The sequence below is a fragment of the Mytilus trossulus genome, chromosome 1, assembly GCF_036588685.1.
Source record: "Mytilus trossulus isolate FHL-02 chromosome 1, PNRI_Mtr1.1.1.hap1, whole genome shotgun sequence".
In the NCBI taxonomy this organism is placed as follows: Eukaryota; Metazoa; Mollusca; class Bivalvia; order Mytilida; family Mytilidae; genus Mytilus; species Mytilus trossulus.
In genome coordinates, this window is record NC_086373.1 from 105,192,687 (window position 1) to 105,264,775 (window position 72,089).

General features: G+C 32.2%; 2 protein-coding genes across 8 annotated transcripts in view; one reads left to right on the forward strand and one right to left on the reverse strand.

Moving 5' to 3' along the window:
- LOC134695563 (U2 small nuclear ribonucleoprotein A'-like) overlaps positions 1–2,705 on the reverse strand; it is a 15,911-nt gene extending 13,206 nt beyond the window's left edge. The window contains exon 1 of the mRNA XM_063556838.1: positions 2,544–2,705. Within this exon, the coding sequence (XP_063412908.1) occupies positions 2,544–2,625 (82 nt within the window). The 5' untranslated portion in view covers positions 2,626–2,705. The remainder of the gene's footprint in view (positions 1–2,543) is intronic.
- Positions 2,706–7,858: 5,153 nt separating this feature from the next.
- On the forward strand, positions 7,859–60,444 carry LOC134695579 (regulator of G-protein signaling 22-like). 7 transcript variants are annotated; one of them, XM_063556842.1, is made up of 22 exons: positions 7,859–8,146; positions 18,498–18,526; positions 35,962–36,024; positions 39,517–39,747; positions 41,859–43,126; positions 44,415–44,576; positions 45,535–45,712; positions 45,960–46,141; positions 46,429–46,882; positions 47,341–47,442; positions 47,969–48,163; positions 48,510–48,593; positions 48,923–49,255; positions 49,713–49,940; positions 50,240–50,404; positions 50,687–50,866; positions 51,348–51,509; positions 51,975–51,992; positions 53,326–53,364; positions 55,556–55,784; positions 56,802–56,913; positions 59,163–60,444. In XM_063556842.1, the coding sequence occupies exons 1-22, from the start codon at positions 8,116–8,118 to the stop codon at positions 59,350–59,352; spliced, it is 4,635 nt and encodes a 1,544-aa protein (XP_063412912.1). In that variant the 5' UTR covers positions 7,859–8,115; the 3' UTR covers positions 59,353–60,444. The 7 variants fall into 7 exon arrangements, with proteins under 7 accessions (XP_063412912.1, XP_063412947.1, XP_063412955.1 ...); XM_063556853.1 differs by lacking the exon at positions 7,859–8,146 and adding an exon at positions 16,083–16,122; XM_063556877.1 differs by lacking the exon at positions 51,975–51,992.
- The last annotated feature ends 11,645 nt before the right edge of the window (positions 60,445–72,089 follow it).

Sequence of the window (72,089 nt, forward strand, 5' to 3'; positions counted from 1 at the left end):
ACTAGATACCCCAAAGATGATTGTGGCCAAGTTTGGATTAATTTGGCCAAGTAGTTTCAGAGGAGAAGATTTTTGTAAAAGATAACTTTAATTTACGAAAAATGGTTAAAAATTGACTATAAAGGGCAATAACTCCTAAACTGGTCAACTGACCATTTTGGTCATGTTGACTTATTTGTAGATCTTACTTTGCTGAACATTATTGCTGTTTACAGTTTATCTCTAACTATAATAATATTCATGATAATAACCAAAAACAGCAAAATTTCTTCAAAATTACCAATTCAGGGGCAGCAACCCAACAACCGATTGACCGATTCATCTGAAAATTTCAGGGCAGATAGATCTTGACCTGATAAACATTTTTACCCCATGTCAGATTTGCTCTAAATGCTTTGGTTTTTGAGTTATAAGCCAAAAACTGCATTTTACCCCTATGTTCTATTTTTAGCCGTGGCGGCCATCTTGGTTGGTTGACCGGGTCACGCCACACATTTTTTAAACTAGATACCCCAAAGATGATTGTGGCCAAGTTTGGTTTGATTTGGCCCAGTAGTTTCAGAGGAGAAGATTTTTGTAAAAGTTAACGACGACGGAGACGGACGACGCCGGACGACGCGTGATGAGAAAAGCTCACTTGGCCCTTCGGGCCAGGTGAGCTAAAAAAGAAAAAAACATGATTTATTTATAAATGCCATCTTGTCCCACTTATTAAGGACAGTCTACTATGCTAGTACAGACTGTTCTTACATTCATGAAAAAGAACGTATTCTCATAGAATTATATGTCTGCCAACATGCCCAACTGTTGAATTAAATAAAACTGTTATGAATACCTTAGAAATGCATCTTGGTTTTTTTAACCCTTTTCTTTTGGTTGAAAGAAAGCAGAAAGATGAATTAGCGTTTCTGTGAAGGACGATGTAATTGACTGTTGTAACTGTTTATGATGGGTTTTTTTTGTTGGTTAGTATAATCACTGTTTTGCAAAATAAGTGAAAATTCATAGGTGTTCACATAATTTTATTTTGTTATGATAGGTTTTCAGTGCAAACTTTGCACAATAAGTCAATAATACCAAGAGGTTGTCCTGTAGAATAAAGAAAGATTCAGCAGTACGGTAAGATGGCATACAATAGATAAGTTTTCATCAGTGAGGTGAGTTGGCCGACCTTTAATTAACATGTATATATATTCTCCACAACTCCACGGTAATATTTAATCCTTTCTGCAGAAATCTTTATTCCACTATATAAAACACTTGTAAGAACACATCTAGATTACGCTAGTTCAGTATGGGCACCTTTTAAGAAAAAATATATCGATAAAATTGAAAGTGTACAAAAGAGAGCTACGAAACAAATACCTGGACTTAAAAACCTAAGCTACGAAGAAAGACTAAAGAAATTAAAATTACCAACACTAGCGTACAGAAGAATAAGAGGGGACATGATTGAGACTTATAAGATTATACACAATAAATATGACCCGGAAACTAGTACTTTCCTTAAATTAATGTCGAGTACAGAGAATAGACACAGTACAAGAACAAACAGCATTAAAATCATGCACCAAAGGTTTAATACTAATCTAAGGAAAAATAGCTTTACAGTGAGAATAGCTAAAACCTGGAATAAACTACCAGAAAAAGTGGTTATGGCACCGTCTGTTAATGCCTTAAAAAACAGACTAGACAATCATTGGAAAAATGAGGAACTATATTATTCTGATTACCGCGCAGTTATAACCGGAAGCAGCAGTAACAGTAATAATAATGACCTAATATATGAGTCTGGTGAAGAGGAGCCGTGAGGATCCTGTACCGGAAAACATCTTTAAGTATCTTTAAGTAAGTATATAAGTTGGGTGAGTTTGTAGGCCAGTATGTATGTATGTACTCGAGATTCTGCCACTTTAGATGCACCCCTTGATTAACTGTAAGGGTTAAGCAGATCCATGTACACTCCCTAAGGATGAATGGAGGACAATCCCCAGCCAACGCCGCCTAAGGGAGCATGTAGGACACAGGGAAGTCTGTTATTATGGTGGAGGAAGCGGAAGTACTTGGAAAGAACCACCGGGCCACTAGGTGAGATGTGTGTGAGGGTGAAAATTACCCTTCTGATGTACTGATATTTTTAGCACCCCAAATGAGAATTGAACTTGGAACCTTCAGCACTGTAGCCATCAGTCTAAACCACTAGACCATGAATCAGTGTGTGTGTCCATTTTAAGTGGGGTGATAATTTAAAAAGTGTGGCGATTTGACGAAAAATAGAGACGATTTAGTGATGAGACGATATTTTGGTGTGGAGTATGTGTATTGTTTACACAAGAAATTTATCAAAACCAGAAGAATGAACTCCGACCAATTTTGCATTCATATATGAATCAAAGTTTCAAAAAGATATATTTGCAAAAACTAAATTGCCTTAAAAATTACTGATTATAATAGCCAAGTTATGAAAAATTATATTATTTTGTTGTGTTTTTTTGACAAACTCTGTCATTGTGATCTTTTACGATTCGAGACAGTCAATTTACCTCTGAGATCAAGTTCTCTATCTCGAACTGGGTTTGTATATTGTGCAGATTGTTCAATCAATTCAGCTGTTAGCTTAACCATGGTGTTTCAGTCTTTTTATTAATTCTTGTATTATTTAGATTTTAGTACGCCATGCGTCTGTTCATCTGCGCATGCGATTGTGGAAGTAGTTTAACTTGAAAAACTAATGCGATCAGCCATGAATAGTATCCGGAAACTGGAACTGAGTTTTTCGTAGTTTCAAGCAGGGCCGTAATTTCTATACTATACTAACTTTCTTTAAATTAGTATAAAAAGTCGCATGTTTCAAGTGTGGTAAAATTCACAGTTTTGTGACTCAAGAAAATTCCCAATAAGAGGTTAAATTTTGATATGTCATAGTGTCTCAAAATCTTAACATACTCAGTTTAACAACCGAGGCTCAACTGAATCAATTAAATAAACAAGTAAAAATTATTGTTTTCATTTTTTTTTGTGATGTATAAATGTCATAAATACGCATCCACTGACGTTCATTTTCTATATCGAGAATTCTCTATCTATATTTCACATTAGACTTTTTCATTCCGAGAAGGGTTTTCCGCATTTTAACCTTTTTTTTGGCATTGCACAAGTCATGTCTTCTTTGACTGTCCATGATGTTAAGGATTATGTACCCTTGTGTTGATTCAATGTTAAACGAAACATATTATAATTTATAAGAAAATCCACAACCTTCCCTCCTCGTATTCTCAATTTTTGACAATTCGGTGCTTGATAGATAGAGGATTATTGCATGCAGTGCTAGCAATGATTTCCTTAAAACAAGACACTTGACATGTATATAAATTTAGATATATGGTGCGCTCGACTTTTGTGAATCAGCACAATTTTTTTTAATAATCAGGTGTATTTATGAATTTTCTATAAACAATAAACGCTAGTAAATCATAGAAACACAAGTGAGTGATCTATGTTTAAAATTTCATAAGAAAAAATATTGTATTATTAAATCCTTGGTTTTATTTACCACAAAATCCTATTTTTCTATTCAATAAATGCAATGGACAATAAATAATGGTGCTTGCTCGAAGTTTCCTCTTGGTATATGTAAAAAAAAAGTCAATCTCTATTATCTATTATCTTTGCTGTTCACATGGCAACAGAAGGGGTCATAAACCTTAAAATACTAAATCCCTGGGATGTGTTTTAGTTCATTTTACTCCCTGGTGCATGATTTTTTTTTATCATTAATTTGTTTTGGTGTTCAGTAACTGTTTTAGCTTTCCGTAACTGCGAATACTCTCGAATCGTACTTTCGTGTTATTTTGACCTGTTGAGACAATTTGTAATGATTTTTTTTTTGTTATTTAAGGTTAACTTGCCCTTTTTAGTGTTATTTCTCGTCTATCATTTTCGATACTTACCAGCTTTGATAATTGTTTGGTATGACTGAATTTCCACTTCTGTTCTCGTCCTATGAACAACAAATTATTTATTTTGTAAAACATATTTACGTATTTTATTACAACAAAATTATTTTCATTTACCTGTGTACATTATATATTTTATTTGCGGCGGCATTTTGTCCAAGGTTATGGTGGTCTTTCTGATATTGTTGAACTTCTCACCCCTTATCGTTTCAGTATTATTAAGGTCTTCATTTTTTAATGAAAAGACCAAGGTCAAAGGTCAAGGTCATATTTTAGATTTTCATATGTCTTTGATTTCCCTATAATTCTTGAATGGTTGTAGATACAGAAAATCCAAGTAGTGAAAAATGCTTGGTACATCAAGGGGCAAATTGTTTCATCATGACTGTATTAGTTTTACCATTATGTAAGGGATATAACCCCCATTGATATTTATAAAAAGCTATTATTAGGCAAAACTCTTCAAAAAAAGTTCCTTGACCCATAGGGTCTTTTTCAATGACATTGTTGAGCCATGACAAAGGTCACTAGGTCAAATGTAAAGGTCATGTTCAAAAAAGGCAAATTATGTGATTTTAGCTCTGTTTAAAGAGTTTTATGCGTGTTTAAATTCCAACCAACAAATCAATCAATCAATCAATCAATCAATCAATCAATCAATCAATCAATCAATCAATCAATCAATGCATTCATGTTTCCGTCTCGTGTGTTTAATACGGGGTCCAAGGTCCCATTTGTTTTTTCCCCGCTTGTTTCGAGAGACCATATCCCACGTGTTTAATTGACCAACTAACCAACCAATTAATCAATCAACTGATAAATCATTGCATGCATGTTTCCGTCTCGTGTGTACAACAAGGGGTCCAAGGTCTCATCTGTTTTTTTTCCGTTTTTTTCAAGAGACCCTATCCCAAGTGTTTAAGTAAAAAACAAACCAACCAATCAATCAATCTTTTTTAAAATTATCGTTTAAATTACAGGTTTTCATTGATTCGGGATGATGTATAAGTACGTTGCCACGTTCAATTATTTAAGCTCAATATACAAAACTTATTTTTTCAATCACTATTAGACTGCTATTCGTTTGGAAGGCTTTAATATGTAGTTTCCGTTGTAATTGCCCTACCGTTGTCTAATTTATACCATCCTGGATCGGTAAGGACATTTTTGATTATTTTGATTTTTTTCTTTGAGGACTGCCCTCAATGCAGTTATTACATCATCAACTGTCACATCCTTTGGAAATCTAAAGTTGTGCCATTTCACATCGTAAATAACTATTTTTATTTTTGGCATATTTCTGTAGTCTTTGCGGTGTGTTTGGAAATTTTAAAATTGTTCCAGCGTTCGCTTAAATTGTATAAATCAAGATTTTGATAGAGTCTCAATTTGAATTGACATGATTCATTTGACATCGTGCTATTATTGAAGAAGGATATCTGTTATCCGAAATATCTAATATTGTATATTTTATAGTTATTTTATGGTGATGTTGTACCCTTTTTGACTTGTTATATATTATATTTTGTAGTGTACAGAATCATATTACATGATCCATCGCCCTGTAAGATTGGTCGTTGACTATTTATTCAGTCATTATATATATATATATATATATACAACTCGTCTAAACATCAACCCAACAATGTTAGATCTGTAAATTTGCTTTCGCAAATTTTTGGTTCTTCCCTCGCCGGGATTCGAACCCATGCTACTGTGATATCGTGACACCAAATCGCCTGCACTGCAGCCGTCCCGCTAGACCACACGACCAGCTGGGCTCTCAAAAAAAGAGCTTTCGCTGGCCGTATGTTACCTTTCCACGTCAGTTTTAATCTAGCGGCGTACTACAGTACATGATATATAAGGCATGAAGATGTTATTGTTACAGATCAGCTAAATTATCTATAGTAAAGGATCCTACAAATTAATGTAATATACAGTCACAGAAAATAATTATATTTATAAGTACGTCTGAGTCAGTGACAACTCTACAACAGATGTATCCATTGGATCGCCATCAATGATGGTGATACATGGCTGTGTACATAATGTATATACAACTCGTCTAAACATCAACCCAACAATGTTAGATCTGTAAATTTGCTTTCGCAAATTTTTGGTTCTTCCCTCGCCGGGATTCGAACCCATGCTACTGTGATATCGTGACACCAAATCGCCTGCACTGCAGCCGTCCCGCTAGACCACACGACCAGCTGGGCTCTCAAAAAAAGAGCTTTCGCTGGCCGTATGTTACCTTTCCACGTCAGTTTTAATCTAGCGGCGTACTACAGTACATGATATATAAGGCATGAAGATGTTATTGTTACAGATCAGCTAAATTATCTATAGTAAAGGATCCTACAAATTAATGTAATATACAGTCACATATATATATATATATATATATATATGTGACAGTATAATTAAAACAATATGGAAGGAAAGACCTATCAATTATTCAAGGAGAATTTTAATTTTGTATTTGCATTGTTTCGTAGATCAAATCACTATATGTTCACTTAATTATGTGAATATGTTTTATGATTGAGTTGAGCTATTTCATTGATATGTTTTAGTGTGTCTTTTTACGTTGTGATGTTTATTGTTTCAGGTGAGGGTGAAGGATTTTACCTAATAAAACATTTAACCTGCTGTACCATTCCTAAGTCAACAACCTGATGTTCAGTGGTTGTTGTCAGTTGATGTGGTTAACATCTGTAGCCCGGGGGGTGTTCGAGGGGTTCTATCGACCCCCTTGAAAACAAATAAATTAGACCGTTGGTTTTCCCGTTTGAATGGTTTTACACTAGTAATTTTGGGGCCCTTTATAGCTTGTTGTTCGGTGTGAGCCAAGGCTCCGTGTTGAAGGCCGTACTTTAACCTATAATGGTTTAATTTTTAAATTGTTATTTGGATGGAGAGTTGTCTCATTGGCACTCACACCACATCTTCCTATATCTAAGCACTGTTAAAGTTGACGTTCTGTTTGAATTGTTACTGTAACAGTTGAGTATGACTTATATCGACCCCCTTGGAAATTTCTGGCTACTGGTCTGTGGTTCATAAGTGTTTCTCGTTTCTCGTTTTTTTTATATAGATTAGATCGTTGTTTTTTGTTTTGTTTGAATGGTTTCACATTAGTCATTTTTGGGGGCCTTTTGGCCTTCTATTCGGTGTGAGCCAAGGCTCCGTGTTAAAGACCGTATTTTGACCTATAATGATTTACTTTTACAAATTGTGACATGGATGGAGAGTTGTCTCATTGGCACTCATAATGCATATATCATGGCATAGGATTTAACACATAAAGACAGCTACGGCGTTCCATACGAGTCGTCAGCACCGTACGTGAAAATTATATAATTCTAATGATTCTAAAGATACCCTTAACAGTATCTACATATCAAAATTGGTGACTAGTCTTATTATCCAGCGTTTATTTATGTTAACTAAATATAGTGTGTTCGTTCTTCAACTATTCAATTATAAGTGTTGAATTTAAAACAATAAATTTAAAGGTTACAGTTATCACTAAAATCAAACGTCAACACGTTAACACCTAAGCAATTTTGTCTTGACGAATCAAAACCATCGATCAGTACTCCTTATGACCCTTCATAATTTCTTGGTTCAAATATAAGTTATTATTGAAATATTAAAAATCAAAATTTAAATTCAAAGTTATCCATATAGTATTCTTATTTCTTTTCACTATTTGATAATTAATTTACACTCAATAATTCTATATTTGTGATATTGTAGATTACTAAATGTCTTGTTTAGATAACCGTATCAATTAAACTATTCAAATTTGCGAACATATGATCAGATAATTTGGTAAAGAGATCAATGGGTTGTTGCTATAGTAGTTCCCAGGTATGCTGCTAACGTGTGTAAAGGTATCGACTCAGATCAAAAGCCAAAATTCACCTTATTCAATTTTTCAATGATATAAGATACTATGAAATCGAAGTTGCTTGGATATACGTTACAGGTATTTTGTGAAGTCATATCTTCCTCGACCGAAGTGACATCTTAAGATATTGAGTATTTGTTTAACCCTACAAATGGAAGTAGTTACTTAAAAAGTCATTGTTAACTGTTTGAGGATGTAAAGATATTCATGTGATAAAAAGGGAGACAGTACATTCTCATTATGCCGTCTGTCGTGGTGTATGCTAAATTGGGTAGGTAGATGTTTCCTTTTTATGACATTATTTTTTGATACAACAATGTATTTGAAATATGAAGCAAAAACAAAACATTTTTGAACATTTTCATATTGTCTAAAAATGTAATTTTGAAATCAAGATGACATATCTCATCATTAGGTCAACATTATAGTTGAATGTTTAGAAAATTAAAATACTTTGAAATTAATGAGAGATGTGTGAAATATGCGTATCCACGTAGAAGTTTTTAAAGAAAAAGATACAATAACATGAACATTTTTAGTATGTTCAAAACTGCTATCCAAGAGGACGTTTTAGAGATTGAATGGAAAATATATATAACCAATAAGCTTACTATGTGGATGAATTTATTTCATTGTTGAAGGCCGTACATTGACTGTAGCTTATAAATGTTACTTTCAACGTTACTTGGTTTCTGGTGGAGACGGTTGTTTTATTAGCAATCATACCACATCTTCTACCAAAAGTGTAAAATGAAACATTGTAAAAAAACTTAAGCTTTTTCGATAAAGCAAACGATTTATTCGGTCTGTTATCACCCCTGTAATTTTTAATCAACAGATGTCTGACTAAGGCAGGGTGAATACACTTGGTTTGTTTCTTACGGTTTATTTCTACTATTGTATGATTGGAAGCCAACCAAATACATTGCTGTTTGAAATATGAATAAATCAATCAATCAAATACAGCTTTCCTGGTATGCTTGCTTTCTGTACTGTCAGATACAGCTTTCCTGATATGCTTACTTTCTGTACTGTCAAATACAGCTTTCCTGATATGCTTACTTTCTGTACTGTCAAATACAGCTTTCCTGATATGCTTACTTTCTGTACTGTCAAATACAGCTTTCCTGATATGCTTACTTTCTGTACTGTCAAATACAGCTTTCCTGGTATGCTTACTTTCTGTACTGTCAAATACAGCTTTCCTGGTATGCTTGCTTTCTGTACTGTCAAATACAGCTTTCCTGGTATGCTTACTTTCTGTACTGTCAAATACAGCTTTCCTGGTACGCTTACTTTCTGTACTGTCAAATACAGCTTTCCTGGTATGCTTACTTTCTGTACTGTCAAATACAGCTTTCCTGGTATGCTTACTTTCTGTACTGTCAAATACAGCTTTCCTGGTACGCTTACTTTCTGTACTGTCAAATACAGCTTTCCTGGTATGCTTACTTTCTGTACTGTCAAATACAGCTTTCCTGGTATGCTTACTTTCTGTACTGTCAAATACAGCTTTCCTGGTATGCTTACTTTCTGTACTGTCAAATACAGCTTTCCTGGTATGCTTACTTTCAGTACTGTCAAATACAGCTTTCCTGGTATGCTTACTTTCAGTACTGTCAAATACAGCTTTCCTGGTATGTTTACTTTCTGTACTGTCAAATACTTGAGTTGCTTAATTCGCGGAAGCGGTATTATTGTATAAGGATGGGGTTTATACGAATTCAATGAAGAAAATAGCTGTAGAATATAAACATGAACAGCAAATGCGATGTCATCTAAGAAATTCTTAAATTACTATGCTTTGTATGGGGTATATAATTGTTAAAGTTTTATATATACTCTTTCTGTACAAGTTTATATGCATTATCTGGTGTGTATTATCATGATTTCTTTTATGAACTAAAGTTTAATTTAAAATATTGAATGGAAGTTTAAATATACTTCACAAGTTTGTTAAACCGTTTTATGATGAATATGAGGACTTTAAGCTGGCTACAATAACTTGAGTAATCAAAATAAATATTCATTACAAATCATGGGTGCATGTTTTTTGTCGACTTACAACATTGGTATTAAATGTTGTTTATTATGCGTGTTCTAATGTATACAAACTAAAGATATAAGAAATTCCTGTGAGAACTTGTATTGAATATAAATTGACACCATCAATTGCATTATGTTTTCAAGGGTTGTAGCATATTCAATACGTTTAAAACAACAGAATATCTCATATCTTGAAGCCAGGAAAACATCATTAATTAAGCCACTCTAATTAAAAAAAAAATCCTAGACATTGAATCTACCAGCAAAGTCTCGTTTAATTCGTCATCATTTCTTTTTATCTATTTATATAAAAGATAGCCGTACAGTTTATCAGTTAAGTGAAGACATATTTAGAAACATTAAACGAGGACTACTTTAGATTTACCAGCTATCATAATGTGTGTTATCTGGTTCAAATCTAACGGGATTCAGGGAACGTGGAAAAAAAATCAAGTCTTTCTCGAACGGCATCAATTGTAAACTGGACATAAATATACACTCACTGGCACTCACACCACATCTTCCTATACCTATAAATATAAGAAGATGATCATGAGGTATGAGTGCCAATGAGACAACTCTCCATCCAAGTCATAATTTCAGTGTAAAAGTAAACCATTGTAGGTCAAAGTACGGTTTTCAAAACAGAGCCTTGGCTCACACCGAACAGCAAGCTATAAAGGACTACAACAAATGACTATACTAGTGTAAATCCATTCAAACGAGAAAACCAACAATCTAATCTATAAAAAAAAACTAGAAACATTTATGAACCACATCAACAAACGACAACCACTGAACACCAGGTTCCTAACTTAGGACAGGTGTAATAAAATGCCGCGGGTTGAATCGCTTTAATAGGTACCAACCTTCACCCTTACATAAAAAAGGGTAACATCACAACATAGGAATATATACATTTTATTTCCACCTATGATTTTCGCCCAGCGTTGTTCAGATTTTTCGTCACACAGATGCCCTTCTTAGTTGCCCCTATGCCACTAATTTGTCAAAGAATGAAAAGGAAAGGAAAAAAAGACAGAAGGAAAAACTGTGCTCTGTTCAAATCCATTGAATCGCGTTTCACAAAAAACATGTATACGTCAATATCAAGTTCACTTATCGTGTTGACCGATTGTTGTCCTGGACAAAAACAATATTTGACCTTAATCTTTCTGTATTTCGAGATCAGACATTATTAAATGTGTAAGGATTAAAGTTTTAATTGCGACGGGAAGCATAGCCTTTCTTTGGCTTATCCTTAACCTGTTAACTAGCGTCGGGATGCCTTGGGACAAGAAGTTTGAGAAACATCTCGATATAGAATCTTTAACAGGTAAGACAGTACTTTCAAGCAGGAAGCCCAAAACAAATAATATTTTGATTGTTAGTCCACACGACGAGAAAAAGAGTAATAATAGTAATAATCTTGATATAATTAGGAAAAGAAACTCAAGGTGTACAGTAAATTGCGATTATTTCATTCGTACGGTAAGCCCATGTGCATTTTTGTGTTGATATATAACGTCAAATTCAGGTGCGAAGTCGTAATATTGGATAAATGGACTAACAGACCACAGAAGGATAATTGAAACCAATTACATATCTTGGTGACTTTCCACCAGCATATAAGTAGAAGTTGCCATCAAACAAGATCCTATTGAAACTATGTTATTCGTTGACAATTCAATGAATTCTTTATTCGACTGTATCTTCGGAATTCACGAAAATTGGTATTTAAAAACAATAGAATATTAAAACAATTCTGTGAAAAACATATATTTCCGTGGGTATCAGTTTTCGTGGATTTCGACTAACTGGCATAATCGTGGAGTTTTGATTTCGTGGTTTTGCCAATCTCTGCAAACAAATCCTATTGAAACTATGTTATTCGTTGACAATTCAATGAATTCTTTATTCGACTGTATCTTCGGAATTCACGAAAATTGGTATCCAGCGAATAATAACGAATCCACAGTATTTGAAAAATTTCGCAAAAATAGACTTGATGTTATAGGCATCTATAGGAGAGTTCCGATGCTACTGCATTATTGTAAGCGGTTTTGTGACTTGAATGCTAGTAATTTTCAGGTTTTCATGGATTATGTTAGGTACGAGCACCTTAATGATTTAAAGAAATCGAATCGATGTCTAAACGAAACGTAAGAAGATTCAATGCAAGAACAATTTATGTAGTATTGGTTGATATAGAGAAAACAATTGATTCCAGGTTCCAAAAAAAATGCTAAATGTGAAATCATTGCTAGAAGTTTTGAAATTATCCATAATATATATATTTCATGCTGAGAAAAATAAATGATTAAAAAAGTATAAGTATAGTCTTGGTTCTTTCCATGCAATAAGACAATAACAATCAAAACCAAGGAATAAATAAAGACTCACAAAACCAAAGGACATTTACATCAACAGTTATAAATAATAGTTAAGAAACAACACGAACTCCACTAAAAACCGGGAGTGAAATTATTATTATTATTATTATTATTACAATTTTTCTATAGCGCTAAATCTAAAACAATATTACTCAAAGCGCTTTACATCACATGTTAAACGAAATATACACACAGACAGTGATAAAAATATAAAACATGAACACACAAAATAAATATTTAAGTGTTAAAACTTTTCTAGATAAAAGGATTAATAATGTGGAAACTTTTACAAAAAAAGTGGAATATATATATCAATGAATCAAAATAAAATTATACTGAATAAAGTTGGTAAAATAAAATAGCCAAAAAAGTCTAAAATAAGATTGCTATTAAAAATTATCAAATATAAGTTAAAAATTTGAAAACGTATTCAAAAGATGAAAAAGGAATATTACCACGTAAAAATATAATTACTGAAATGAAAACATATGTGTGCTACTAAAACATACAATGTACATATTATAAATGAAACATATCTCGTCGAAAAAAGTTAGTTTTTAAGTTCTTTTTGAATACAGGCACCGACTTTGCATTTTGAAGTTCTTTTGGTAATGCATTCCAAAGGATGGCCGCTGCTTGATCAAATTTTCTATTGCCGTAGGTTTTGGTTCGCACAATAGGAGTTACGAGTGTTAAGTTGTTTTCAGACCTTAATGATCTTGATGGCCTGTATAAATTTACAAGTTCACTAAGATATAATGGCGCTTCATGTTTCACGGACTTGAATACATATAATAATATTTTGTATTGCACCCTGTATTGCGCAGGCAGCCAGTGAAGAGACTCAAGTGTCGAAGTAATGTGTTCGTATTTCTTTTTTCTTGTAACCACTCGCGCAGCAGTGTTCTGAACCCTTTGTAGTCTCTGAATCATGTAAGCTGGTAGTCCATAAAGTAAAGCGTTGCCATAATCCAATCTAGAAATAATTAACGAATTGACCAGAGTTTTACATGCATCCTCGTTGATGTACGGACGTATGCGGCCTATATTTCGTATTTGATAAAAACATGATCTCGAAACTGAACTGACTTGTTGGTGCATTGACAGAGTCTTATCAAAATGAACACCCAGATTTTTAATACACTCAGAACTTGTAATGATGTTTCCTTTAAAGGTGAGATTGCAATCCTTCAAATCTTTCACTCGGTTTTTCGGAGCAAATAGCATCAGTTCTGTTTTGTCCTCGTTCAGTTTAAGCATGTTTTCACACATCCAGGAACTTATATCGGCCAAACAGTCCTCAATTCGATTCGATGTGTTTTTCCAGTTATCAAGAGGTTCGAAAACTAAATAGATCTGCGTATCATCGGCGTAGCATTGATAAGACATGTTGTGACGTCTACAGATTTCGCCGATCGGCTTCGAAAATATAGTATATAGCTTTGGGCCAAGCACGGAGCCCTGCGGCACACCGCAATTAAGACGAAATTCGTTGGAGTGGGCCGAGCCTACTGCTATACGCTGTGTCCTATCTCGGAGGTAAGAGAGTAACCATTTCAGAGCAGAACCTGAGATTCCAAAAGCATATTCTAATCTAGCTTCGATAATGTTATGGTCAATCACATCAAACGCCGCTGAAAGGTCGAGCTTCAATAAAACGACACAACATTTTTTGTCTAGCGCACTTGCAATGTCATGGTGAACTCGAAGTAACGTTGAAATCAGGTGCTCCGGTAGGGTAAGCATTTCCTGCACCGTATACGGCACCCGTCGTGTTATTGCTTTGTTCAGTTCGGTAATGATGGAATGTTATTATGACTGAGGAATTATACATGTATCAGATATAATTTCTGACCCACTTTTGTCATAATGGCTAGTTAGCTCATGATGGCGACCGTAAACATTCTTGAGTGATGACCTTAATTTGATTGATTCATAGCCCTGTCTTAGCAGCTTTTGAGAAAGCAGTATTCCTCGTTCAATAAAATCAACGTACTCTTAGCTAGCTCTAGAGTAACGTATCAATTGAGACACATATACTCCATATGCTGGTGTCGCTGGGATGTTGCTACAGAAATCAGGAATGTTGACTATAGGAAAATTAAAACCATCGCGTTTGTCATAAATTTTGGTACTCAACCTACCACCAGTACTGTAGTCATTTTGAAAGTTTGCATTTTCAAATAATTTTCAAAGTTTGCCTCGTTTCTCTGATCAAACAAATACAGAAAATGAAATGAGGTTGGTGTGTTAGAATGTTAGGAGTAGGATAGCTCTACGTTTTGTTGTAATATGTTTTTAATATTACTGTTAACCTGAATGTTTTCTTGCTAATGAAAAACATCCTTAAGAGGAACGTGTGTATAGAAGCGTATGACACTGCATACAGCATAGACGGGTCCGGGGGGGGGGGGGGGGGGGGGGGCGGGGGGCGTTGGGGCTTTGTGGTACCGGAAAATATGGTTGATTTATCATTATATAGGGAATCACTGAAGCATGACTGGAGCTGGTCCACTTTAGGCCAGTCAGCCCCATTTAATGAAAAGTTCTGGGTCCGCCACTGTACAGTTGGACTGATAACTATTTTCAATTCTCCCAGATTGGTTATCAATCTTTCCCCAGACCAAACCTTGGTATTTTTAAATTGTTTTCAAGTCTTATAAATGAGTCAATATCATGACAGTTGATTGCATGATTAAGTAATATGAACAATACAAGTTCTACGGGTTCTTCGTCTATAATTTGCGTGTTACGTCCATTTGCTTTAGTAAATGTCTAAATTGTAACAGGAAAAATCTTAATTGAAAATCAGTGTATAAAAGGTTATTCATAATTGTCATATTGTAAATGTGTACCAGAATAAGTACCCACTGATTAAGAACTACCAATGCATTTTAAGGAACATCTGATTTCAGCTATTTATTTACGGAAAAGGAAACGCGAACTGCATTGAAATGTAATTCATTGCGTGTTTAAATAAAGTTTAAATAAAAGAACCAATTATATACAGACAGTAATCAATAAAAAGTCAGAAGATGTGGTTTGATTGTCAATAATTCAACTCTCTATCAGAAACCCAAGACGTAGAGGCCGCTTAATTAAATCCCAGTGGCATTTCAGAACATTCATAAAAGGGGGCACTCACTGACCTAGAAAGGGGGTGTACTGACCAACCTAACGAGCTCCAGTCATGCTTCAGTAATTCCCTATATAATTAATCAAATTTTCCCCACGATAAGAGGGGGTGGGGTAGGGCAGGCCCACTAGATCTGCCAATAAAACTTTAAACTTAGTACCTCTTGAAACGAGAGAGTAGTATGCTCTAAGCACGTGAAATCTTTTCAACTCTTTGACAGGTACGTAGGCAAAACTGGTTTTGGAGTTGCAAGGTAAAATTAATTATTAGTTTCTCTCCCTTTTTGAAATCCTTTCCTTTTACATTATACTTAATGGTGCTCGTGTCATCCTGGTCGAACCACTTTACCAAAACTGTAACTGATAAAAAAAATGTTAATTTGTTCTGTAATATGTCAATACTGATATTTGCCACTGGACGTTTTAACAATCTACAATTCTTTTTCCGCTTAAGTCCATATCCGGATTTTTTTCTTCGCTAGATTCTATGACTTAGTATTGAAGTTTCCGGTTTACCTTTTCAAGGTATGGGCAGCTAGTGTCAATTTAAATTACTCAAAAGGTTTCCAGGTGTTTGTCAATTTTCATTTGCACATCAACTCTTAAGATCCGGCCAGGCAGAGCACTGATCAACATTGAACTTGGGGAATGAACCCCCTTTTCTTTTTGTTTTGTACTTTTGTTTGTTTATATATATGGGGGTCTTATTTGTGTTTTGATTTTTTTTAATTGAAGATTCTTGAGGATTCCAAATTATTTCTACTTATTTGATGTGTTTGTGCTCTCTTTCAATACCATTATTTTGAAGGAAAAAAAGAAAATTAACTATAATCAAGAGGGGGAGAAAGGGGGTTGGGGGTGGAAGGGGTCCTGATCCCGAAATCCTGGGCTTGAAAACATGAAATCCCAAGTTTCAATTTGAATACATTTAAATCCCTACAGATACAGAGATCCCAACATCACAAAATTCAAAAAAGAACTCATGAATTCCTGGATCCCAGCAGAATCAATCCTGAAATCCCAAGCTTTAAAACACCCAATTCTGGAGGTCCAACCCCTTCAATCAAGTGAGGTTAGATACTGATTGATGTTGATACTTATACCATGCACATAGAGACAGTTTTTCAAACATGTTAATAAACTGTAAAACTGATTGTGATGAGCATGCTCGAAATTGAACTTAATCTAAAACATATAAGGGACAGTAACTATCTGTACTAGTCATGACTATTCTCTTTCAATCTGGTCCTGAGCCTGCAAGAAATGTTTTAAATGGTTAACATTTGTCCGCCAACAATTATACATTTTTAACTGTTATACTTTAATATTCTAAGTTTCCATATTGGTATGGATATCTCTCAAATCTGTATGTTCATATCAAACTTCGATATTATCATTTAAAAAAAGAGGGTTCTGGTGGTTAACTTCTGAATATGCCCTGGTCCCTGGTCTTTTTCATTTAATACAGCCTTAAGCTTCTCACAGAACCCCTTTTGTAATGAATATTATAAGTTGACTGGAAGTGTATCATACACATTTTTGACACCTAAGGTTGATATGAGCCAACTTGGATCAAAATCACAAACCAAAGAGCATATATATTCCAAGGAAAGTGATCTTCAGTATGGTGGTAAAATTTAAATCATTGTATTAAATAAAAGAAATGGGCTTAACAGGCAAAGTAATCCCAGTATATAATAAACTGATTTTTAGAATATAATTTTGAAAGTTACAGATTGCATATATATGGGTTTATCTTCATGATTTATTTCTTACAACCTTTGACCTTTTTCTTATCCCTTGTCTGCCTTCCTTCTTTAGATATATATGTTTATGAATGCATGAGGATCATAAAGTTCTGTTGACCTACCTTTGCCTTTAATATTTAAAAGGATAAGATTTTGAAGAAAAAAATATCAGGAAAATAACTCAATTTTGCTCCGGCTCCTGCTGCCCTGCAGGTATTGATTATCATATGATCAAAGAAAAAGAAGTAACAGTTTATCAGTCGACCAGCTTTTGGTACAATTATTAGATTTTATTCCATTGCATTTAGGACAATTTAATAAATTTGTGAATATTACAACACCTTTTCAAACTGTGGACCTTCTTTACAATGGTGACTTTTTAGGTCAAAATTGTAAAGTGAATCCAGCAATGAAGCTGAATGCATAATTGATATTCTATTAGACTATTGCTATTTTAGGATAATCTAATCTAACAAAGTGATCTTGGTGCAAGCAACTACCGATAGTTGTAAAACACATTAATAGAAAATAGCATTATAGTGGCATAATTATAGCAATTGTGGATTAATTCCATTTGCCTTGAAAATAATAAAGTCACTCTCAGTAGAAGAATGAAGTGCAAGTATTTCAAAAGAAATAGTAATTGTGAAACATTTCAAGTAAGAAATATGAATATTAAAACAAATCATGCAAGTTGTCAACAACAAAAAAATATATAAAATGAATATGCCTGGTACTTATATCCAAACTGGAAAACAATGTTTTCTAAAAAAGAACACCCAAGAATGTATGTGTGTCAACTGTTACATGCTGAGAAAAAAATATGTGGTAGGTAGGCATTTTCATTTTTTTATTTCTAATATTTTTTTTACATTGAGTTTAAGGGGAAAACATTGTAACTTAAAAATGTAATGCTTAATAAAAAATGCTTGTTTTCAAAATTCCAATAGAGAACATACTTTATATAATTGTTTATAAACAATTATAATAAAAAATGGTCAAAATAACTTTATGGTAGGTGATTTATAGATTAGTATAGGTAGAGGTACAGTGAACACAATATCGGGGCCTTTTACAGCTGACTATGTGGTATGGGCTTTGCTCATTGTTGAAGGCCGTACGGTGACCTATAGTTGTTTTAATGTTTGTGTCATTTTGGTCTTTTGTGGATAGTTGTCTCATTGGCAATCATACCACATCTTCTTTTTTACATATACATATTTATTTGGCTCAAACATGGCTTTAGTTATTTGTACTTCACCAAAGACGTTTTTAATAATATTTTTTTCATTTCTTTTAGATCCTGATGAGGTGACACTTGATGATGTGGTAAGTAAACAATATCAACGATTAAAAAAAAGATGGATTCCTGTGATTTATTGTTTGTCTGTTCTTATTATATTTGGAAACCTAACACATTTTGTTTTACCCTGAATTTAGAGCTGAAACCTCAGTCAGGAGAGATGTTTCTGACAAAGGCTTCAATAAATTCATTTTAATGTAAGGTATATTTTGTATTGTACATGTATTTGCATAGTGAGGTTATCAACATCATAAATTTTAATAAAAAAACATGAAAGGATAAATGCCAAAGTTGTTACATAAAAGCAATATAAAGTCTTGAAAAAGGTAGCTTTTTAAACCTGATGTTTTATATGTATAATATTAATGCATTTTTAAAATGCTAACTCTTGACATTTATCGATTGGGATATTCAACTGCTATTAAATTTCTGGTGTTTTGAAAAATCAATTGAAACAGTGTGATAGATGTTGAATATCACCATGAAATATTGAAAATATATAAAATTTTGCTCAATATTTTTAAAATTTATTGACTTAATTGATTGAAAAAATGTATTTTAATTTTTTTTAATTCTTAGTATAATATTTCAGTAAGGAAAATTATGAAAAAGTATATTAAAGAAATATGAGACGAAACTTAACACCAAATAGACAGCTGACCAACAATGTACAGTAACAAAATCAAACCCTATCTTTTTTAAAAATGGGAAATTACAAGAATTTGAACATTTTTTGTTTCTTTTCATTTTGTTACAATTTATATTTACAGTATCAAACTTTCAAATATATATTTTTTTTAATGGCTTTATTTAATTATTTCCATGGAGACATTCTTATTATCTTTTGATGTTAAAATAATATTTGCTTGACAGATTAAAAGGTAAAATAAACAAAAAGATAATCTTTGTAGCAAGTGATTAATTTTCTATTCAGAATAAAAATCTATGCACAATTGTATAATCGTTTGCAAAAGTTGGTCATAATTACTGGCTTCCATGAGGTAACCAAATGGAAATGAGCATTTCACACGTAAAGTTAATTTCCCCTTCAGCACAGATCTAAAAGGTTTTAAGTTTATTGATGTCAGAGTTTGTAAAAAGATGGATTACTATATTGACAAGAAAAAAGAAATCATTGAGATGAAACATTCTCATTATTAGAAAAAGTAAATAAAAAGAACAATATTTCAAAGACTAACTGGCAAATATTTAATTATAACAGTCAATATCTAGATATCGGCCATAAAAGTGTAAACATTCACATAACCATATTTACAAATAATATTGTCATTTAGATCCATTAATTGTTTTATATACATTGTATATTAATTCAGTTAACAAAGGCTTTAATTGGTTAATATATTTTTATTTGAGATTTAAATAACCAAATAAAAGTTTATCTACAGACCACTTGAATGACTTCAAACATTTTTTGCTTTAATCAGAGTGTTGTGTTGGGAGAACACACTTTATAGAGGCTGTTATAAAAAATCAGAAGGAATCTCAGAATCCAACTTAGATTTAACCCAAATAACTACGAGTACTCATTTATCATTATCCTTGTTTTAGTTTGAAAAATACATTCAAAATCCCCACATGCGAAAATAATAGCCTTGTTCGAGATAAAGACTTTAGAAAGCTGTTTTGTAAAGAAATCTTGCTAAAATGAAAGAAAAATTATTAGGACAGTGCCTTAGTTCATAAAATATAGGTTCCCGTTGCTTTTCTTCACACAATTTGTACTCATCTCCCTTTCCAATAAATTCTGCTCAGTTTATTTTATTAAGCTAGAGCTATAGAAAATATATTAGTGCAGAGTGAACTAGCAATAAAAAGTAATGGCTTCACACATCCACCAATCATGATGAGCTATAATTCTAAATTCTGATTACCATGTTATCTTCTCAAAATCAGACAAGGCAAAAATGTTCAGAAAGTCAGGCAAGATCTACATTCTGTATATTTCAATCAAAATTGTAATTCCTTTTCGGAGTTATTGCCCATGAAAGATAATTTTATCATTTTTTGTGTATTTTTGCCTATTACCTTTAAAAGTTTAAGAGATAGAGAGAGAAACTAACGTTTTACTGCTGTTTGTTTATTGCCCAGTGGCAAATATTTCACACCTTCATGATGAAAACAGTTTTAAAAGTAGGTTATGGGAGATTGGAATAAAGTGTAGGAAATTTTTATTGTCACCAAAAATATGAAATAAGAGGGTATGGTTATTACTGCAAGGAGGAAAGGGGAAAGTTGTAATGCTGAATAGGTTATCTTCAGATCTTGCATATAATTATTAGGAAAAAATTCAAGATATCAAAGAGGAAATCATAAACATTCTGTCAAACAAATTTGGACACACTCAAAGAAAAAAAGACATTGTTGACAAACACACTGCACTCAAATAAGAACCTAATTAACAGACATTTTTTATTCTAATCACTTCTTAATATACAGATGAGAGATATATTATGATTATTTATTTTTCATTATGCAAATTTTGAAGACATTTATGGGAGTTTATTTGTTGGTTATTCAGAAGTGGCCTTTCTTTAGATTAATTTAAATCAATTGAGAGTATTGGATGATTGTATGCACTGTTAATCAAATTCTTGGTGTAGATTTTAAAGGATTCATAGATTTGTCTTTTTGACAATATCTTTATTTACAGAAAGTTATGAAAAAGTATGCAGGTTTTAAGGAATTTAGATGAGAGGAGAAGCTTCCTTCACCCATAATTTTTGTCCTTTTAAATCTGAAATTTATAACTGGGACAATTATGAAGCAGATATACAACTATAAGTATTATTCTTTTAAAAATAAAAGATACACACAAGATTTACTCCACAATTGATTTAGACAATAATACACCACTACAGGGCTGTTTCTTGGTATTACTGACTGCTCCTTTGTAATCTAAGACAGGTTCAACAACAAGATTGGATACTTATTATTATATCAACTGTTTCTTAGACCAAACTAAAATGTTTTTCCCATCTAAATTGGATTCTGTATCAAGTACTCCTTTGAACAAACAGAAGTCTTTCTTTACATAAATTGGATACTCTATGAAGTGCTCCTTAGAACAAGCTGAAATTTTTCTTCAACTACATTAGATACCTTAGTAGCAAGTGCTCCTTATATAACTTACTGATTTGTTTTACTAATTGGATTTAAAGTTATCTCTGAAATGCTAACTTTGAAAACATTTGTATCATAATCAATGAAGAAAAAGTTAGTAATGTTCTGGTATATAGTCCAAATTATAGTGGTGAAAACATGGACAGCAGCTTAATAACACTTGAAAATGTTCTGATAAATTGTTATATAGCTATTAACATAATTCTCGAAAAAAAATAATTTAAATAAGTTTTTGAATCCAAACTGTCAAGTCTCAAAAAGTGGATAACAAAAATATAAAGAAAGACTTTGTACAACATATTGTAATTTTCTAATAAACCATTATATGAACTTTACATTTTGAAACAGTGAACACCAAAATAGTAAACTGGTTTTGAATTTCAATTGATTTTAATTCAATATTAAATCATGCAGTCTATAACAGTCTACACCTGTAGAAAAAATATTGCCATGTTTGACTTTCCATGAATTAAATGTAATAAATAATATTCAAATGTCAGCTTTATTACATATGTAAGGTTTTGTGTTGTGTGTTGTTAACTTAAAGGAAGATAATTTAAAAACCTTATTAGAAGCAGAATATTCATAAATCTTGTTTAAGGTTAGAATAAATATTGCAACAGTTCTATTTTAGTCAAAGGGAAGCAACTCTATTTGATCTCTCAATACTATTCCAAAGCTTAATATCTAACTAGGTTATCTCCCTTGTACTATAAGTTTTGTATATATAAGGTTTGTTTTAAAAGATTTTAAACAGTAAACCTGCACTAAACAACAGTTCTGACACCTTATTTTCTGAACAACATTTAAACTCCACATCTTGATATAGTATCAGTTAATTAAACTTCAGTGCAAATGGATTGTTAATTACTTTACCTTATCACCTATATTATCCTTATTTTATTGAATAATAATTAATAGTTGATATATTGAATGTTTTTTTAATTAAAGACTAGAATTGGTATGAACAGATAAGGGGAATGGTTCGTGAAATAGATAAATTTGTATTGTTCTTTGTAAGTTCAATTACACGGAACATTTATCATTTGTTAAGTCCTTACTGTAAGGTGACAAATTCATTTACAATAGGAAATAGTGAGAGAACTTGATATCAAGTATTTGAAGAGTTTATTTCCATAAGTATTGCAATGATAAACTAACAAAAGTGTGGAATGGACATTAAGTGCTGACATTTTAATTATGATACAGTTTGGATTATTATGATGTTAGAATTATTGATGGATTAATATGGAAGAGGACACCACAGGCTTTAAAATTGTTGAAACAGTGCGAAGAGAGCCGGTAATATTAAAGAGTTTGATTTTAAGACACTTTGAGAAAAATGTACAATGTTCATGTTGTCATATTTGTTTTCCCAAAATTGGTTTGTTTTAACTCTGGGTGTTAGTTTTCTCAATTGAATTGTACAGAATCATATTTTTCGTGATGAAACCTTTTATAGTCCACTAAACGGTATGAATTTTTCTCATGATTGAAGGCTTTATGGTTGCCTTAATTGCTCATATCCCCTTCAATTGAACTTTGGTGGATAGTTGTCTTATTGGCAATCATATATATCTCCATGCTTTTATATACCTTTTTTCTTTTTCTTACTGATATAATATTTGAGATACTATGGAAAAAGAAACTGTGTCTTGATGAATTATGTTTAATTTTTAAAAGTAGATCATGTAATTATAAGAAGGTAAAAGTTAATGCTCTCAGATCTGTACTTTGTGTCCTTCGTGTTGTGATAAATACCCTGCCTTGCCCAGTCTATGTGAGATGTTTCTCTGCTTGTCTCCTTCGTGCTGTGATAAATGTGGTATAAGTTCCAATGAGAGAACTCTCCATCCAAGTCACAATTTGTAAAAGTAAAGCATTAAAGGTCCAAGTAAGGTCTTCAAAGAACTGTATTTGTTTAAGTTTTTTATGCCCATTTATGAGCATTATGTTGTCTGGTCTGTGTGTCCGTTTGTTCTTTCTTCCGCCTGTTCGTCCGTTTGTCCGTCTGTCCCGCTTCAGTTTAAAGTTTTTGGTCTATGTAGTTTTTGATGTAGTCCAATCAATTGAAACTAGGTACACATGTTCCCTTTGAAATGATCTTTTGAATTTTAATGCCAAATTAGAGTTTTTACACCATTTCCATGGTCCACTGAACATAGAAAATGATAGTGCGGATGGGGCATCCATGTACTTACTACTAGGAACAAATTCTTGTTTTATATTCATGTACCACTGATTTTATTTGGCTGAAATAAAGGGTCAATTTTTTGAAATTATTTCACACTTTTTAAGGTTATTTTTAAAAGGATCTTTAGAACAGTATAACAGCTTCCTACTTCTTTTTGTCAAATCCATCAACTTAGTTCATTAGTGAAGTGTTTGATGCCACCCAGCTCCTGCACTTTAGAGTGTATATGATTGTGTAACTTTGTAATAGAAAGTTAAGTAAATTTGCCTTTGTATATACAAACAGAGTGCAGAGCCATTTAAATGAATTTGTTGGAGGTGTGTAAATGAATATTAGACATAGACTACACTTATCTTTCACTTAAACTTTAATTCTAAAGTTAAAGAATTAAATGTAAGGACATGAAAGAATTTTTGTAAAGGTAATTTGATTTTAAAGGTAGCAGTGGATGTTATTGATCAGTCCACTATGTTGATCCTTCATTGACATTGAAATGTAACGATTAATTAGTTATAGTAGAAAGTTTTAAAACTCGAGTGTATAATTGTTGCCATTTCAAGCTATATTTCAACTATAAGGTATTATAAAGATAACGTCCTGGTGATTTTTACCTAAAATAGTGGGCTAAATAAATATGACCACTGAGTTGGCATAAGCACCAAATGGAAAATTGGAAAAATCCAGTAGTGAAAAATGTATCGACTGATACAAGTTGTTGTCATAAAAATCTTTTCTTGAAATATTTTGAAGTGTTGTGGTCTATTGTTATTTGTAGTTTGTTTACCAGTTTTAAATTTTTCTTGATTTTGTAATTGGTGTTAACTTTTGATTAAAACGGATTCAGCATTTTAAAGTGTGTAGTATGAGAATCCTCTTTGTTAATAAAAAAAATAACACACTACAAGTGCTTTCTTGTGATTGTGTTTATGTGTAGGTCCAAAAAGAGAGCATTAGCTTTGGTGAAGATCTGAGGTCTGAATCCTGATAGTGCTTTGTTGATTTAAGACAATTTTTGCTGTTGTTGATCTGTTGCAACAATGTAAATGGGAAAAAACTTAAAGGGTCACTAGTTGTAAAATTCATGTTCACCAATTTGACTCAAATTCTCATATTTGACTTATAACAAGTATATCATGGAATATTGAACTTAAATGGATTCAGATAGAGCACATCTTATATCAAGGATTCAGACCTTTTCAAGTAAATCATCAAATATAAGGGAATTCAGATAGAGATTTTATATCGAAAACTTAGACTTTCCAAAGTAAATCAATGAATGAAAGGGATTCAGATAGAGATTCATATATTCCCTGGTTAATCATTGACAGTACTGAGGGATTCAGATAATGAACACCTTAAGGATGTAGTCTTCTGAATTTTCAGTCTCGTTCAGTCTCGTTGAAATCTTGTTCTTGAAATATTTCCAAAACATGTGATACAAGTGGAAAATATCAATGAATTTTTAAAATATTATAATCAAACGTAACGCTGTGAAAAAATTGTGTATTTACAATGAAGGTTTTTTGAGTAATCCAGTTTTCAAATTTTACGACCAATCCAGTCTATTTTTAGCCAAAATTTTGAGAAAATGGGTGAGGGATACAAAAAATGATTTTACAAGAATCATGTACATCCCATATCAATTTGGTCTTTTCAAATTACTTAGATATGTATTTTTTCAATCATTTATACCAAAAAAGTTGAAATAATATGCATTTTTTTCTTAAAACTGAGAAAAATCACAAAAATACAAAATTGACAGCATGGTAAATTTTACACAAAAAAGCGTCAAAATATGATAAAACTTTCTTATATTTACACCTACCTAGAGTTTTTTTAAAGTAAAATGTATTCAGATTGGTCCACTTCATCTTTGTAGAAAGTATAAAAAAAAGTTTATTTGTGGAACTGTGATTTTTTTCACGATAATAGCCCAAAAATAGGTAAAAATCTAAGAAAAATGGGAAAATCATCAAAATTCTGTCTTTTCAAAGGGCCGTAGCATAAAAAGAAGTGCACCACCATATGATTTTTTCTTCACCAATTATTTTGTTATAGTCTTATAAAGCCAATAATAAGGTTAAGAAAAAGTTTAATTCTAGAAATTTTTGGCTCCTCAGAGGTGTACATCCTTAAATCAAGGTTGAAACATTCTGTGGTTAATCATTGAACATTGCATGTAATAAAGGGATTCACATAGCCTCCATCTGAACCAAGATTTAAGCATTTCCTAGTTAATCATTTAATTACAAACTTGGTAAAATCTTCCTATCATGCAATATTTTGTCAATGATAGAAATCATTAAAAGAAGCAATTTATAAATTTCCACTTACATATTCCTTATCAAATGGGCACACATAAACAACATATCATTCAACATATTTACAGGATTGTTTAAGAATTAAATTTCTGAGTAATCTCCCCTTTGTAATAGGATTACAGAATATTCTATACAAGTTAAATATTAAACATTCTTTTCTGAGTAAGCTATTTAGAGAATTACAAAATGAACAATACAATGACTTTTGTAATATATTTATTAAAATTTTGTTAGTTGGTGGCCTTTTGTGACCAAGTAAAGAAAATGAAATATTTGATTTTATAGAAGTAAATTAATACTGTTCCTCTCTTTGAGGATTAGGACATGGTCTCTTGTGGCAGTTACTAACTTGTAGTTTCTTACTGGTAACAAACCTTTTTTTAGGAATCCAACAGGATATGAAGTGTAATAAATTTTCAATAAGAAGCAAAAGATTTATTTAGTGTTATTTTCACTTACAGTAAATTATTTTCAATTTGGAAATTTTGTTTAATTAAGCTTTAAAATGTTTTTTTATGGTATGAAATTGAGATACCCAAATTTAAGTGTATTTTTTGACGATATTTAATATTACAAAACCCAAACAATATTAATATATCTTTTAAAAATCAAATTAAATCGTTGAAATAGAACATACAACCATTTACATCATAATTTTGGTAAATGACAGATGATCGGAGAAAAATACTAATTTCTTTGACTATTGGACATTTAAATGTGGATTACTTCACCTGGATTTACCTGTGGACTCTCGTTAACTTTTTCTTGATGTTTGTAAATGGATTTATATTGGCTTTAAGCACTAGCAACCAAAGAGGTGGTAAAATCCTACTTTTATGGTGTTAAATTTCTTATAATTTGAGTCAAAATGTGATTGCATGTTCAATTTGGAATAATTTTATTAATACAAGGAATAGATCTATGTGAAAATGAATATTCACAAAGATTCAGGAATTATAAAAAATTGGTGGAAAACTTTGGTAAGTTTTATTATTTACAAAAGTAATTAGAGTTGAACTTTCAACCATGTAAAAATATATATACCATAAGTATATACTATGTAAATGAGAATGAAATTTTTAGTTTTTTGATAACATTAAAATCAGCAAATAATAAAAGATGCTAAGACAGATTTCTCAGATGTAATTCTCGAAACCCCCCTTTTCTAGGCAAACTTTATAAGTGTTACATATTTGTTTTGTTCATTTTTTTTACATGAATAAGGCCGTTAGTTTTCTCATTTGAATTGTTTTACATTGTCTTATCGGGGCCTTTTATAGCTGACTATGCAGTATGGGCTTCGCTCATTGTTGAAGGCCGTTCGGTGACCTATAGTTGTTAATGTTTATGTCATTTTGGTCTTTTGTGGATAGTTGTCTCATTGGCAATCATACCACATCTTCTTTTTATAATTTATGTATTATGTTTTCTTTTGCATCTTTCTCAGAAAAAAATTCTAATTCAATTCAACTTTATCAAGATTTTATATACAATTTTTTTATATACTTGATTAAATATCGCATATACACATTATGGTTGATATTCATTGCTCACTGAATCGTAATTAAAGTTTAATTTTGGTAAGTTGGCTACAAGATTTTATACTTATAATGCATACTGTACAAGCTGGGTGAATACACTTCCTCTATTGGGCTTAAAACTGAACAATAAAAGCTTTTAAAATGTTAACGATGGTGACTTTCTCCTAGCAATTTCTATAGAAGTTCCAAAAATGCACTTGACTCAAATATGCATCTACTTACTTTATCAATATTAGATAAAACTTTTGTTGTTAAAGTTATTTATGATTTGACAACTGTAATTCAATGTGGAATTAAAATGAAATTCAAGATTAAGAAATCCTGATTTAGTTATATTTAATCCTGAACTGTAGAAACTGAATGTATTTGGGGGGAAATGAGGAATATACCAAATGGAATATCAATACTCTCAAGTGGAGTGACCCAAAAAAGCATAGGAAAAATGAAAAGACAAAGAATGCATAAAAAACTTAAGACTGATCAACACAAATCTCAACAAATAAGTCTTCTATACAAAAGTTCAGTGTTGTCTTGCTTCCAGAAAATATTATTGACTGCTGTATTGCACTGAATTATTTACATGCTGTTTTATGGGCAGATTATATGGATCACTATTTTCTTATCTGTTCATCTAAGCAAACGAAATAAACCTGAGAATTTTATTGCCAAATTCACACCACCAAGTGGTCTATAAACACTGCATAAAGCTAGGAGGAGTAAGGTAAACATCAACAAGTCAGTAATCCAACAATATAATGAAAACAGAAAAAAATGCCTTCAACAATATAGAATTGTCATCATCATATGTCAGCTGGATTGCCATGTTTGGAAATACGTCAATAACTTCTAGCTTCTACAACTGATTAAGTTTAGGGAGGATAGGAGACTTTAAAGTAAATATCTACATTATGAAGTTTGAAATAAGACCTCCCCCACACCTCCTAAAGACTGAACAAAATCTGTAATGGTCAGATCTTCTCTTGAAGTAAAACACCTTTTAATCAACTAAATACAAAATCCAGAACTGTCTGAAATTTAGAAAAACAGCTTATAGTACAATTTTCATCTTGAATAAGGTAATGAACTATTATGTTAATTTTGTTTTCAATTATATCAACAGTCAGGTGAATAATAAAGGGAGGAAAGCAACAGTAGACCAGAGCTCACTTGGTTGTGTTACACATTGTTAATTAAAGTTTAGGAGGCAGCAGACGTGAAAAAAAACCCAAAAAAGTTAAAAACAAAAATTTGTAGTTTTTCAAGCATTATTTATTCATAAATGAACTATAGCACTTGAGGCTTATTATATTCAGCTGTGATATTAATGTCTGAATTTCCAAAGAGATTTACTGGATCTTCAGGTACAGATATTTGCTATTGCATTATTTTCAATACAAAGTCTGCCTTAAGCTTTGTTTGTGGATACAATTAATGATTACTGATGAGGAAACTTAATAAAATGAAGTTTTTATTACAATATTGATGATATCAAATTAGTTATCAACTAAAAGATAACTAATCATTAAAAGTCTGCAGTGTATTAGACCTAATATATATGCAAAAGTATTGAATAAAAGTAATTAGTGATTTCCTGAGAAGATTATTATATTGGGAGTATTGCAATAAAATCGGTTGTATATAACAGTTTGTTGTAATTTAGTTAAGCCCTCTTGGGTATTGGTAGAGTATTACTAGTTTTTGTTGCTAAAGCAAACTACCACCAAACAAAATGTGTTCTACGTTGAAAAGGATCTCTAGATATGTGGATTGCGTAATTGTTGGCATATAAAGCAACTTTTGGCACTGTTGGCTGCCACTTTATATTATTAAAGGAAGCCATAGTGCCTAGAAAGGACCATGCCATGGAGCAGGAAAACGGGCAATCCAAGTCAATGGTTGGTCAGTATTGTTGTTACCAAACTTTTTATACGACCGCAAATTTTGAAAAAATTTTCGTCGTATATTGCTATCACGTTGGCGTCGTCGTCGTCGTCGTCGTCGTCGGCGTCGTCGTCGTTCCGAATACTTTTAGTTTTCGCACTCTAACTTCAGTAAAAGTGAATAGAAATCTATGAAATTTTAACACAAGGTTTATGACCATAAAAGGAAGGCTGGTATTGATTTTGGGAGTTTTGGTCCCAACATTTTAGGAATTAGGGGCCAAAAAGGGCCCAAATAAGCATTTTCTTGGTTTTCGCACTATAACTTTAATTTAAGTTAATAGAAATCTATGAAATTTTGACACAAGGTTTATGACCACAAAAGAAAGGTTGGGATTGATTTTGGAAGTTTTGGTTTCAACAGTTTAGGAATTAGGGGCCAAAAAAGGGCCCAAATAAGCATTATTCTTGGTTTTCGCACAATAACTTTAGTTAAAGTAAATAGAAATCAATGAAATTTAAACACAATGTTTATGACCACAAAAGGAAGGTTGGTATTGATTTTGGGAGTTTTGGTCCCAACAGTTAAGGAAAAAGGGGCCCAAAGGGTCCAAAATTAAATTTTGTTTGATTTCATCAAAATTGAATAATTGGGGTTCTTTAATATGCCGAATCTAACTGTGTATGTAGATTCTTAATTTTTGGTCCCGTTTTCAAATTGGTCTACATTAAGGTCCAAAGGGTCCAAAATTAAACTTAGTTTGATTTTAACAAAAATTGAAACCTTTAGGTTCTTTGATATGCTGAATCTAAAAATGTACTTAGATTTTTGATTATTGGCCCAGTTTTCAAGTTGGCCCAAATCGAGGTCCAAATTTAAACATTGTTTGATTTCATCAAAAATTGAATAATTGGGGTTCTTTGATATGCCAAATCTAACTGTGTATGTAGATTCTTAATTTTTGGTCCAGTTTTAAAATTGGTCTAAATTAAAGTGCAAAGGGTCCAAAATTAAACTAAGTTTGATTTTAACAAAAATTAAATTCTTGGGCCTCTTTGATATGCTGAATCTAAACATGTACTTAGATTTTTGATTATGGGCCCAGTTTTCAAGTTGGTCCAAATCAGGATCTAAAATTATTATATTAAGTATTGTGCAATAGCAAGTCTTTTCAATTGCACAGTATTGTGCAATGGCAAGAAACATCTAATTTCACAACATTGTGAAATAGCAATTTTTTTTTAATTAAGAGTTATCTTTCTTTGTCCAGTATAGTAAGCAAGAAATATCTGCAAGAATTTTTTTTAATTGGAGTTATCTTTCTTTGTCCAGAATCAACTTAAATCTTTGTTATATACAATATACAATGTATATTCACTTTTTACTACCAACTGATAAATTTAAATAATCTTTACCATTCAGTGATAACAAGCAGTTTTTTTACATCTTAATATTTTATGATGTATTTAAATGAGTAGTAATTGTTGCAAACTCCATTAGAATATTTTAATTGAAATTAGTTTTGGAATAAGGGAAAGGGGGATGTGATTAAAAAAATTGGGTTCAATTTTTCTCATTTGAAATTTCATAAATAAAAAGAAAATTTCTTCAAACATTTTTTTGAGAGGATTAATATTCAACAGCTTAGTGAATTGCTCTAAGAGAAAACAAAAATTTTAAGTTCATTTGAATACATTCATTCTGTGTCAGAAACCTATGCTGTGTCAACTATTTAATCACAATCCAAATTTAGAGCGGAATCCAGCTTGAATGTTGTGTTCATACTTGCCCCAACCGTTCAGGGTTCAACCTCTGCGGTCGTATAAAGCTACGCCCTGCGGAGCATCTGGTTCTGTTGGTTGGTATTGTTGTTACCTGAACATTTTCCGTTTGTTGTATTTTTATAAGATATATACCTGAACATTTTCTGTTAGTAGGTATTGTTTCTACCTGAACATTTTCCGTTAGTTTGTTATGTTTTCAAATTATTATGAGTTGTTGTGTATTGTTGGTACCTGAACATTTTGTGTTGTTGTGTATTGTTGGTACCTGAACAGTTTGTGTTGTTGTGTATTGTTGGTACCTGAACATTTTATGTTGTTGTGTATTGTTGTTTACCAAAATGTTTGTGTTGTTTGATATTTTTGTTACCTGAGCATTTATATTTCCTTTGAATTATTGTTTTTGAACAAATAATGGGTTTTGGTTTTGTTGTTTCCTGACCATTTTGCTGTGATATGAATTATTCTTGAATATACAGCAGAAGTAATGCAAACTCCAAAAGATTAGGTTTTAGTGTGGGTGTTTTCAGGGCAGTTGATGTTGCTGATATCAATTTATTAATCATTGCTCAGTATTGCTGCTCTATTGTCTATCTTTGCACCTCTGTTGTGTTATTTAGTATTCCTCAAACCAGTTTATGTTTTATCTTTCACTTTTCTATTGACAGTAAGAATTTCTTATCACAGATGACTTATTTGTAAAATAATTCTATAATTTAAAAATAAAATAGAGAAAGGAAATGGGGAATGTGTCAAAGCGAAAACAACCCCACCATAAAGCAGACAACAGTCGATGGCCACCAATGGGTCTTCAATGTAGCGGGAATTCAGGCACCTGTAGGTGTCCTTCAGTTGGCCCCTAAAAAATATGTATACTAGTACAGTGATAATGAATGTCATACTAAACTCCAAATTATACACAAGAAACTAAAATTAAAAATTATGCAAGACTAACAAAGACCAGAGGCTCCTGACTTGGGACAGGCGTAAAATTGCGGCGGTGTTAAACATGTTTATGAGATCTCAATCCTCCCCTTATACTGCTAGCCAATGTAGAAAATTAAACGCATAACAATACACACATTTAAATTCAGTTCAAGAGAAGTCCGAGTCTGATGTCAAAAGATGTAACCAAAGAAAATAAACAAAATGATAATAATACATAAATAACAACAGACTACTAGCAGTTAACTGACATGCCAGCTCCAGACCTCAATTAAACTGATTGAAAGATTATGTCTTCATCATATGAATATCAGGCACAATCCTTCCTGTTAGGGATTTAGTATCATACTACATGTATCATAAAATATATGAGTAGAACATAACCCGTGTCATGCCAACAACTGTTTTTTTTTTTAAATAAATGTGTTTAGTTCCGATGCAAAGACCCATATAAGTGAATCAATATTAAAGCCAAAATATGCAATCTTTAATGACCTGACAACAGTATCGTATCTATATCCCTTCTTAATAAGTCTGTTTAAAGGTTTTGTAAGCTTTTGAGCTGAATACTGACATTTTTGTGCTTTGTAAAGAATATTACTATAAAAGATTGGATGTGAAATACCTGAACGTATAAGATGTCTGCATGTTGAGTTATATTTACGAATTATTTCCTTATACTGGTGATATAATGTACCCAGTGGGCACTCAACGTCGTGACAACGTTGAAATTGGGTTGAAATATGGTCGTGACGTTGATCGACCTAAATTCAACGTTGATCTAACGTCATGGTATTCAACGTTGAATTCACAACGTTGTTTCAACGTTGAATTTACGTCGTTAAAATCAACGTTTAAACAACAACGTTAATTCAACGTTGGGTTAACGTCAGTCAATGGCGACAGAAAAATCTTATTGTCAAAATTAAAGGGTACAGATATATTGGATGAGCAGATCGAACAAGGAGCAGTGCTGCAGTATTATAAACGGTTGGATAATAAGTGTCTAATCTAGAATTTATAATACTTATAAGGGGTCCACTGACTGCCATAAGCGTGAGGGGGTTTCCTCCTGTCATGCTTCCATGATCCCTATATAATCAATCATTTTTTTTCCCACAAAAAAAGGGGGTAGACCGAATTGCATTGTTTATGCATGGAAAGGAGTTTTGGACAAGAACAAGTGGTCAGGAGACATCACCAATAACAAATCGGCTTTTTCAAATTAATTTTGTTTTATGTTTATTTTTTAAGTATCTTTAAAAAAACCTGTTCATGCTATTTTAATTATAAGTATATCTGTATAAATATGATATATTCTTAGTTTATATTTTTTTTAAAATCAAATCGATTTTTTTTTAATTGCTTTCATTCAATTCAATAAATAGGTGAAATTATTCGGTATATTTATTTAATTATTTTTACCGATTGATATTTAATATATAAACTTAAAATATCATCGATGTACAATGTAATAGACATAATAATTGAGAAGTTTTTAAATTTTCGCGGTTTTTCAACTGGAGTTCCGAATATTTACATTTGGATGCGCACGCAAGCACGCGCACCTCTTTTTAACATCCGTTTAGAAAAATTTGAAAATCATCCTCGAGAAATAATCGCACCAGACTGATGAACAAATAGTGAACAACTGCGTCTAAGGAATATAAAGAAGATAGAAGACTTTTCTGTATAAACCTCTTGATATAAGCGTAAGTCTGTTTTACAGTTAAATTAACGAATAATCATAATATAAACAAACACATTCAAATTATTTATCAGATTATCTGCATGTTTACCTTCACAGAAATTATGAGAAGGTCTTATCTCACTGAATCTAATTCAGTTTCATGTCAAAACATGATTGCATATATCCTCTAATTAGCAAATTAACATAAAACATATCTAGCCATGCACAGAGTCAGTAATATCAGAAAGAGGGGGAGGGGTGTCATCGAAAACTAGCCATTCGTTCCAATACAACTCAAATGGTGTGTCTGACACACATAGAAATGGTCTGCTCTTAAACACTATTTTGGTCTTTTAGATTTTTCCGTTAAATATCTCTGATCTTTTGATAGTTTCATCTGTATATGAACATTATGGTTATTGCCAAACACAGATCTGGTTTAAAGGATTCATGCTTTTTCTTGTTATTGATGCAAGCTGGTAATGAACATGTTGCTTTCTATGATTTAAAATAATTGTTTTATAATTGGTGGAATTTGATAACATTAATGGCTTGTAAAAGTACACAACTTTATTTATGTAATTCAAATTTATGTTATTTCTTTCCCATGCTTTCAGATGCTGTTCTAGTCTGCCACAAAGAGACACCAGAATCCAACATATCCGAGCAGTGATCAAGACATATGAAGTGTGCCCCACAGAGAGCAGAAAGAGTTTCTAGGCCAGAAGAATAAATCATTAAAACAAAATAAATTTTTCATTTTAAAAACCTCTTTTTTTTAATTTTTATAGTTAATTTAGTGCCAGTAAAAAAAGGCAGTGAAATTTAAAAATACGTTATTTGGTGCATCTTTTTTTTCTCTGGTTTACTCAATTGTATCGGGTGTATGGATAATGATTGAATGAGTAAACAGCTTGGTGATGGTATGGTTTGTTCCAAATGCCTTAAAGATAAATAATTTAAAAAAATCATACGGTATACCCTCAAAAAGTCAAATTTCAGATCAACAAGTATCAATAAAAATGAAAAAAAGACAATGAAAAAGAAGTAAATACATGAAATATCGGATTACAAAAACTTAAAATGAGAACATCTTTTTTATGGTCCTGCTATGTATTCACATAAAACAAAGGAGGCATTTTGTGTCACTGTGTCAAATTTGCTGCATTTACTTAATTTTGTATAAGTTGGAAAACTTGATCAACCAGAATCAAACCAGTGTGCTGTAGTAAGTTTTTCTTTTTTCCTTTGCTTTGAAAAATTGATGTGCTAGAAAAGTAAGCTTTGTTAATATTGATATATTTGGTTTCAAATACAATTTTGATATTGTAACTGTCTCTTCTCTTTGTTTCTGATTGTTATTGTCTACTTTTCTCTTTTGGAGTCCCTTGTTGAGAAAGGAACTGTTGATGGACACTAACTTGAAATAAAATTTGAAAGTGGCTTTTTCATTTCATAATTCAGGTATCTTGTTATTGTATTTGAACACGTGCCAATAAGGATAAATGTACACCCCAAAACCATCACTTCAACCAACCTACAAATGACCCAACTACAACCTAACTCGACCTGATTTCAACCTCAACCAGACCTGATTTCAACCTAACTCGACCTGATTTCAACATAAACCCGACCTGATTTCAACATAAACCCGACCTGATTTCAACATGTTATCAACATCAATACAATGTTGAAACTGCAACGTTGATTCAACGTCAAAATTTCAACGTCATTACAACTTTCAAAACTAACCCAAGTTTCAACGTTGTAACAACGTTGAAGACTGACTTTGGATCAACGTTGATACAACGTTTTGTGCCTGCTGGGTATGTATGCCTGTAGGTCTGTTATGTGTTATGTTTTATGTTTTTGATTCTATTTCTCATATGACTTTTTTGTTGAATGTTTCAGTGTTTTTATGTTTGTATGTTTATGTTTATGTTTAATGTTTTTTCTTTTTTTTACAGGAAGAATTCCTTATCACAGATGACTTATTTGTGGAATACTTCAATGCCTTCTTGGCTTTACCTGTAAGTACATCAACTATAAAAAATATGAAAATAAAAACATTACTGGAAGTTACTTTTCTACCAATGATTTGGAAAAACATAAAGTATAAGAGATATGATTGTTTGTGTGAAGTCAGTGCAGTCAATTGATATAAGAAGATGTGGTATGAGTGCCAATGAGACCGCTCTCCATCCAAGTCACAATTTGTAAAAAGCAAACCATTAACAGCCAAAGTTCGGCTACGGCCTTCCATACCGAGCCTTTTGTCACACAGAACAGCAAGCTATAAAGGGCCCCAAAAAATGACTAGTGTAAAACCATTCAAACAGGAAAACAAACGGTCTAATCTATATAAAAAATAAACAACAACCACTAAACAACAGGTTCCATACTTCAGTTTATAAATGAACCTATATACCTCTCACATTGTCATACTTTCCCAGCTTACTAAAGGACCAATATATATTTGTCCATTCTATACACATAATACAAACATTAGAAAATATACAGAGAAACCAATAAATAGTCACAATATATCGATTCAAAGTATTATATCTTAATTTGAGGTATTGTTCATTGTCAGATATTTAAAAACTAGAGCATTGGATTCTATTGTGACATATTTAGTTACAGGAAATACATTTGAAATGGAGAAAAAAATTGATAAGACTAAAAGAAATTATTGTTATTCTTAACATATAGAGTATTAAGGTTTTTTTTTAAATTGAAATCAATAGTTCAATTTAAGTGCCCTATTTTTCTGAATTGAACACGTATCAGATTGCAGATAAATGCACATAATACTTTTAGTCCATAGCTATTTTTCCATTGATACAGATAATAAAGTCAGTAGGTGTAGGGAAGTTGTCATAAGTAAATTAAAACTTGTACATTTATACATGTAGTCAACACATAACACTTTCATGTATTTTTTTTAACTACATTTTTGATCAAATCCAACCAACATTGATTCATGAACAATAAAACAAGTTGTTTCAATTCTAATCAATTTGAATATTGTGAATATAATGAAATTTTTAAAAACAGTGTAATTAGTAAATTGAAATAAATATGCAATTTCTCAAATTCAGTCAAAGATGAAAAGATAGAATGAAGTAGACTGTATGTAGCAATGCATGTCAAATTATTTCTAAAAAAACTTTTTTAAATTTGTATATTAATGCAAAAACAAAATATGATTGCAGGTTTTCTTTTAAGATTAAAATCTTCTGTAATAGAAAAGTGTTTGTTTTATTTGGATTGTAATCTTTATAATTGCTAATTTAAGATCATTGAATTTGAACTGTTTGAATTATGACAACTTTTATCTAGAAGAGTGTAAAGAATTTGTAAACAATTTGATGTTTGTCTTTGGTTGTTGACTTTGTTTTCTTTCCCGGTTGCCATTGACACTTACGTTAAATTAAATGTCTTACATTTCTAACCAATTTAAATCAGTGTAGCACTTTCAACAGGACAATTGATCCTTTGAATGATCAGGGTATTGTTGCAGTCACTGGTCATAAAAATAGTTAAATGATCAGGGTATAGTTGCAGTAACAATGTCATTAATAGTTAAATGATGACCAGTTATGATAATCATTTTATGGCGAGGTAGATACCATCATTTAAAATTTAATGGTTCGTCAGGCAGATTTTATTAAATCTTACAAAAAGAAATGTCAAGCGGTTACTTGAACTGTTTGTATAGTATATAGTTTTATTGCCCAGCAAAACACAAATAAAGTCAAAATTTATGTGATAGATGTGTTTACCATTCAAATATATCCTGATGTTAAGAAAATTCCCAAATATTTTATAAGCACTTTAAAACATGAGTCAGTAGAAAATTAATGATTTATTTGTACTTATATTAGTTTGTATAGATATTTATAGGCAGTGATCTGGAAGGTTTTTTTCACTATGGGCCCAGGGCCCCTAAAAAATAAATTCAATGGGCCATTTAAAAAAAAAATGGGCCATGTTGTCAAATGAGTGGGCCATTCGAATTGACTTCTGTAAAAAAAATAAAAAGTATCATTATTTTCTCATGTTTTGGAAAAGGGGTGTTGGTACAAGTTTACCTTAAAGTTTATAATTTTAAATAATATTGTTCCTGTGATTCTGTAATTTGAATGAATATACAATAACTTCTTCCAAAACGGACAATATTAAAGATAAACCTTTATTTACAATGTTTAAACTGTTACTGTTGCCTTGGCTTGTTCATGTTCATGTTTTTTTAACATTAAATTTGGGTCTTCGTCGATACCATACTCATTCCAGACGTTCCGTATTAGAGGACATTTTAGGAACGTCCTCTGCACTTCTTGTATTATTATTATTACTTCATCAAGATGACAAGAATAACAGTAGAGAGTACCATTAATTGATAGAAGAAAACAATAATTCGCTGAAGTCATGTTTACAAAATGTCAAAACGAGCCAAAGACCAAAAATGACAAGGACAGTTAAGCGCCTTTTATGGAGACAAAAACTATATTCATAAAAAGGCTTCAGGGGTTTTCAATCGAAATAATACCAAGCTAAACTAAATTAAAAGATTATTATTAGAGTTAAATCTCGTCTGTAATAGCCAAATTTCACAAATGTAAAGTTGTTTACAAAAAATTATATCATGAATGATGGTTAATTACGTTTTTTGGGTTATCAGTTAAACCGCATGGTTCTATTATTACCATAGGAAAACACCCGAGACGTTAAACCGCATGGTTCTATTACCATAGGAAAACACCCGAGACGTCCTAAAAATATATAGGTGCTCCTAAGATTGGAGGAACATTATACAGTTGTGTACACATAAATGGCGGCACGGAACACGATCGGAAAACTATTTGACGATATCTAAACGTTTCGAAACGATGTGAAAAATATCGTGCGCCACGTGGGCGCTTACATTTGTCACTCTATGCGCCATTTCTGGTGAATATGCGCTATAGGCGCAGGGCGCACGTCCTTCCCGATCACTGTATAGGTCATGGGTTAATATTTGGTAATCCAAAATGCCACTTGCACTAGACATAGTCCAAATATTTCTACAAGACTCAAAGATACCAATCTTTTGACAAAATTCCCTTTAATTTTTCTCAGTATGGTAATATTTTTACACAACAGTTTTGAAACACAAGTTTGTAACTGTTTAAAGAAGTGGAAAAACAACTTTTAAATACAACTATCCAATCAAGTGGTTGCTAAAAACAATTTGTGGTTTTTATATCCTTCTCTTCTTTAAGAATAAGATGGAAAAATTTTGACATTTCACATCATAACCCTTTTGAAAAACATTGATAAATCATTTCAACCTAGTTAGATTCAGGAGCCGGTTTAAAAAAAAATAATACAATTAAGATTGATCGTAAGTCATAGTTGTGAGTTTTTTTTGTGAAACCGAGGTCTTTTCCTCAGGTGTCAGCAAACTACAAATTACCAATGGCAGCAAATATTTAATATATTGTAATAATGTTCTCTATGAAATATTTGTTACTTTTCAGTCTTTCCCAACACCTCTCTGTTTCAACAAAGAGAAGACCGGATTTGAAGTGGTCACAGAAGCCAGAAAAGAAATCGGCAAACAGATTAAAGCCGCCATAAGATCACAGAAAAAGCAATCAAAGATCTACAAAGTTGTGAAAAACCACAGTTTTATAGATATACCACTAATTCCAATAGTAGAACCTGAAGGTCCTGATCATATTGAAATCAACACTAATTACACAGTTACAGTAAGTTAATATCACCTACCTTCTATAGTCATTTCATAGAATTCAGTTGGTTATGGGATGTCACATGCTGCCTGTGTATATATATAAGGCAAACCTTACCTAATTACAAAGTAATAGGTCAAGGGACATTGAAAATCTTGTAGATACTCAAGCCTGCCACTTGCATTCAACCTATCAAACTTGGTACAATGGTTTCCTGTAGACTTATATAACACTTTCTAATGTAAGATAGCATATAAGCCATTAAGGTCAAAGGTCATGGTCATATGAAAGCCGCACAGAAAATCAGCTTTTCAGAGTATGTTTAAAAATATAAAAACTGCTTGTTTGGAAATTTTTTGTGATTCATTCTTCTCTTAACCCCTACCTGTTCCCATTGGTACTCTGGTACCAATGGGCTATATTTTTGGGCAACTAGCTTGCGTATAGTATTGAATCTTTGACATTTGTTGACGTACAGAAGTGGTTGATCAAATCAATCCCCTATATCACAGCTGGGTCATTCGTGGTGCCTAAAACCTCTTCTGAGTACGGTTTGGTATAAAATCGCCCCTAACGGACAACGTTTTTCTCCTGTGAAAACCGTGCTTTTTTTTAATTTTGAACACAATATTTCCGTAGAGTATGGGAAAATATACTGTTGATTTTGGGGGCAATATTACTTTTTTTAATTAACTTTGCCGTGTATTTTTGAGGGAAACTATTCATAGTATGATTAAAACTTGAACGCAAGTGAAATAAGTGATTGCACAAATCATTTACTTGAAATGCACTCTCAATTTGTGGTCAGTACCTTCCAAATTAATTGAAAAAGAGACAAAAAAAGACAAAAAGTCATGAAATTTTTTTTCGAAGTTGAAATAGATGTAACAGAACATTGTTTCTGAAGTGCCTGGTTATGGTAATGCTGAAAACACTTTTGTTGAAATAAAGAAACCGGTAAAAGTTACGAAAAAAATGGCAGACTAAAGTATGATATCATCCTATATTTGCTCAAAATGATGGGATTTACAACAATTATATGTTATATCGAGACATAACTTCTAAACGAAAACAGACTGATTATTTGTTACCTCTCACTTCGTTAATGGAACACTAAAATTTTAGTATTTTAAACTGGAACTCCCGTGGTTCAGTGGGAAGCTGCACTAGCCCACATTAACAAGATTGCATGTTCGAACCTCAAAGCTGGGGGTGAAAAAATAATTTCCTATATTAAATGTAACTTAACTTAACTTTACTTTCAATTTCAAAAAGAGGGTCATGAATACATACAAAACTCAAATTAAAAACAACGTTTGTATATTTTTAAATAATGTGTGTCCTAATTGCACCCCCCCCCCCCCCTCCCCCCCTTAAACTAAAATATCTTAGGCCCAAAACACCAAAGTAATTATTGGTAATTCATTGAATCTTTACTTTTAAAGTCAAAATTCTATGTCCTGCTTGAATAAACATAATTTAACCTAAAATTTGTGTCAAGGATAAGATTTTTGACGAAAAAACGGCTGAAATCCGTTATTTTGCAAATTGCGGGCATCAACGTTTTGAAGGCGTTCAGCACGTATTTCCTCCAACTATACCATAATGGTAACTTTCCTGTTTCTATCAGACTTAGGACATTGCTTTGACACCAAAACTATATCCTATTAGCCATTATAAAAGTCTCCAAACGACCTTTTTCGCAAGATTTTTTTATTTTTTTACTTTTTTTTCGCAAGTCACGTGACTTATGGACAGATAACACGTGACTTCAAAAGACAAAATTTCTGATATAATTATTTCTTTGAAATATTTAATCAATTATCTCTTAAATGGACCCAAAACGACCTTTGTGTAAGCTTCAGTGCGAATGCTACATGCGATTGAACTTTGATAGTGTCTTTCCATAAGTTTACGTCCAATTTGGCGGAACGTGAAAGGGTTAATATACATGTATTTAATGATACTATACAGGTATTCTAAATTCTTAATGATTTGAGTTTATGTAAAACTTTGGTGACATTCAGTAATATTAATTGTATATGACATTATATGCTGCTACAATTCTTAATTGATCTGAGTTGTTTCAATAACAATAACGTTAAAATGTAATCTTCTTCCTATTATAGACTTTAAACAAAGAACAAGGTATACACTGGGTAAAAGAACGTAGAATGCCTGCGTTTTTAGAAAGTGACCTATACATGGAATACCGTCTTGCTAATCTAGTATCACAGGCCAAAATTACTGGAGAACAAGGAGAATATATATTAATGAGAATAGATTTCAAACCAAAAGTGAAACATAAAAAGAAAGTCGTAGAAGAGGAAGTGGAGGTGGATCCTAAAGAACAAATGATGAAAGATATGTACGTCTGTATGGGTACGGCATCCACCACTGATACCGAGGCTTGGTTTACTGCTGCCTCCATGGCAACAGTAACCAGTGTTTCTTCCTCAACACAGTTAAGACCAAGGAGTGCTGAAATGACAAAGCGTCCAGTCAGTGCACGACCAGTTAGTGCATATAGTTCAGTGGATAATTATAAACGGTCTGAAAGTGGATTAGCCTCATCTGTTAAAAGTTCCTTATATAGTAATTATAGGAATACACAAAATTCTGATGATTATGATGATGTATATTCTAGTAAACTGTTTGCTGTTGATGGTAAACCTATGACCCCGCGACCCACCGATTCTGTGTGTGCTGTTACTGCAGATTATAGGGATAAACATAACCGACCTTTTAGTTCTACTGTATACAGTATACCTAAAGTTGACAATAGTGATGTGGAATCTGGATTAGACATAAGTGACGACACTGACTCTGTAGATTCCAAAGATAACAACGATCAGTTAGAAATGCTACAAAATGAAGGACAACTCTCCTCAAGGAAAGGAAGTTCTGATAGTATAGTGTTTAAAAATATTGACGATATAGGAACTGCAATAGTAGGTGCTGTTTTAAAGAGAACTGTGTCATCAATATTAAATGTACATGATGATGATCTGCCTTTGGAAATTTTAGATCAAATCCCTGGTTGTGAACTGTCACGACATATCTCATTGGAGCATTTAGACAGAATATCATTACAAGAAGTGCAATTACCAGAGGAGGACTCAGAGGCTGATAAGGTAACAGAAGAACCACTATCAGAAAATGACAAGAAGAAAGAAGAAGAAAGTGATGCTGACTCGCTACTTGACAGTGAAGATGACTACGAAGAAGAAGATACTTTCTTTAGGAAACATAAAACAAAGACATTTAAACTGACAAACAGAAAAGGAACAGAAAAGTTTAAAGCATTCTTAAGTGGTACAATGGGAGAACGAAATTGGAACTTGTGGCTTGATATTGATAAAACCAGGTTTATGACAGATGATGAAGCTATTCACAGGTGAGTTTGTAAATCAGGTTTATGACATTTGATGAAGCTGAGGTTTAGAAACTTTCCACTGGAATCATTTGTATGTTTTGGAGTTTATTGTGATGTCCATTTTCACTTAACTAGTACACATTTTATTTAGGGGCCAGATGCGTTGTGTTGAAGACCCATTGGTGGCCTTGGGTTGTTTTCTGCTCTTTTATCAGGTTGTTGTCTCTTTGACACATTTCCCATTTCCATTCTCAGCTGTAAGTTTATGATAAATGAAGCTATGTACAAATGAACATGTGAATTTAATAATAAAAAAATTATACAAAAATTTTGTGCTTTTTCCTTAATAAAGTTAAGTATTATCCCTTATTTGCAATAACATTTTATTCTTTTTACGGGTATTCTTGTATATTTTTAAACTAGTGGTAACTTTTGAATTTTGTTAGATTATAAGAATAAGAATAACTACAATAACCTGGTATAGAAAGGCTCAAATTAATAAACAATCTTGAAAATTAGGTTACAGCCATTTTGATTTTCAATTATCATGTCTTTACAATGTCTGTCATTGCTTTAGTAACTGATTTTTATATCAATTATTTCAATATACTTTACAGTGCATGTCAATATACTAAGGTATAGTGAATGAAGGAGCCAACAAAAATATCTCTTCATATGATTTTTTACCAAATAAAAAATATTCAGAAAGCCAATATGCCAGTCTGACAGTTCAAACCAAGCAAATGAAAATTCATTACTTTTTGTTCTGTAATCACGCATCCTAATATTGAATCATGCAGAGAAAAATGTAAAATCAACTGTTCAATGCTCTTTTCTTTAATAACAATCTGCTGGTGAGAAGATAAGCATTTGAATATCATTCTTGGTTTAAAATCAATGACATTATATATAATATCTAAGTCACTTTATCATGTATTACACAGGTATTATTTGTGTATGAAATATTTGTAAAAGGTATTATACTAAAAGTCTAAATCTTTAATCCATATTATGGTAATTAGACAGCTACTGACCGCTTTGAATTTAAATATTTAACATATAAGTATTGATATAATAACCATTAAATTTAAATGTGAAGAAGGAAATGTTCATGACATATTTTAGACCAGATATTTCTAGTAATATTCATTTCGATGAGACACATGTAGTTTTATGTGTATATGTTTTTATATTTGGTCCTAAAACGACAACATTCAATGACTCCATCACTCACTTTAGGTACAACCATCCTGTCCCCATTTTTAAATAATTGAAATGTCCATGACACTGTTCTGCTTATATTTTACAGGCATTTACTAGAAATGAGGGAGAAATATTTCATCCCTGGCTCCTTGTTTGAATTGACTACTGAACAGAAGACAGATTTAAAGCTGACCAAACCTTCCTCATGGACTAAAGAACATCTCATTAACATACAGAATAAAATAGCTGAGCCCTTAGTACTCTACTGGTAGGTTTATATTAAGAATACAGGGTAGCTTGATTATAATAAAATGGCATAGACTTTAGTTCTATAATAGAAGGTTTTTTATAATGTTCCTTCAGTATTGGTTTCAAATCAATATCTCTTTAAGATATGAAACCACTTTCTCTTTTTGTTCCTGGCACAGTCCATTTCTGATACCTGAGGCTGCCATACTCATCTGGTTGCACTGGATAGTATTACAGGTGGTCAGGATGATTCTTCTCAAGACATATCTTCCATTATATTATACCTGATGAATAGATAAATGTTAACAATACAGTTTTGCATGTGATTGTTTGTATAGAAGAATTGCAATGTTGTATGCAGTGCCAACATCAATATTGTCATTTGGTAGTTTTTATGTTGAGTTTCAGATTTAGGTCAAACTCCACTTACAAAATGACTGAAGCTGTCAATAACATTTCCAATACCTACACGAAATCTTTTAACCCATATAACATGGGATGAGGCAGACCCTTTTGATCTAAAGCACCTCTTCCTTTTTGATGAAGCTTCTGGTCTAGAAAACAACTTCTTCTATACACTTGATGTTTCACAAAATGGACAATGTTAAAATTAATACCGGTAGTAAGACATTTGCAACCTTCATATTAACAATTTAATAGAAATAAAACCAACCTAAAGTATATAACTAAAAACCTAAACATTTGCAATAATAAACAAAAATAAGTGTGATTGTATTCATAGACATGGAATACTGTTATCATGATGTGGATGTTTTTTGATGAACCAAGGATGTTGAAAAAATGTACTAGCACAAAGTGTGTGTGTTGGCAACTATATAAAAAACCAAACACTTGAACTCTAAGCCATAAGCAAACATTTACATGTATTGTTTCTTCCCCAAAAGATAATGGAAGAGTAAATATTTCTATAAGAATTCAGTTTAGTAATGAATTACATGTTTAATTTAATGTTTCAGGGCTCCTAGATTTTTACTGACACAATTGAGAACAACAGATCCTGCCAAGCATGCTGAATACCTCAATCTTAAGTACCTTAAAACTAAGCCGGATGTATTCCCTACTCGTCCAGCAGCTAAACTACTGCCACTACGTCCTAAGTCATGTTTTCCAAGGTTTGGACAACAAGCTTTTGAGGTAAGTAGCAAATACCTTCCTAAAAAAGTGACTTTAAATTCTGACCAATCAATAGAATATATATGTTAGACATAGAAAAAAGTATCATATGCTTCATTTAAAATTGTTAAAGGTTCTAGCTTTCTTCAGCAATTATTTTGCATGCAAAATTGAGATCTAAATAGTTTAAATTTTGTTACTGAAAAATATTCAAAGGATTGAAGAGTTATGTGGCTTTGTGAATTAATTGAATACTATTTATTCACAGGATTTACCATCTACTACTCAAGATACACAATTTGTGACCTCACCTCCTGTTGGTTTCCGTAGAAACTACTCATCCTCTGCTTTCACCTATGACAAGTTGCATGGTACCAAACAGACAATAATCTCACCAAAACTATCTGTACAGAAAACAACAAAACCTCTGACTTCTGGTCAAAAGTCAAGGTAAAAATACATCTTTAGCTATATTGAACGAGAATTATATGATTCTGTAAATTAATGCTTTACTGTAATGCTATGTTTTTGAATCACCCTTTTCCAAAACTCCTACCAAACTTTTAAATTATCTAATGATGGAAGTGTAGTATTAATTTTATTTGTTTTATTGCCAAATAAGAACAAATGTATGCCAATGAACATACCTTGAAAAGGAAGTTTAGTGATCATGAAATACAAAAAAAAGTCTATGTAATTTATAAACCTTATTGAAAGAAATAATTATTGCTTTTTAGGCCATCCACTGCTGGATCATCACGCCCTGTATCAGTAAACAGACAAACATCACGTCCAGTTTCTGGGATTAAACAAACATCACGTCCTGTATCTGGTATGCTGCCAGCTTCACGTCCAATATCTGTACATCCTTCATCACGTCCAGAGTCAAGAGATGCAAACAGACCAGTTTCTGCAAATCGACCAGTTTCTGCAAATCGACCAGTTTCTGCACATCGACCAGTATCTGCACATCCTTCTGCAAGTAGGTCAGAAACAACTAGCACACCACAAACACAACTACGACAGCGACCTCAGACAGCAGGGGTTGGGAGAGAAAGAAATGGTTCTCAATGTTCAGATGCCTCAGACTTTATTGGAGGACATCGAATGGAGGCTTTGTTACAAGCTCTGCATCATGAGAGAGAAGCCGGTGGATTCTTCAAGAAGTTTATCAATAGAAGTGGCAACAAGGTTGGTCATTAATCACTGCCATTAATAAATATATTTAAATGTATTTTTATATAAGTTGATCATCATTTACAATACATAAAAAATGGAAATGTTGACAGATTTTGTAATTTAGATAAAAAAGAGTTATAATCCATATAAATGAAAAATTAAACTCACTTAACGATCATGAAAACAGAAAAAAAACAACAAAATAAAAGAATATCTACAAATTGCATGGTAATTACTGTGCTATCTGACTGCTGAATCCTTCGGGTGTATCCAAACTTGATGTGGGACATAATTATAAGTCATACCGCATCAAGCTTTGGCAGAGAGGCTTAAAAGAGGCAGTCTTAAACCACCATTGGCAAAAGGTCCCTATTTTCATAACACAAGATAAATGATACCAATAATCAAATTTGCATCATTAAATGTATTGAAAGTTTCTACTTACATGACATATATCTTGTATTTTACAGTTGTGGATTAACTGTTTGAACTTCTGGAGTGAAGTGCAGGACTACCATTGGTTATTTTATACAGAATTTATTGACCCATATATACTACAGAAAAAGGCAAAGGTAGCAATGAGTTTTAAAATAATGACAATACAAAAAAATTATAGAATAAAGACAACAATATATATACAAGATTGATTCTGCTCAAAGTGGTTGCCTTGAACTTGTAGAGATGTGTGAGGTTTTACTCTGTGTGAAAGGTTTCGTGGAGATGAAGAACAGTAATAAAACCTTCTTCTATTCTAATGGTTATATCTAGGGCTGTATTCTTTTTAATTAAAGTTCAATAAATATAGTGATAAGACATTAGCCATTTTAAATTGATGTTAAGATATCTTTCAAAAATGTATATGCACAAAATTTGGTGACACAGAATTTTAAGTAATATGTGTAAATATGTTGCTATTTATATGAATGTAACAGATTCCAACTTCATTTCTAAAATAATTTACCTCTGCAAGTCTTGAGAAAGTATGATATTTAAAGTCCCTTGACTGGAATGGAACAAGGTTATTTAACCTTAAAATTTCTCTATTTGATAAGTTTTGGAGAAGTCATGATAATAAGCTTAATATATATCTCTTTTTAGACTGTATATTCCAAGTACATAGTTATTGGAGGCATCTGTAGCATTAGCTGTAGTTACAGTATCCGACGAGAGGTAGCCAGATGTATGCAGCCACCATTCGAGGAACTATTTGACGCAGCGGAGGAATACTCTATAAAGGAGTTGTATGTTGCATGGACACAGATGATTACTGTAGACATGAAGACTTATGGAAAGGTTAGTGAGGTTATATGTTTGGGGAATTGGTTAATGTTATTGATCTTGACAAACTAGGAGATTTGAAAATTATAAAATGTTGTGGCATAATATAGAGAAAATTGGACTGGAGAGATTTCAAACCACATCTTGCAATAAAGAATCAAACAATGAATTTTGTAGTCATAAATAATTCCCATACATAATTAATTTAAATAACAGTTGAAACTGCTTAACAATTGTCTTTGTAGCTTTTTATTAACATTTGAAATTTATTCACTGAGATTTCTGTACATTTACAGTTTAAGGGAGATAACTGTACAAGTTTTATAAGTTATAATGATTTATGTATTTTTACTGTTAATAGGTAGAATTAATAGAAGTGGTGAAACATTTAGAGACCAGATCTAAATATGTCCTCAATTTACAGAAGAGAGGTTTAATTAAAGAGGTAAGACATCAGAAAGGGTGGTTTTAACTCAGAGGGTTTTAATGGGTGTTTTTTTATATGTTAAGCTTGTGTATTGATACAAATTTTTTATTCAATTGGTCATATAAATTGTGTTGTCATAAACTTTCTGACCATTTTATTACTTGTTGCATTTGATGTATACCATACTTAATTCAGATTCCTTTCACCCCTCTAAAATCTGATTTATAACATATTGCATATTCTCTATAGGGGAAATAAAATATAAAAGCTTAATTCGTAGCTTAGATTATTTTGTACACTAGACATGGATAAAATAAAATAATTCTCATTATTTTTTAAATTTGAAGAGGGTAGAAACTCCTGAAGACCCTATGGAGAAATATGAAGATCCTGTCTATGATCCAACACTGCAGGAAAGAATACCTGATGAATACAAAGACTACACATTAGAAAAACTTGTGGGAAATCGTATTGAGTTAGAGAACTTCCAAGTTTTCCTGAAGGAAAATTACGCAGATACAGATTTACTCTGTTGGATGGCTATTAGAACTTTCCGTAACATTCCATACACTGATGAGAAGGCTCGAGATGAACTGGCTACTTCTATACGAGACAGATACCTTAATCAGAAATATTTCTTTGGTCCAAACAGTCCAGCTGGGAAGAAAGGACAAGAGAAGGTATAGATGCAAATTTTATTGAGATACTCAAGAAATAATGTTTACTGAAGTAAACTGCATTAGCAATCTTGACATCTGTGAAATAACTTCAAATATATTAGCTTGATTGATATAACTACTGCAAATACAAATGAGTTTTTTAAGTCTGCAAAAGACAATGCTAACAAAGATTATTTGGGTAGCCTGATCCAGGGTCAGCCCAGCATATTTGCTGTCTAGTACATGTAGGTACAACAAAAATTGGACTAACTAATTGATAAAGATATAATATTAGGATATTTTCTTTTTTGCCTAGTTATTGGGTTCTTGGCTAGCCATTGGCCTTTTGGTTTGCTATAAAACTAAAGTTTTATTTACCCATTGTTTTTGTCATAAATTAAGAATATTATGTATATTTTTTCAAAAATATAGACAATTAAGGTACAGAACCCATAACATAAAATATATTTTTTTCCAGGTAATGGCTGCTGCAGGAGGTTATAGCCAGCTGTTTAAAAAGAGGCCACCAAATGAAGTGTTGATTGAAGCACAGAAGTATATACGTGATAGACTGGAGAAGAAATGGCTGCCTTTATTCTTGGCCACATCAGAGTTTGCTGATAGACAGAGGCCAAAGGCTGGCATGGATGATGTTGTGGATGATGTCTTAGTTATTAAGAAAAAGAGATCACATAATATACAAAGGGTTAGCTTTTCTCTCATTTTATATTACAAGATTTCAGTTTATATAGTTTAAGAAAGAAATACATACATGAAATGAAGATGTCGTTGTGAACAGCAATAAAAGCGCTATTCCTTTGATCCACAACAAGAAAAACACACAAAAAACAAAGGAACAGCGCTTTTATTGCTGTTCATGCTGACAAAACGGTTTTATTGTTTTGTTGTTAACTGATTGATTTTTTTTATTATAAAACACACAGATTTTTTTTTCTTCAACCTAGCATTGATCTTTATTAAAAGAAATTTACTTTAAATTTTTAGAGTTTGGATAACAACAAGTTTATTTCCTCGTCTAAAGATGTAATAGTCTTCCGTAAAGGTCTGCTGAACCCAGTGACAGAGTTACAATTTAGGAGATATGTATCTATATATGGAGACAACCTAGAAAATGATGTACTTTTCTGGAAAGAAGTCCAGGCATTTAAGGTATAAACTATTTATCTCTATCATCAGATTGTTCAATATTGTTTTTATTCTTATGTAATGCTGAAAATATTTGTTAATTTTGAAACTAAGAGTTGTATATTCAAATGACTTTCACTTAGATTTTGAAAGATACTTTTGCCATTTTATGCGTATCTGAAGTATATTACTTTTACTTATCAGATGTAAACAATCATTTGTTTATTTTTGATGGATTGTTCTGTATATGTTATTTTAAATATGGTATATGTCCTTTTTAATTCCATATTGGATATTTTTTATCAGGAACTTTACCATGTACATAGTGATGAAAGTTTGATTCAGGAGAAAGTAGCAGTTATAATCAGCTGTTTTATTGACTCACAAATTCCACCAAATATCCAGATCGATATTTCACCTGATATGGCAGAGAAAATAGTAGAGAGAAAGTATGAAAGAACACCTTACTTATTTAGGGAGGCACAGGTAAAAAAAATTTTTTTTAGTTTCATAACTTGAAAGGCATTCCAATTAGAATTTATAAATGATTGCCAACCAAAAATAATCGATTTTTGAAAGAAAGGCATTGAAAAAATCTGATCTCAGTCAATGTTTTAAATTCAATTTTACAAGTGTTAGAAATTTCTATTCAGTCTTTGGAATTTTTCAAATAACAGGCCTGTAGCCAGGAATTTCCAAGGGGGGTTCGTTGGACTCACAAACTCGACTTTAACAGTCACAATTCGAACAGAACATTGACTTTAACAGTGCTTATTTGTTTTCAAGGGGAGGTTCGTCTGAACTCCCCAAACCCCCCTGGCTACGGGTATAAATAAGACATGAATGGCAAATATATAATTGTTTTTTGACACTTGTTTTCCTTATAAAACAATCATGGATCCACATTTGATATTTTTTGTTGAAAAGAATGCATCATTTTATGGTGCCATATACTTTTTTCTTTCAGTTTACAGTTTTTCGTCACCTTTTTCGATTCTGGGACAAATTCTGTACATTTAGGGGAAACCATGCAGAAGAAAAGATATTACCAACAATAGAGAGAATAAGGAAACATGAGAGAGCAAAACAACGAGCTGAACAACAACGACTGGATGAACTTGCTCTCAAGGTAATTTACATTGTATTGTTCATAATTTTCAGAGTGATTTTATGTTTGGCATTGCTTCATTTATTCTTGGAATAGAGTAGAATCTTCTGGTCTCCATTTTTTGTTCTGAAATAGAATAGACATTTCTTACTTCTGCATATATTGAGTTTTTGTGTGCAATAAATGAAAGTTATCATTAGCTAAATTTACAGAATTTACAGTCGACATGGTGTCTTTAGTATGATTCTACAAAGCAAAATAGGTATACTTGAGACTTTTCAACACAAGTGAAATATTTATTTAAAAATAACAAAAAACTATTACAGTGTACTTGTTCTGTTATTAATTTGACATTAATTACAATTTATTATCAAACATTAGAGGAGTGCAGGTATGTCTTTCTCGTAAAGTTTGGACGTTGGCACGTTTTCAATTTAGTTTTTCGGATTTAACTATTTATGTATTATTCACAATTTTCTTCTAAAGGAGGCTGAGGAGAAGAAGGTAAAATTGTGTGTTATATGATTTATGTCACCCTTATATTACACATCAATTTACACATTCATCATTTGTCAAATTTAGATTTTTTTAATTTGGTAGAATTTTTTTTTTATGATTTGTTGATTGCAATAAGACAATTGAAACACGAATGAGGGAACATTTTTTCTTATGGTCACAAAAGTAAAGATTAGTTGTCACCTAGATTTTTTTTTATCATTATCATATCATTCCAAATCAGTAATTTGCCGTCTTTTTATGCTAACCTTTTTATTTGAATTTTACAATTTCCTAACCAGTGGCTTATTTTGTGACTAAAGGGAAATAATTCAGTTATAATTTTCATTACCAATTGCTTATTTTGTTATTAAAGGGAAATAATTCAGTATCATTTCAAAAAGGAGAGGATTTTGATGTATTTGTGTTTCTCATCCAGCCATCTTATGTATTACCCAAACAACACCTGCATATACCCTGAATTGTAAATGTAGCACTACATATCACCAGTTGTTAAACATGTGCAGTGATCTGATGATATATGAAAATAACCCAAGAGAAAATTACACTTATTATTCATTTTTGTAAGATGATAGACACATAAACAAACATTACCAGTTGCAAATCCAGAAATTTTCATAAAGGTGTGGGAGTCCCCTGCTCCACTCATACTTTAGTGGTTCTCTATATAATAAAAAAAAAGGGGGCACCCTTGGCCCCTTCAAAATTTGCATCTGATTACAGTAGTAAAATACTTAGATTTAAAAGTGTGACCAATATTCAAACTCATCACAATCTGTTCATCTCCAATTTCAATGATTCTTGTTGTACTTACAGGCATATATGGAACCTTGTTGACTATTTTGTTATTTTATTGTGGATCATGGGACTAAATGCTCTTTACTAACTCATGGTTGTTCTGTTGTTCATCCTATATTCTACTGATCTATAAATTTCCAGACATTTTTATCTGGGGTTAGTTCTCATCTGTTATACTTTATAAGAGGTACTTAAAGTCTTTTCGATTCATTTGTTCATGTACATATTACAAGTTACATGTATATACACATCTAAGATAAATGGTTACTATATGCAAAATGAAGTTCAGAAATTTTGACCCACATCAGAAATGATAAAAAAAAATAATAAAGAACTTGCATTATGAGATTAATAAATAATATTGTATATTTTTAATCAACCTAACTTAATAGCAAAAAGATATTGATATTAAAAAGATATATTTTATATGACAAATTAAAACTTTTGTATCTGTCTATAACAAAAGGTGTAAGACCATTTTTAGATTGTGTCAAATGCATTTTTAATATATTCAACATTACAGCAACCTCAAAGGAAAAAGAAGCTAAAGTTTGGGAAGGGTGTAAGTCAGTGTTTATGTAACCAACCTTGGCTGTTTATGTTGCTTCACCAATTAAACCTAGCTTAACTAAAACAATGGTTTAAGTTTGTTGAGAGCATCAAATTTAACTATATCATGCATGAGAACAGCTTCTTTATTTTTTTAGTTTCAGGGTATTTATTAAGGCTAATGTCAGATAATATAATACCCAGTATCATGAGATACTTTTTATCTGAAACTAAAACTTATAAAAAACCTACTTTCTGAATGATATCTCGGTCACAAGCTGTTGGTCTTTTCGATATTGATTGGATTAGTTTAGGGCAGCAAGATGAAAAAGAACACTATGACAATATATTTTTATTAGGGATTATTGGCACTACCCTGGAAATTGGAAGCATAGGTTTAATGGAGTAGGATATATAAAACACTATCACATTCATTGATAGAATCTGTTTTGGGTTGCAGGATGTATAAATAAACTATCACATTTGATTGGACTATAGGGACATAGATATGACATTGTGTTCACTTCACATTATTAGTATGTTTTGTCTACTGTTTTGAATCGGAAATAAACGGTTGAAACTCAAATGACTACTTTATAGTTGTTGTTTCATAAAAACTGCTTACTGAGTAAAGATGGAAAGTTTCTTTTTCTGTGTTGAGAAGGAAGAACTACTGATGAAATATCAAGGCTATAGTCATTAATAACTAATTGTGAATAAAATTTGTCTGAAATATATCTTTCTCTTTCATATATTTTTTCCCCCATCAAGTTAAATGTTAAACCTGGACTGAAATATCAATGTTATACTAAAAACTTCACATTTTTTTTTTTAGATAAAAGGCTTGTTGATAAAAGTTGTTTCATTGTTTGAAATTTTCTTGCTCCAATTGTAAATAAAAAATCATATTGCCTGATTGTCTGGCATTAGCATCTCCACTTTAATGGAAATTATGTGGTTGAAGAATATATAAATCAGAAATGTTCCATTTTCTAATAAGAGTTATACAGCCTCATTGATTTTTTTTAACTTGAAATTGATTCAAAAATATGTTACACGGCACAATTTTCTGCCATTATTAAAGTCTAATGCCAGTGTGTTTTTAATTAGCATAACAAGCCTGTAATTTGTGGATATACCTCTTATTAATATTGAAAGACACTACATGCAGGTGAGCTGTATGCCTGAACGATATACAATTACCTAAAACAAAAACTTATTATCTTAGGTGACCATCTTCACTTATACAGATATTTAATTACAGCTTGGAAATTGTCCAAGGTCTCATTTAAAATCCAGTTAAATTAATATTTGTCTGCCTTTCAATAATAACAAATGTGGATAATTTTTTCGCAATGTATGATTGATTGAACAGGTCTGCCTTTTTCATCTTGTGGAATATAAAACTGCATTGTTAAATTTATCATTGAATCAATCCAAAACTTGTTTAATGATTTCCATTTTGTTGTGAAAAGAGCATTTATTATATATATAAATCAATTCGTCGGAATTTGGATTTATTTTAAATTGCATGACAAAATACATTAGTGAATGGATATAATGTGCATGATTTTTAGTATGCATGTTTAGTTGCATGTATTCAATCCATATTTTATCATCTCCAAGTATGATAACCAGGGCAGCAGAAAGTATGCAGCATTTTCAACAACTAAAGGCATTTCAATTATTTAAAGTAAATTTAGAATTTTGCCGTATTTTTTTGGTTTTGTTTCATTCACCAGAATAATTTAATGTTTTTTTTAAAGTATGAATATTAACAAAAGCTGTTTGGGTTTGATAGATTTTGAAATAACATTTGCTTATGAACTGCCGTCATTTAAAAAAAATTGTTATAAATGTTGGTATGAATTTTATTTTGTAAAAACTGATATTGAAATATGAAGTAAACAGGAAAGCTTCAATTAAAGGAGTGTTAATGACTCCTCAGTAGTTTTTCATAATATTTGGGGAAAAAAGTTATCTGACAATTTTTCTGATTTTTAAAAAAGCAAGACATTAAATAATTATTTATGAAGCTTTATGTATTGTACTAACTTGTATTAACAATTCTAGTAATTGTGATTCATATTTGACAATTTACTCATATTCTTTATTAAGAATTAGCCCTTTCACGTTTTCGTTATGTTTAATTCATTTACTTTATAAAAATCTTTCCTTTCACATTTTGTATATGTCCATTACAGAGAGCAGAAGAAAGAGCTGCCTTAGGACTACCACCAGAGAATGAAGAGGATGAAGATGCACTGGACCATCTGCAACATTTCAGTCACCATGACGATGATGAAGAAGAACATGGGCCTATGGAGAAGAACAAGATCTCATGGTCTTATTCTAACTACATGGCTGCTCTGGAAAAGGAGGATATTCTTAATAATACAGATGAAAGTACATTTGGGTCTTTGTTAAATTTTGGTAAGTGCAATATTTTTTCAAATTACCCTAAGAATGATTTTGTACTGCAGAGACATGCAGTAAATTTTGATGGTTTATTTCTTATTTTGAAATCAAATTATCCAAGTTTTAGAGATGAGGTAAGATTTGAAGAAACATGCTTGTGTTAAGGGCATATGATACAGTTACAGGAGAGGTAATGACGTTGCTAACGTAAAATGTAATTTTGCAACGTCAAACTGTGACATATCGGAAAAAGATGCATTTTTGACTGATTTTTATCATTTAAACTGATTTAATTTGAAAACGAGTCCATGGACCCGTATTTTTCAAAACCGCAATTTGTTTCATTTTGCAGGGAGATTATGCGGCCCAAATTTCATACAACTGTAAATAGAGGATTTTTTCAAATTTTGATAAACATGCAGCAAAAAATGACGTTCTTTCCTCAATTCATGAACATTTGATAAATATGAGTTATTTCTGAATAAAAAATGCATACTTTTTTTTAAGATACTTATAAACTACAGAAATTACCGATTATTTAACAAAAAGAAATTTGTGTGTAACTTTTATAACAAAAAAGTTATGTCTTTCTTTCGAAAAAGAAATTATGGCCACAAATCAGAATTTTGAGCAAATATCAGACCTGCCAACTATCCCGATTTTCGCGGTATCATCCCGATTTTTAGCCCTCAACCCGAATCCCGATATGAGGTCGAATTTTTGTCTATTTAATATACAAAAATTCGACCTCATTTTACTCAAAAAGTAGCACATGAAGGTATATGTTTTATTGCATTTTTGATTTAATCGGGTAAAAAATAGCCAATACGCAAATTTTCAAGAACTTGTAAATACAGGATCAAAACTGTATCGTATGCCCTTAAAAGCTAACACGTAAGTGAAATATATTTCAAATTGAATATCCTTGATTGGTTTTTAGTACTCGATAAAATTAGCATACTCTAGTCCATTAAAAGTTTCAGTGAGAATAGATTTTTCAACATCAATTGATGGTTGATTTTTTCATTCCAGGAGGAGAGAAAAGTAGTGAGAATGGTGATGAAGTATCACTAAGTAAACAGGATGATATAGAAACAATGTCTAGGAAAGAAACTCGTTCTGAAGAAACTCAAACAGATAAAAAGTAAGTGAACAGTATGATTCCAACAATATGCTGTTTGATTTTTTTCATACATTTTTGTCGATATAATTGAATTATATGCTACTGTCATACAAGTGAGAGGTTAAGCTAGCTATAAAAAATATGTATCTTCCACCATTTTTTAGATAAGGAAATGCCTATAGCAAGTCAGTTATATAACAGTCGGTTTCCATTTGATTGATGTGTTGGAATTTTTGATATTGTCTTTTGGTAAAGGACTTTCTGTATTTTATGTTTTCCATGGAGTTTGGTATTTTTGTTATTTTGTGAGACAAAACTCTTTTAAACAGTAATTAAATAGGATGATGCATAAATTATGTTAAAGGTGACATGGGTTTAAAGGAGCTCATAGGAAAAGTAAAATAAGATGAACATATTAAGGGGGTAATACAAATTCACAAGTCAAATAAAACCAAACATCTTCATGTAGAATAAAAGAGTCTGCAAAATATTACACAGAAAGCTTAAGCATCCTCCAACAAAACTGGGTTGCTTTTTAGCTCACCTGGCCCAAAGGAGCTTTTCTCATCACTTGGCGTCTGTCGTCTTCGTCGGCGTCCGTCGTTAGCTTTTACAAAAATCTTCTCCTCTAAAACTGCTGGGCAAAATTAAACAAAACTTGACCACAATCATCATTGGAATATCTAGTTTCAAAAAATGTGTCCGGTGACCCCGCCAACCAACCAAGATGGCCGCCATGGTTAAAAATAGAACATAGGGGTAAAATGCAGTTTTTGGCTTATAACTCAAAAACCTAAGCATTTAGAGAAAATTTGACACGGGGTTAAATTGTTAATCTAGTCAAGATCTATCTGCCCTGAAATTTTCAGATGAATTGGACAACCCGTTGTTGGGTTGCTGTCGTCCCTAAATTGGTAATTTTAAGGAAATTTTACGGTTTTTGGTTATTATCTTGAATGTTATTATAGATAGAGATAAACTGTAAACAGCAATAATGTTCAGCAAAGTAAGCTTAACAAATAAGTCAACATGACCGAAATGGTCAGTTGACCCCTTTAGCAGTTATTGCCCTTTGAAGTCCATTTTTAACCATTTTAAGTAAATCTTAGTAATCTTTTACAAAAATCTTCTCCTCTGAAACTTCTGGGCTAAATTAATCAAAACTTGGCTACAATCATCATTGGGATATCTAGTTTCAAAAAATTTGTGTCAAGTGACCACGCCATTCAACCAAGATGTCCCCAACGTCTAAAAATAGAACATAGGGGTAAAATGCAGTTTTTGGCTTTTAACTCAAAAACTAAAGCATTTATAGCAAATCTGACATGGGATAAAATAGCTTATCAGGTTAAGATCTATCTGCCCTGTAATTTTCAGATGAATTGGAAAACCCGTTGTTGGGTTGCTGCCCCTGAATTGGTAATTTTAAGGAAATTTTGCTGTTTTTGGTTATTATCTTGAATATTATTATAGATAGAGATAAACTGTTAACAACAATAATGTTCAGCAAAGTAAGACCTAAAAATAAGTCAACATGACCGAAATGGTCAGTTGACCCCCTAAGGAGTTATTGTCCTTTATAGTCAATTGTTTAACAATTTTCATAAAATTTGTAAATTTTTACTAACATTTTCCACTGAAACTACTGGGCCAAGTTCAATATGGATAGAGATAATTGTAAATTCAAGAATGTTCAGTAAAGTAAGATGTACAAACACATCACCATCACCAAAACACAATTTTGTCATGAATCCATCTGCTTCCTTTCTTAAATACTCACATATACTTAGGTGAGCGACACAGGCTCTTTAGAGCCTCTAGTTTTAGGTTCCACACACCTCTAGCTTTACTAGTGACAAATGCTGAAGTGAATAGATTTATAAAAAGCACACCTCTTTCTGAGAGAGGTCTTCTTCATTCTTAATACTGAAGACATGTTTAATTCAATAAAGTAAATGTTGAGCTTGATGATATACAATTAAGGATTTGTTGAGGTGCTAGTAACCAGCACACAAGTTTTTTAATACTTTGAAAAAGAATATGCAATAGAAGTTAATTGAACATTGAAAAACAATTTGTTTATACTCATCAAAAGTATAATGTTATAGAAAAGAACAGATTTGTCGTTGAACAGTGTACTATTAGTACACTTCAAGATTTGAAAAATATGTACATTGTATTTTAAAATTCCATATTTTGAACTGTCATTTACAATTCTGATAAAGGATACATTGTTACTGATAATTTATATATAATTATTAATTTATTAGGAAGTCAACAAAGTCAAGCCCAAGTCCTGACTCTGAGAAAGGAGGGAGCAAGAAGAAAGTTCCACAACGGAAGGGTTCTGTAGAATTTCAGAAAATGGCTTCTCTTGAAGAGGAAAAAGAGAATGATGAATCAACAAAAAAGTCCAAGTCAAAGGGTAAAGGTCAACAGTTATTGACAGAAAAGAAATAAGCTGTTTAATCTTGATTATAGTAAAAATGTTAGTGAATACTTATACATAGTAATAGTCAGTCAGTTAGTCCATATCTGTTTATACCATTGAGTGGATTGTTCTCTCACATTGTTCCTGTTTATTCACAGAAGTGAATATAATGTTTAAGCAGTTTTCATCCATCATAATTGTGAGTCAACTAAGTTGGGACTGTTTATTCAATGTACAGGGCTGATACAAATGTGTAAATTTTGATTTTTGATTTTAAAATTTACACCAAGAAAAGCTCTTTTTATCATTCAGGATATTCTCTGTATGTTGCAGTTGAGTGTGTTTACCAGGGATAGTTTTTTGAAATAATTGAAACATTATCAACAGTAAAATTTACTAACACAGTACAAGTAAAACCATAGATGCCTGGAAAACTGTAAAATGGTAATTTTTTAAGTTGAATGTTAATTTGATTGTTTGATAGTTGGAGTATATCATAAAATGACATGCAATTTCTCAATTTGCAAGTAAATTGCATATGAAGGTATTTAATTAATTTATTTTTACAATGTACTCTCTTATATTTCAAAGGTCGAATTACAATTGTTATTAAATCTTTTCATTATAAACTACAGGAATCTCATTGCATCTACCTGCTATTTTGTCTGTATCATATATATTTTATTTTTTTCAAGCTACGTTAAATCTCAAAGTTATTCTATATTCAGTTATCTGTCATGTAAGTGATATATGACTCTGTAGTCCTATGGCTGGTTGACTATTTAACTTGTGTATCTTTGTTTTGTTTTATATTTAAGAATATTTTTTAGATTATATTTGACAAATTATAACTAGGGGTGCCTAGTATATGATAATTTATGACTTGATAATGTATTTTATATGAAGCATTTTACTTCAGATGGCTTTCTGTTACAATTATGTATTTTATAATAGATTTATTCCAACTACTTAGTATTTACTGTAAGCTGATTTATTTTAAGTGAAACATAACTCTTGTGAATTCTAATTTATTCCTACCATGTTATGTTTGTCCACTTCCAAGCAGACTGTGATGTTTTTTGTCTTTACATAGCTATATTTATAATAAATGATGCTACCTTTGTTGATTTATAGTTTTTATGTGCCCATCTCAGACATGATGCTTTTTTGTATATAAATAAACTCATCATAAATACCAGGACTAAATTTTGTATATATGCCATACCCCTGTTCATCCTTCAGTCTGTCTTGTCTGTACCTCTGTCCACAAAAGTTAGATAATGCCTTGATTAGATCTCATCAAAGTTTCATGGAATATTTTAATCAATGGAATCAATTTTGAAATGTTTTTTTGTACTTGTTTGGCTTTATAAATATTTTGATATGAGCATCACTAATGAGTCTTATGTACTAGTAAATGAAATGCGCGTCTGACATACTAAATTATAATCCTGGTTCCTTGGATAACTATTTACTGTCATTCCAGAAATACAAGTTTCTTGCTTTAAACCACACTGATTTCAAAAACAAATGCACTAAAGATGAACTAAACCAAAATGATTGACACCATATTAGTTAAGTTTGGTGTATTGATATTTCAACTAACAGTCAATATTAGTATTCCAATAGGTATTCTAATTGTGAACCACTACTGGCGAACTTGTTTGTCTATTCATTTGTAGCAAATTCACTCACAACCATCTCAAAGACCAAGAGAAAAAAAAATCTGTTCTGTAACTAAATATACCACATTTTAGTTTGCATCTCATATCCCTGTAAATAGTTATCAAAGGTACCAGGATTATAATTAAGTACGCCAGACGCGCGTTTCATCTACATATCAAAACTTGCGGTTGAGGTCACTATCAAAACTAGGGGGAATGCTCTAAAACGTCATATTTACCGTTGTATTTATGACAAACAAAACTATTTGACAACACATTTCTCGTTTCTTCTGCTCCATCTTATATCTTTGTGTTTTATTGATTGTTTTTTTTTGTTTTTTTTTATTATGGCATTTTCATTTTGTTTTCATCTTTTATGTTTGAATATCCTTTTAGTATCTTTTACTTCTACTTTATGTCGTGTACATATTTCAATTAATCCACCTAGTCATGCAATTTCAAACTAGACGACTTCCATAGCAGTGATGTACACCTGAGTAAAAGCTGCTCCAACAGCGTAAGGGTGAAAAACGACTGAAATACAAATTTTAAAGGCAACACTCATGAACTGGTTGATCATAAGCACAATCTTAGTCTCAATTTACTAGTGGCACGTTTTTGTAGTCTTAAATCATAGATGCCGAAATAGTCTTTTAAGCTGTAATGATTGGAGATGACAATTATTACATCCATAGAAAAAGACACTATTCAAGTCCAACTGACATTGGTTTGTGTTCGATATAAGATATGTACATCTATAAACCGTTGTCTAAATTTTAGGACTTCAACCATCAGATAGAAATGGACACTTTTCAAGTATAACTCTCCTTGTCTTGCTCCTCTTGGTGTTCATGAAATTCCCTCAGTTTCTGCTTGTTATCTTTGATATAAGATATTACCATCTATAAACTTTCGTTGTCTAAATTTGTAGGATTTCAACCATCAGATGTGTGGCACAATAATATTACAATTTATTCTTGAAACAATTTCCATATGCAGATGTAGGTTTTATCCTGGGCTTCTCGTGTGAAGTAGCTTATGAAAGATAACAGGCTGATGTCAGACTGGCAAGAGAAAAGTGTATTTTGGTCAGGAAGTCTTATATTTATCACCTTGAGGTTAGTTTGAGGTTGAGTTATGCAATGGAAAGGCAATGTAGAACTCGATATACGTGAAATAGAAAAAGAATAACAGCAAAGTTTAATCATATCCTTAATCAATTGGGAATGTTATCAAAATGTGTGTAAGCTTTTTGTGCAAGCAAGCTGATGTGAGATTTTTTTTTATCATTTGTTGTCTGTCATCTGTGAATTATGTAATTGTTTGAAGCCACTGTGTGCTAAACATGGTCTAAATATCCTAGTTATAGCTTTCCCTTTCAACATTTTTTCCAACGAAGTTACAAACAAACGTTCATTGTGTGTTTGAAACTATAGCACATGTGTATAACAACTACATTTAAGAACGAATATAAATTAAGCTCAGATCAATATATGCAAGAATGTTTAATGATTGTAAGAAATTCCAAAGATCTGTAAGTATGTGTGAAATAATATTAAAATATTTTACTCATCTGCGCTCTTTTTAAAGATAAGATTATAAGAAAAATATTCACTTAAAATGGCAACGTAGATACACATATCTAAAGAAAGGACAATAATAATTTGAAAAAAAATCGGAATGGTTTCGAAGCATGAGTTTGAACATCCCTTTTGGTATCTTTCGGCTCCCTTTTTAAAATCATCAAACAATAACCATGGCTAAAAAGACCCTCGATATATTTGGTACAACTCTTTAATTTGGTATGTTGTTCACCTTCGTTGTTCATTTTGGCATTTTAACTGTTTTGGCTTAATCACTTATTATGAATCTCATGTCGATGAAACACGTATTTTGATTACTATCTTGGGTATCATTATTTGTGAAAATGGCACTTGCAAATGAATATAATGTCATCGGGACCTCTTGAATGACTTGAATTGTCAAAATGCTTGGTTTTTGAAAGATGAGATTTTGTGTTGATTACCGCATGCTGAACAAAGTCACTGAGAAAGATGTTTATCCGCTCCCAATGATAATTTAATCTTGTGGTCAAATTGCATATAAATGTATAAATAAATTAAGGACTGAAAGAATTAAAGTCAAAAGAATACCGTATCAAATATTTAAAATGCTCATGCAAAATATACCCCAGATAACCCCAATACAGACAAAGGTCAATACAACTAAAAGTGAACTGAGTTATTTTATTTTTGGGACACGGTTTAAAACAGAATTAGACAACAAAAGTGAAAACAAGGCAAGACAGCAACAACAAATAAAAAGCATAACCTAAAGAAAAGAGACAGAAAACAGCATTGCCAAAGGAATAAATAAAATAAAAAGCGGTATATAAAACACTACTTAAAAAACCTACAGATTTCATGCTTCTTCCGTTTAATCAATATACCTGCCGTGTAAATATATCTTAAGGAAAGACATCAAACACAAAATAAGATTGGTAAATCTCCTGTCGACTCCCATGACATGGTCAACTGACAGATAACTTGCAGGTGTAAACAACTCATCCTCATACATTACCCAAAAGAAAATTTGATATGAAAACACATCTCAACCCTCCCTCTATACCTCTAGCCAATGTACTGTTTAGTAGTACATAAAGTTTATTTTAAAAATACAAATGGGTGTATTGAATACTCCGTATTTATTTTAAAATTATTCTCTAGAAAGATGCAATACTCGTAGATCTACAATATTCATACATTTATTGAAACAATAAATATCTTCTTTGTGTGTATCCCATTTACACCATATTTTTCAATAAGACGAAAGAACATAAGTGTTGTCAACAGCTTCAATTTTGAATTGGGTATCCTTTGGTTACATTGAACAGTGCATGCTGGTAACATTTCAATATTACTAGTCCTGATCATACTGGTGACACTATATAACAATGTTTGTACTGTTTCATTTACTCCACTGTGTTATGCTTCTGTTGTGGACTGTCTCATCTTAAACTTGTAACAGTATTACGATACATGCTGATTACACTAATATTTATAAGTCGTAATTTGCTCTGACCTATCTCTAGCTTTTAGTAACTGTTAGTACTCTCAGAGCTTGTGTGGTTTGAGCTTTTGTTATGGTGTGTATGTGCCCTCTATCGATCTAATGAGTTGTACCGTTGTTACACCATTGTCCCAATTAAGTTTTGGTAAAAGCAAACATGAGTAACCCCGTTACATTCCGTGTATGTGCCTGTTCCAAGTCAGCATCCTGTAATTCAGCGGTTGTTTGTTGTTGTATTATATCATAATGTCAAATTAAGAATGGAAATGGGGAATGTGTCAAAGAGACAACAACCCGGCCAAAGAATAGATAACAGCAAAAGGTGATTTGTTTAAAGTTTGTTCGTAAATCTGACCGTTGATTGTTTTACATTTGGCTTTCAGTAGGGACTTTATAGCTTACTATGCGGTATGGGCTTTGTTCATTGTTGAAGGCCGTACCATGACCAATATATAGTGGTTAATTTCTGCGTCATTTAATTGGTCTCTTGTTGGGAGTTGTCCCATTGGTAATCATACTACATCTTCTTATATATATTTCAGAAATCTCAAATATGACATGCATGTTCAAAATATAGATGTCAAAGGAAACAATTTAATGCATCAGAGAATATTGATATAAAATTATCAGAGACAAATGATAATTGTATTATATGCCTCTGCTGTATTATGTTACGATTGTATATGTCTTTTCACTTGGCGTTGAGGTTTAAACTTATTCAGATGTGTCTACTTTTTGTGTTGCAAATGTCTGGTTATGTAATGTATTTCAGTTGTTTCCTGAAATTAGTTAATACTTCAGTTTTATCATGTACATCTTTTGTATAGTCATTTTATAAAATTTACAGTTTGCAAAAGTATAAATTATTCTAAATAATAGGGATGTTCTGGTAACTAACAGAAAACCCTGGCGGCCGTTTTTGGCACAACTTTTTTGATCTTTTGGTCTTCGATGCTGTTCAACTTTGTAATTGTTTCGGCTTTCAAACTTTTGTATCTGGGCGTCACTAGTAAGTCTTGTGTTGACAAAATTCACTTCTGGCGTATTAAAATTTTGACTTGTTGCCTTTTGTTGGCTGTTGTTCGTGTGTTTCTTTGTCAATTGTGTTCTCCAATTTATTTATATTGTAATCCTGTGGTGTTGTGTTGTCATTTTGATGTTATATTTCACATGGCCATAAAAGAGGGAGGTTTGGCATGCCAAAAAACCAGGTTCAACCCACCATGTTTTCCTTTGAAAAATGTCCTGTACCAAGTCAGGGATATGGTCATTGTTATATTATAGTTCGTTTCTGTGTGTGTTACATTTTACCGTTGCGTCGTTTGTTTTCTCTTATTTTTGAGTGTAAATTCACATTACAATAAGACGTGTCACGGTACTTATCTATCCCAAATTCATGTACTTGGTTTTGATGTTATATTTGTTATTCTCGTAGGATTGTGTCTGAATCTTAGTCCGTTTCTGTATGTGTTACATTTTAATGTTGTGCCGTTGTTCTCCTCTTATATTTTTAATGCGTTTCCCTCAGTTTTAGTTTGTTACCCCGATTTTGTTTTTTGTCCATGGATTTATGAGTTTTGAACAGCGGTATACTAATGTTGCCTTTATTTATCTGATACAGATATCTAATCAATGAGTCCACAACAACACTTCTATGATAGATATAGGAAGATGTGGTATAAAAGCCAATGAGACAACTCTCCATCCAATAAGCAATTTATAAAAGTAAACCAATATAGGTGAAGGTATGGCCTTCAACACAGAGCCTTCTTCTTCTTCTTCTTCTTCTTCTTCTTCTTCTTCTTCTTCTTCTTCCGTTAAGGAGTTGACCTCATATTTGAGTGATTTACTAACTCCGCCCTGGTAATACAGGAGGCTTCTCCATTGATTAAAAGTAAATATTAACAAAATAATCAAAACTTTATACACTGTACAATTTGGCAATCTGATGTCTAGTTATGCTGCATCTGGGTCCAGGGCACACTGGCTAATCTGGCCCTGCACTTCTAGAGTGTTGGTGCAGCTGCTACTGTGTCTGGCAGAAGGTTCCAGTCTCTTATAGAGCGTGGGAAGAAGGGGTTGTTGTATACTTCATTAGTAGCTCTTATCTGTCTAAGTCTGTGGCCACCCCTTTTTCTGTTGTCCCCAGATGTGTAGTAGATAGCTGGTTGTATCTCCACTAGTTGGTTCTGTATCTTGTAGCATGGTACGAGTCGCTGTTTAATTCGTCTATACTGTAGGGGATCCCACTGGAGTTGGTCTAATAGTCCAGTGACGCATCCTGGGGAAGTTTCTGTGTACTGGTTGTAGACAAATCGTGCTGCTTTACGCTGTACCCGGTCGATGTCTTTGATCAAGGTGGTTTGATGGGGGTCCCACACTGTGGCAGCGTACTCAATCGATGGTCTGATGAGTGCATAATAGGATGTGTTTTTAACAGATGGTTTGCATCGGCCCAGGGTTTCTGCGGAGAAAACCGAGGGTCCTGGTTGCTTTTCCTGTGGTGTTATTGATGTGCTTATTCCACTGTAGGTCTTGACAGAGCAGTGAGGTCTCTCTGTAGAGTTGCAGCATCATCAGGATTTCTAATTTTTCTGTACACCAGGCTGTCGTCCGCAAACAACCTTACATCTGAAGATGTACAATCATTATCTGGCATGTCATTGATATATGTCAGGAAAAGTAGAGGACCTAAGACTGTCCCTTGTGGAACTCCTGATATTACATCTAAAGGAGATGATGTATGTCCTTCTAGAACAACTGACTGGGTTCTACTGCTTAGAAAGTCCTTTATCCAGTTCAATGTTGATCCTTTCACCTCGTAGTATGCCAGTTTCAAAAGCAAGCGTTCGTGTGGTACCTTGTAATAGGCTTTTGAAAAATCCAGTAAGATGATGTCAGTCTGGTGCCCCTGGTCCATGTTTTTGGCAATCTGGTTTAGTGTTACAACTAACTGGGTCTCACAGGAACGTCGACTTCTAAATCCATGTTGTTTGTCGCATAGAATGTTGTGTCGATCAAAGTGATCCATTACTGTGCTATGTATAATGTGTTCTAGCAGTTTGCATGCTATGGATGTCAATGAAACAGGCCTGTAATTTGAGGTTTGGTGTTTCTCTCCTTTCTTGAAGATTGGCACGATGTTTGCCTTGCGCCATTCGTCTGGAATCTTACCCTCGTCCAGGGAAAGCTGGAACATCCGGGTAAGATAAGGAGCTAGTGATTCAGCTGCCTGTTTGAGAATGTTTGCTTGAACTTCATCAGGGCATGTTGCTTTGAGTCCCTTTAATAGTTTGTAGATGTGAGCCAAAATTTGTTCCTGTGAAAAAAGTTCCAGTGGAACTAATTTCACAGGAAATATGTTCTTGGAGAACATTTTTCACAGACAATTTCTATATAATTTGTTCCATCTATATGAAAAAAGTTCCACACTTTACCTGGTGAAATAAGTTTTGGGTTGGTGAAATTTGTTCCCTACCTAGTGAAATAAGTTCCATGTTTGTGAGATTTGCTCCTTACCTGGTGAAATAAGTTCTGGATTTGTGAGATTTGTTCCTTACCTGGTGAAATAAGTTCCTTGTCTATGAAATATGTTCCACTGGTTAAACAAGTTATCTTATGTATACTGAGCACTTGTCATCAGTGAGTTTAAAGTCATTACAAAAAACGTGTATTATATTGATATTAAAAAGGTAATAAATAATTTGGATCATGAGGAGTAATGCAAAAGTTTAATAACATACTCAATTAATATTAAAAATGACACTTATGAACCAGGAAAGAGTAGAATAAGAAATAAAAAATAAAAGTCATTCCGAAAAAAAGTATTATAATAGTTAAAGATGAACATTTGTACTTTTTTTACAGGACAAAGTGACTGATCAATTATATTAAAATACATAAAGAAACAAAAGACACACTCTTTTAAAACTGTGCAATGACAATAGCTAAGTACATGTATGATCAGAACACCTATGACAGATCAACAGGAAACAAGGAGGTGGAATACCACATAATGGATAAAACATAGATACTAATTATGAAACTTTATCATCACTTTTATTTCTTATCTTCATTCTACAGTCATGCCTTTAATTGCAAATGTACTCCATCATGGAGCATGCAAGCACAGTACATATTTTCTGTGAAATAGGTTCGAGCAGAACATTTTCATTGATTTTATATAGAATACTTTCGTTCAAAACTAATATCACACAAACTTATTTCACTGTTTTATTTAATTTCAATATTGGAACAAAACTCATGGTGCTGTGAATTTTGTTCCGGAACTTATTTCACACTAAGTTAAAAAACTAGTTCCGGAACAAATGTTATAATGCTGGAACATATTTTCTGTGACATAAGTTCTGGTGGAACATATTTCCTATGAAATTTGTTCCGGCGGAACAAATGTCATGCCGGAACAATTTTTTTGTTACATAGACACCTCTTTCATGGATAACGATAGTGTCCATGGTTGGATGTGGACTTGTGCCAAGGTCAGGTAACGTACCGGTATCTTCTTTGGTGTATGCTGACTGGAATTGCTGGTTCGGTATAGATGCCTTAGTATCTGTATCGCTATGTAGGAAGCCATCTTTTGACTTCAAGGTCACAATCTGGGATGCATCTTGTTTCCGGCTCTTCACATATGACCAGAATCTTTTAGGGTTTTTCTCTAAGTCTTTGCTTACTATATCTTCCATGTAATTACTTTGTGCTTGTCTAGCCTGCTTCTGTAGTTGTGCTTTCAGAAATTTGTATTTCTTTTTGTCTCTTGTTTTCCACTGCTTTTGGCAAGGGTATAAGCCCTCTGATTTTTGTTACTGAGTCGTCTAAGCTCAGAGTTCATCCATGGATGGGAATGTTTTGTTAAAGTGTTCCTGGTTGGTACATGTTGATATACATGAGCCTTGGCTCACACATAAAAGCAAAATCCAACAGTCTAATCTATATATAAACGAGAAACACTTAGTTTATTTTGTATAGAATAGAATAGAATAGAATATTTTTATTTTCCAAATTAGGGCCCCAGGAGGGCATATGATACAGACAATATTATTATAAACATTAACATATGCAATACACACATAATAAAAGATATATAACAGTGTTATAAAAATAATAAAATAAAATAATATACCACAGAAAATACACTCAAAATAGTAGCAATGTATTATTATTCAATGAATACTATGTTGAAATTGACTCAAGTGCACCCGGTAAGTGTATCTTCACTTTAAAAAGACAAACATGAGGCATTAGTAGTTTGTGCGGAGAAATGTCAATATAAAAAAAAAAATGACTATGAGGTATACTGCAAATAACAAAGTATATTTAATAAAGGATATTTAATATGACTTATCTGCAGAAAGCACCAAGAGTCGGTGCTTAAAGGGGAGTCCCTACTTGTACGTTATGCAGATGAGTCAAGCTCCTTAATTATTGAAAATATATTTTTAAAGCATATTTTTAAGATTATAGATTCTGTGTCCAGCCAGCTGTTATATATCTGTATGTTGAATCCGTACTTTCCGGAAACGTTGTATTGTCTTAACCATGATTGTTGTGATGATGAGATGTATCAGGCTCTTTTGGCGTTTGAATCCAAAGTAAAGGATCATAATATGAAAGTTCTTCTTTTTATTTGCAATATATATACTTCGTCTTTAGTCCCCCAAACCTAAGTCAGGTATATCACATGGTGGAGGAACCAAAAATCGAACAATTGGTACCTAATATTACAAAATGAACATATGAAACATTAAAATGAAGATAATTGTCAACAGTGCAAAACACGTGGTTTGACTCGCAAGGGCAGAAATGGCCATCGATGTGTACTTGGAGAAAAGTCCCAGAGGGACAGGACAGAAGTTTAAGTTTAAACAAGCAAGGCATATATTATTCATTGCATAGCCAGTCTTCATCTTTATTCAATGCACCAGAAAACAGACTAAATTATTCTACAACCAGTTCTCAATATTCGTTTACAGTCACAAAACGCAACTTAAATCGAAGGTAATCAGTTAGGACCACCGATAGGTGCGTGCCTCATTGAAGTCCAGACCACCTCCGTTTATACCGTCTGTGAGATTTATCTCATGACAACACAATCAGAACCCTGCATATGACATATTTTGCTGTGGGATTTATCTCATGCATGCCAGAAGGATCCAGAAGTTACAACACATTATTTACTATCATTGACCATTTTGATCAACATTTAACTGTTTTGAAGAAACATTCTATTTTATAAGTCTCATTTTACTTAAGACAATCAGTTAGGACCAAAGGCGTGTGCCTTATTGAAGTCAAGACCCCCTCCGATTATTCCGTAAACGCATGTCTGTGAGATTTATCTCGTGACAACGCAATCAGAAGGCTGAATAAGACATATTTTGCTGTGAGATTTATTTCATGCATATCGAAAGTTACAGAACAAGATACAATTTACTTGAACTGTTTTGAAGATACATTTTATTGATACATTTTATGATTAGTACATGTAGTAATATCATTTATTGCAAACATATATTGAAGATGTTTTTGTTTTTTTGTCACAGAACTGTTATTTTTTAAGTATTTTAACTATTTGAATATAACGACATACAAAGTTTTGAGAAAGTATTAATTTTTCTTTTTAAAAGTTTCCATTTGAAAAGGCTTTCATGTTTTGGCTCACTTAAGACAGTTAATTGTTTTATTGCTAAAAAGATTTAAATGAATCAGTTAGTTTTTTTTTTAAATACACTGAGGGCGAAAATACCGTCAAAGTTCACTGTGTTGAATGATTTTTTTTTTGTTGGTTCACATGTACATATGTTGATTAGATTAGATAGGCCAGTTATCTTATTGGATTCATTGTTGTATTTTTAAGTAGTTGAGTTGCTAATGGTTAGTTTTTTTGGTATACCTCAACATGTGAAATATTTTTACAAGTCACAGAGGTAGAAGTTAATGTTTTGAAATGAAGTACTGCGATACTTAAATTTACTTGTTAGTAAAGATTAATGAAGACTTGTTTTGGTATGATAACGAACATTATGTATGACTGATTTGATGGAAATCCTAGCATTTAAATTTTTAATCTGTCTGTGTACAGTAAGAAAAGAAAATCTGATTTGTGTGTAAGTGGTGCATTAGAGATGACTCAGAAATGAACCCTGGTTGATAGTCTTGTTCTGCTGAAATTTATTTGTTTCACTTTATTGTTTATTTTATCGAGAGAGTGTGTGTATGATAGGGATGGTATACCGTGAAAGTCGGCGCAATAGTAGATTTTTTTTCTCATAGTGTAACCTATAAATTTTATTCATTATAAGGTGTATCTAACCATTAGCAGGAGTAGGGACTCCACTGAATCTAATCTCGTACTGTATATCAATCACTTTTTAGCAAGCACACTAAAATTCAGTAAATGATAATATGCTATATTTTATAAGATTTCGCCGCATCATATTTATGTTAAAGTTAAAGAGTAACTAGCATTTGGTCATATGTATTTGTATTTACATGTCTGTGAAACATGAGAAATTAAGAGATGATGAAGTTTAAAGGTGCCTGTTATTTTGTATGTTGTATTGTTGTATATAACTGAAAAAAATTTGAATCTTTTTCTTTTTGGAGTACGAATTCAACATTTTTCGAAAAATATGGGAATTTTTCATTTTTGGGCGGGGATGTTATATATCTGTATGTTGAATCCGTACTTTCCGGAAACGTTGTATTGTCTTAACCATGATTGTTGTGATGATGAGATGTATCAGGCTCTTTTGGCGTTTGAATCCAAAGTAAAGGATCATAATATGAAAGTTCTTCTTTTTATTTGCAATATATATACTTCGTCTTTAGTCCCCCAAACCTAAGTCAGGTATATCACACAGCAAAGATCATCAAGGGACGGTGCCAAAGAATTTGAAATTCTTCTTATGATCTGTGCAGGCTTAACAGGATATCCAAATTCATATTAAAGAGTTATAGTGAATTAGTTATTGCAGATTAAGTTGTACTTTAATTCTTAGTATCTTCTATAT

What these genes read in the sequence shown, in the direction of transcription:
- LOC134695579 (XM_063556842.1), top strand. Translation starts at nt 8,116, where the DNA reads ATGCCGTCTGTCGTGGTGTATGCTAAATTGG. An exon ending in AGAGAGGTTTAATTAAAGAG is followed by an intron (nt 48,594 to 48,922) that starts GTAAGACATCAG and finishes TTAAATTTGAAG; the next exon opens with AGGGTAGAAACTCCTGAAGA. An exon ending in GATCACATAATATACAAAGG is followed by an intron (nt 49,941 to 50,239) that starts GTTAGCTTTTCT and finishes TTAAATTTTTAG; the next exon opens with AGTTTGGATAACAACAAGTT.